The sequence below is a fragment of the Quercus lobata genome, chromosome 2 (assembly GCF_001633185.2).
Source record: "Quercus lobata isolate SW786 chromosome 2, ValleyOak3.0 Primary Assembly, whole genome shotgun sequence".
Taxonomy (NCBI): Eukaryota; Viridiplantae; Streptophyta; class Magnoliopsida; order Fagales; family Fagaceae; genus Quercus; species Quercus lobata.
Genome location: NC_044905.1, coordinates 63,983,872 through 64,044,819, shown reverse-complemented (window position 1 = coordinate 64,044,819; position 60,948 = coordinate 63,983,872). Strand labels below are relative to the sequence as shown.

At 37.3% G+C, this 60,948-nt stretch overlaps 3 protein-coding genes across 3 annotated transcripts; 1 reads left to right on the top strand and 2 right to left on the bottom strand.

The window, feature by feature from the left end:
- Window positions 1–1,163: 1,163 nt before the first annotated feature.
- LOC115976192 (ras-related protein RHN1) lies at window positions 1,164–31,054 on the bottom strand. Its single transcript, XM_031097340.1, has 8 exons — window positions 30,772–31,054; window positions 30,575–30,652; window positions 28,367–28,534; window positions 27,939–27,987; window positions 26,826–26,899; window positions 9,153–9,246; window positions 6,798–6,912; window positions 1,164–1,507 (listed from the first exon to the last, which is right to left on the bottom strand). The coding sequence occupies exons 1-7, from the start codon at window positions 30,814–30,816 to the stop codon at window positions 6,812–6,814; spliced, it is 609 nt and encodes a 202-aa protein (XP_030953200.1). The 5' UTR covers window positions 30,817–31,054; the 3' UTR covers window positions 1,164–1,507; window positions 6,798–6,811.
- Window positions 31,055–37,347: 6,293 nt separating this feature from the next.
- On the top strand, window positions 37,348–38,027 carry LOC115968274 (uncharacterized protein K02A2.6-like). The gene is made up of 2 exons (XM_031087616.1): window positions 37,348–37,700; window positions 37,790–38,027. The coding sequence occupies exons 1-2, from the start codon at window positions 37,348–37,350 to the stop codon at window positions 38,025–38,027; spliced, it is 591 nt and encodes a 196-aa protein (XP_030943476.1).
- A 5,044-nt stretch (window positions 38,028–43,071) lies between these two features.
- On the bottom strand, window positions 43,072–49,489 carry LOC115976191 (probable polyamine oxidase 4). Its single transcript, XM_031097338.1, has 10 exons — window positions 48,923–49,489; window positions 47,879–47,994; window positions 47,689–47,777; window positions 47,132–47,245; window positions 46,491–46,578; window positions 46,248–46,333; window positions 46,050–46,152; window positions 45,096–45,193; window positions 43,857–44,286; window positions 43,072–43,622 (listed from the first exon to the last, which is right to left on the bottom strand). Exons 1-10 carry the CDS (start codon window positions 48,960–48,962, stop codon window positions 43,308–43,310), a joined length of 1,479 nt encoding a protein of 492 aa, XP_030953198.1. The 5' UTR covers window positions 48,963–49,489; the 3' UTR covers window positions 43,072–43,307.
- Window positions 49,490–60,948: the final 11,459 nt, after the last annotated feature.

The following is a 60,948-nucleotide window of genomic DNA, read 5'->3' as shown; positions in this document are numbered from 1 at the left end:
ATTTTTCAATTTGTATTGATGCTTCTCCTAAGTTTGATGTGGCTTTGATATTTGGGTGCCTGTAAATTTTCCTTGAGATTTTTGTTCTTTCCCAACATATACCATTGTTGTATTTTCTTTTACTTGTATTTTGATTTTAGCAACAAGATTTATACTGTTTATCTTTATAAAAGGGGTATTTTCAAGACAACAATTATGTCATTTAACTCAATCATAATGTACTTAAAATCCTAACAATTAATTATTACATAAATATTTTTATTTTTTTGCCACGTGAATAAGATTTTAAACAAATATTTATTAGGAGTTATATATATCTAAGCAATTGAAGACGTGTCAAAATCTAAGGAATTTAAGAACTATATCTATATGATTGAGGTAATTTAGAAAATGTGGAAGATCTTCAGAGCATCAGTATCCACACATGTAAAACTCCTAAAATGCTATATTTTAGCATCAAACCACAAAAGGGAAGCATTATCCGGCATGCTAATTGAAAATAAAATTACAATTGAGCTATAGTAGTATTCTACATTTAGAAACTACTGTAGTAAGATGGTATAATTTTAAAATAATATTTTATTGGGTTTTGGGTTTTATTTGGGTATTGGGTTATATTATTTTATTGTATAGATATATTATTTTAATGTATTGTATGGCAAAATAAAAGTTGAAATGTAAGGTATATTGTAAAATGATATGACATAATAGATAAATTAGCTTTTACAAAGTAATGAGATATTTTCTAGAAACTGGATGCTTACAAGATCAATTCCTCCCCAAACAATTTGGTCTTCCAGAGATACACCAAGGCTTCCCTAATAATTCAGGTGGCATCATTTCTGTCTCTTTCTGAGACTCTACAGTCCTTTGCACAACTCTGTTGGTTCATGAGTTTGTGGTTCATATGCCTTGATATTGCAAAATGGACTCTATTGAATTATTTTAAGGGTACGATCTCTGTCTCTTTCTTACCAGATTTTTGTCTGGGGTATCAAGATGAAGATGGGATCAATCCTATCTTTTGTAAGCTGTTTTTAAAATTTTTTTTATTGAACATCATACTTGAAAAAAAGAGAAAGAAAAAGAAAAATTAGTAGCTTTCTTAATTAAGGGAAAAAAAAGAAAAAAAAAAAAAAAGAAATATTTAGCACTCTTCATCATTTTTCAGATTCATGGGCCGTGAGTTCCATTATTTGTAATCAATAGAACAATGGTGATACAAGGAAAACTGCAACAAGTTAAACTAGAAAACAAACTATAGTATTGCTTTAATCAGTGCACACATCCATTTCAAAGTTAGATCGTGTCCATATACTTACATCTCTAAAGATTAAAAAGAACAATCTTTAAATTCGGTATCTTAGGCTTAAAAGAGCAGAATAGTGAGAAAAATGGACAGCTCTTGATGAGGTCTAAAGGAACATTACAAGATAATATTAATATCTTGAAGAAGAGAACGTATATGATATAAGAATTCGTTCACATCTGCAATGTTGTACTTGACCTGCAACATGATAACGTGAATCAAGTTTTCACATGAAAATGCAATAACAAGACAATCAAACAAAGCAATCCCAAAATCTGTCAGTTATTTTTCGCAACCTCAGACAATTTTGGTACCAAGGGCGTGGTGTCAAGTCAAGAGTACTGATACACTCTTGGATCAGTACAGTCAGGCTGAGTCGCTTGATGAACTATACGAAATCACGATAAAGTGAGCTCCTGAATGATAAAACGTACTCTGGGATTTTTGGGGTACATAAAAAAAATGGGTCCTAGTTTGTGTTTTGTTGCCCTTGGTATTATTATTATGGGATATGTTAATGAGCACAGCCTGGTGCTTGTTAAGTACAAAAAAAAAAAGACAAAAGAATTTGTCAAAAAAAGAAACCAAATAGTCCCTACAAAACTGAAAAAATGACATAAACTACAACAACAACAAAAAAAACAAAAAACATAAAATTTGCCAGAAAAAAGTAAAAAATATTGTGGTTAACGGGCACCTTGCGGTGCCCATTAACACAACCCTATTATTATTACTTTGAAGTCGTACTATCTCTGCAGCGACAGCTAAATGCCCATACTCAATGAGAGCGAATCTCATTTTAGAAAATCAGTTTGAAAATGATAGCTTTTCAAGAAAACTTTTATAAAACGAATCACAGATTGGGGTTATAGGTAAAAACTATATATCTGCTACGAGATCTAAACATTTCAACCTCAACATGAATAATACCAACTTCCGGTTTGAGACTTCGAGGGCAAAAAAAAAAAAAAGATGCTTCTCAAAGTAAAATATACGAAGGAAATATTAGGTAAAACAGTCTTGTGATCTTTATACCTTTCTTGATGCCACCGGCTTTAACAGGTTGAGTTATCTTTAATACCTTAGTTTTTTTTCCTCTCTAAATGATTGCTTTATATGTGTGTGTGGATATATTTTGACAGTGTCATTACCTTTAAAGAAAGATTAATTTTGCTGGTAAAACTGGAATTTTTAAAGTAAATTACACAATTTATTTTGGGACAAGATGATTACTACTTAGGAAGATTAAGGTTACAGCTACAATAATATTTTTTTTTAAGTGAATTTACACACTTCTCTTAGGTTTCCGGATTAAACTCTACCCCCCCCCCCCCCCCCACCACCACCACCACCACCACCACCACCATAACTTCAATCAAAATGACAATTAACCTCAAGCACCAACTTCAACTTCACACTGTTAACAGCAAAGTTAATTTTTTTTCCATAGATTAACCTGTCCTTGGTCAAATGATTTTTTCCATGTGGTTCATCCATCTGACCATATACTAGAGCCACTTTCCACTATTGGGTTGTACCATACATATTAAAAGGTATACAATAATGGCGTATTCTGACTAGGGGAGCTTTCCGTTCTTGATTCTTTTGTAGTTGGATCCTTCGACAAGGAATTCAAAAAACAATTGTTCTTTAAATATATATATATATATATATATTAAGGCTAAAACATTATTTTCGTATCTAAACTTTTAAAAAATTGTTTCTCATCTCTAAACAATTGAAATGTTTCACTCTTATGTCCTTCAACTTTAAAAAATAACTTTTACTCATCCCTAAACTATTAAAAAAAGCCCTCTACAAAATTTAGGAACGAAAAACAAACTTTCTAAAATTTAGTAATGAAGAAAGAACTTTTAAATAATATTTTAACCTAATATTAATGTTCTTACTTCTTATTGTACTCTTAGCATTTAGATGTGTCACCCAGTTTACCCCTAGCTTCTTTTTGCACCTACTACGAAATCATAATTCTGCCCCTAAAAAGACATCAAGATTCCCATATTGTCCCTGCATTATTAGTGAAATCCTCATATCCGCCAATATTGATTTTTCAGGGATTGCCATATTATCAAAGAGAAAGTCTATAATGATAATAAAAATTGTCAGATGTGGCAAATTGTTAATGATAAGTAAAAAAGTGATGTCACTAGTGAGCCGGGATGAGAACTAATACAAGCATGCCAACTCAACTCTTGTAAAAAGTGTTTTCAAATTCTTTGTGTATCTACTGCTCCGTTTGTTTTGAAGTAAAATATTTTTCAGAAAATGTTTTCCCATTTTCAGGTGTTTGTTTGCATGTAAAATGTGGTCAAACTTGTAAAATATCCCCTCACCCCATCTGGTGGCTAGGTCACCTGTTTGGTGGGCTAGGTAGCTAGTGCCTAGAGCCACTGCTTCGGCTATCGGTGCTGGCAATATGGTGGCCAGAGCCACTGCTCTGACAACTGATGATGGTGGTCTAATCACCAGAGACACCATTTGGGCAACTAGTACCTAAGGTTTGATAACTGGAGTTCGGTGGGCTGGGCAGTCGATGTTGGCAATCGGGTGGCTAAAATCACTCCTCTGGCAACTAGAGCCGGCGTTCCAGCAACCTGTACCGGCAGTCTGATCACCAAAGAACACTATTCTGACAACCAGTGTTGGAGGTCCGATAATAGGAGAAATCGTTTCAGCCACTGGTGTTGGCAATCTGGTGGTCGGAAACACCGCTCCAGCAGAGGTCGCTAGCAATCCAGTTGCCGAAGCCACAGTTTCGACTGCCAGTTAGGTGGTCCAATCACCAAACCTTCGACACCAATGGCTTCAGTGGCTGAGCCACTAGTTTTAGTGATTTGCTTGAAAAATTTTACTTATCATAACAAAAACCTGAAAATATTTTACTTCAAAACAAACAAAGCGTAAATCACTTATTGGCCAATACAGTGGATTAAACATTTTGGGTTTCGAAAAATCCAAATTGGCAAGCACACCCTCAATTCGGAGTTAAGAATTCGGTTGTTTGAAGCTTGTCGTTGTTTAATGCTTCAAATTTCTTGCTCTATGGTTCAATTACTGATTAGTTCAGGCTTTGAATTTTTTTGTCCTTTACAATAATTGGAGGAGAGAAAATTTGAATCCTGAATGTTTTTGTTGAAAACACTAAGAGATACCAATTAGTTGAGCTTCAAGCCTATTAGCTTGAATGATGGCTTTACAAGTGATTGATTTAGAGAAAAACTTAAAAAATCTATGGTTTCCAAAAGCCTTCTCTATCGACCCATTTAGTGAATCTGCACTAAAGAATAGCGCCACCCTTGTCGGAGCATTCTATTGGAAACTAATCTCCTTTGGATAGCAGCTACTCAGTGTACATAAGCAACGATGAGGTAGGATTGAAAGGCTTGGTGGGTGAGCTAACGCATCCAATGTCAAAAAGTGATGACGATCTTACTAAAAAACTGCGATGTAAAGAGAGGGACTCTTTGACGGGAGTCTTTTATAGTGATAGGAGGGGTAGGCTCCACAAATGTAGATTGCTTTGGATTTTTTTCTTTTTTGGTTGATAATTCAATAGTTACAATAATGGGGGAGGTGGGATTCTCGTAATAAAAAAGAACATGCTATCTCATTGAGTTACAAGGCTTTAGACTAGATTGTGTTTCGGGTTTGACAGTCCTAGTTTGGGATTCTATGAAGCTGAATCTGGGTGGGCAAAGCCTATATGAGTCAACAGCTTTGGTTAAAGGGGTTCCGAGTTCATGAATCTAGTAATTTTGGCAGCCACTCAGTTGGGTGATGGTATAGAAGCTTGGGTGACCTTAGATGATCCAGAGCTCCTCACATTTACTTCTTTGGTTAATGGTAAAAGAAGATACTAAAATTAACAGTAGGTGTGTTTAAATACATTTAAACACAGTTAATAAACATAAAAAATTTTAAAAATAAAATGAAATATTTCATTAAGAGTTAGTAACAGAACTTATTTATTATGATTATCACAAACCACAATGGGAAGTGTCATTTCAACCGAATTTTGGGGGTGAGTATTAATTCTTGGAGCCTCAAATAAGGTTGGTAGTATAATTTGTTCTTTTTTTATTGCTAAGATACAAACACACTTAATGGGTCTTAAACCCATGACCTCACCCTATATCCCATTATTATAGGAGGAAGTAACAATTGAGCTATAACTCATTAGAAATTACCCTTGAAATATCTAAAATGATATAAAATACCCCTTGAATAATTTTAAATGGCAAAATTACCCCAAAAACCTCTAAATGATAGAAACATCCCTAATATCTATAATATACCTTCAAAACCTCCAAAATAACTGAAATACCCTCAAATCGACAAAATTAACTTGAATCCTCTAAACAAAAAAAATCTTCAAAACCTCTTAATATGAATAAAATGCCTCTAAAATCACTAAAATGAAAAATACCCCAAAACCATCCAAATGGTGAAAATAGCTCCTAAAACCTTCAAAATAACCATGGTAAGCCTCATATCATTCGGAATCCACTCCAAATTTTTAAAAATTGCACAAAAACAACTTTCAAATGCCATTTTAGAGGTTTCAAGTGTTTGTAATTACAAATGTATGTGTAGTTAAAGTTGATATTTTTTGTTAATTGTTTTATTTATTTTTATTTCTATTGCACCCATATTTGAATTTTTTTTTTTTTTTTTTAAAGTTGATTTTAGTTGTTTTGTATTAATATTTTAAAGTGGTGAAATAAAGTGTTTAGTTCATATCCATATAAAAAATATAGGAAAACTAAAGATTTTTCATGAGGCAAACACCTGAACCTGAAAATGTTTCCTGACAAAAGGGTTTTTATATTGAAACAAACAGAGATAACCTTGACTCTAGTATATCATAATAAAACATAAAACAATATATTAAAACCTATCTAACAACCATGGACACTTATTGTTGGGTTTTACCTTAATCTTAAGCTTCCAAAAAGGATATTACTTCTCTAACCATGCCATGGTTGCACCATCATGTGAACTTTTTTTATAAAAGTAACAAATTCTATTAAAGAAGAGGAACTAAATTATGTACACATAAGATACTCCTAAAGAATTACAATTCATAAGAGAGACAATCAATGAAATCTACAATAAATATATCTCAATAGAGCTTAAAACACAAGACCATTCAAACAATGATCTTATCAAAGGCGAATTCACCTAGACAACTGTGACTTCCCCTGATTGGCACACACATCTAGGCAGTTTAGAAAGATTTACAAGAGACATGGGAATCTGAATTCAAAAGCATGAATTAAAATTGTAAATTTCTATTGGGATGACAACAAACAGAAGAGACATGTTTAATATAGCTAAAGTGTACAATTTCTAGATAATGTATCATTTCAAATGCATTATTAGTTCCACACACTTTTGACTCGGTTCAAAACTACAGTGCCATTTTAAGTATATATTTAATTAAAGAACAGAAAGAAAAAGGACAGACCTATAAGAAATGCTTTATGAACAGCAAGATGTCGCTTGGGATCCTTCTGCAGGTCTATCCACAAGGACCATCCCTGCTGGGTTCTGAGCAGGCTGAGATCTAGGCAACCTTTTAGCTGTAACAGAAGAATTTCAGAAGGAAAAACCAAAAATAAAATAAAATGTTAATGACCGAAGAGGCCATCAAAGAGGAAAATAAACAAAAAACACAAGCAACGAGACCTGGTATACAGTCATAATAATTCAAGTGAAAGACAAGTTATGAGAATGATTTGTTTTTTTATGAGAAGCATCAATAATAGGTAATATCAAAATTTCTTGAAACCACAGGCAAATAGAAAAAATGGAAAAGGTAAAAGAATTTCCCTTTAACTTGGTTAAAAGACTAGTAATATAGAATTGAAGATTGTTCACAATGGTAACACAATACGGGTAGACCAAACAGCAAGGTTCTAACTCAATGAACCAACTGACTGATGGACCGTGGGAGCCAATATGAATTTCTTTTAGGTAAATGTATGTTTAACCTTAAGTTGTGATAAGTAGTTTCAGTTATTTGAAATTATAAAACTCGTGGAAAAAGTATTTTGTATCAAATTATACTATGTCATCCATATAAAAACCCAATAAAAGATAGACATGTGTACAAAAATAACTACCCACTAACACATGTCTTCATTTGTTAGTGGGGTTTGTTATTTTTGTAGACATGTCTCTCACTTATTTGAATTTGATATGGCTAACATGGTATCATTTGATACCAAATACCTTCTCATCCTTGTGATATTTAATTATTTGTTTGATGAAAGAGGAGAAAAAAAAAAGGCAGAAACAAATGCTAAGCATTTAATTAAAAAAAAAATAAAAAGGACAAATAAAAAACCCATCATTTAACACAATTGAAAAGGCATATAATGGGAATTGCTGAAGCCCCAATTCCATATTGTTGTAAGACTAAATTGAACACAAAAAAAAGGAAGAAAAGTAGATAGAATATTATACAGTTCAACGATAAGTTTATTCTTAAGGTAGATTGTACAACGGTGGGTGATGGCTGCATCTGCTATTAATACCGTACTCCAAATGTTCAACAAATGGAATTACAAAGATTTTGATTCATAATCCAAACCAGTCCTAAAAGATATACATTACATCACTCTAAAACATATTTTATCACTCTTAAAACACAATGCAATCCCCAGTGAAATATATCCACCCAATATGATTCACCCTTCACTTATAAAAGAGTCATTACCTAGTGCTATCCTAGCTGATTGGGGTCCTAGGTGTGTGGTTTAAATACAATCCTATAATTTTGAATAAAGTGACTGCTCTAAGGACTCAAACCCACACACTTCCACTTGGCAGCTTGAGACTACCAACACGGCTCCTTTCTCCCTTCACTATCCTCTATCAAATTAAGCTCATACAATGCCTAATGCCATATTCCAACTAAAGATTAGTCTGAAACCAACAAAATTGTAAGATTTACTATTTTTATTGATGTGTTGGGCATGGAGTAAGTTGACCATACAGTTTGTTTCTTCAAGTTTCTTCTTTCTGTCACTTAAAACTTGCATAACTAAGCCACCATTAAGCATTACACAATAGACCTAGGTACAGAACTAACTGAGCTGAAACATATAATCTCTTAAAAAAACTAAGAAGAATGACTTGATGCCAGCAAAAGAATGGAAATCTCTCAACCAGCTCTCATTTACGTCTTGATTCTTTGCCAAAGATGAAAGCAAGGTCATTGGGAACTTCCCTGAAGGGCTACAGTGGACCAAACCATATGCATGCACCAGTGCCTTTTTCGTTATTGGTAAATTGCACGTGCAGCTAGAGGATCTTGAATTCATGACCTCACCCTTTATCTCGTTATTAAAAGAGGAAGAAGTGTCAGTTGAGCTATAGCTCATTTTTTATTTGTAAGTTACAAAAACACCCAATGGGTCTTAAATCCACGACCTCACCCTTCCCCTAGAACTTATAAGGGGAGGAGGTGCCAGCTGAACTAGATCTCATTGGCAATTGAGCTATAGATCATTGGTGTAAGGATACAAAATAAAAAGAGGAAAGAAAAAACAAAAACAAAAGAAGCAACACATATATATAGTCATTTTATTTTCAAAAAAGAATACAACAATAATATCACAATTCATTTACTGCTTTTTCTAATACTCTACTGATATCAGACATTCATTATGTAGCAGCAAAGGCTACTCTCATCGTGTAAAAATTGACATTAAATTAAAAAATCATAATAAAATAAAATAAAGAGAACAAAACTGAATGAATAAAAATCATGCTAAGATATAATGCCCATATGGAAACAATCAAATTACAATCGCACCTATTTCATAAAATATATCATTGACATTGACAGCTGTTTTGGCAGAGGTCTCAATGAAAAAGAGTCCATTTTCATCAGCATATGCACGTGCCTCCTGCAACATCAATCAGTTAAAGCACAATAATTTTTTGCTAAATGGTCAAAGCACAACAATGAACAAACAGCACATAATTTGAAGAGACAACTGAGTGCAACAAAACAAATAGATAAAGTAACATATTGAAATACATAGAGAATCATCAAAGAAAATTGAAGCAGATCATTGGTGATAAAGAATAGACAAAACAAGATGTATGTCAATAAGTTCACAAATTACATCATTTAGAAAAATTTTGAATAAAGTGAGTTGAATAAGGATAGAGAGTGAAAAAGAAGGGGGGAAAATAAAAAATCCCTAGGTAGGTTTTTTTTTTTTTTTTTTTTTTTTTTTTTTTTAAGAAAATACTTCACATAAAAAGCATAACCTTACAAAAATAGGACAAAATTTAGCTACAAAATTAGTTGTAATCTAAAGTTACAACTTTACTCAATAAAATAAACATTACTACATATTTCGAAAATCTAACCATTAAATTACATGTTCTTTATGCTCTTAATACACATGTCAAATTTTTTGTCAATCGGATATTATTTATTATATGATCTATAAGTTTATATTTTATGCATAATTTTAAACTACAAAAACTTGTAATTTAAACAATTTATTGATGACATAGCTATTTGATCTTTAAATTTCTAGAAATTTTGCAAGTATAGAGGATATAAGAAGAAGATGTAATCCAATGATGAATTTGTTAAAATTCACCTCTAATAAAAAGATATTGAGTAAGGTTGTAGCATAAAACTACAATCAATTTTGTAGCTAAATTTTGTCCATAAAAATAAGCATAAAAGAATAAGCATGAATGAAAAGAATTAGCCCAGTCACTTATAAAAATTAAAAGAAAAATCCTAGTCGGCAGTTGCTTAAAAGAAACCAATGATAAATAAACTAAAATTATAAAGGAAAAAGGAGGTATGAATTAATATCACTTTCGGATTAAATAACCATAAGTTAACCCTAGCTCACAAGCTCAAGATAGCACAATCATTAATTCCATAGAAATAGCCAGCAACTGGTTGCTCAAGCTGCAAGCCTACAATTAGTCAATATATTTGATTTTTGCCTCAAGACATCAGCCAGAAGGATTCAATTTATCTACAATCATTAATTGGGAAATGCTCACATTTAAGGTAGACATTATATTCCGAATTTATCAGATACACCACATAAAACTCCAATCATAATGTGTAGATGCTAAATTGTAACTGTGGTTCTAAATGTCAAAGATTAAATAACTGGTAGTTGCAACTTCAAATTAAACACCTCCACCATCCACAAAGATCACGTCTAGAATTGACAGAAAGCATGGGAATGTTTCCATCCAAGCCATTCCAAAACTTCACACTAAACTAACCAAATTGATGCAAATAAAGTCATGGAGGTAGAGAAAATACTACAAGATAAGAGAGAAGATTATGCAGCACATTTGAAGATCAATTTGTTACAACTTCACAAATTTGTCCATTCAAGATTTTATATTATGGGCCCACATTTGAAATTCAATTGAAGTAAAATTTGTGTGGTTTTAAAGGTTTAGGTGTGAGTCCTTTAGGATTAAAACAGGTTTTTATTTAGGTTGAACCTTCTCTACTGTAATTTCCTGAAAATTAATTATAGGTGCTCTTATTGCTGTCACTTTGGCCAAAAAGCAAATGTTTATACAGTCATTGCCAGACAAAAATCAAGTAGGCCACAAAGGCAAACAACACCAGTTTAGAATTTTCAAAGATTTGAAATAAAATGATAATTAAATCAGTATTGGAAATTTCAGCAAACTATACGTGACCTAGGCACAACTTCCATATTTTTCAAAATATTCAAAGGAAAACTAATTTGATAATGAGAGAGAAAAATAGATTAAATTGAGAATCCGCATCACTCACTGGATAAGAAGAGCATCTTTGAATTGTAGAAGAAATTAACTGTAAACAACTTTTTCTTTTTACCAAAAAAAATTATCATATTGAATTTTCATGCAAGGAACACACTTGGGTTTGTGTTCCTTGACAAGGGAATTCAGTTCTTGAGGGCTTAGTTGCTGTAATTTGGTGTTTAGGGCCTTCGGAATTCGGCTAGGGCTTAGGAGGATGGCAGGCTAAGGGTTTGATATGAGATCTTGATGAGAAGTAGCTAAGGTTTCAAGGGAATGCGAATAGGGTTTGGTTTGCATGGGAATGGTGAATGGATTGAATAGGCTGTGACTTCTTCGAGAGAGATGAGATTGCTTCTAGGGAATCTCTAGATCCAAGAGAAAGACAAGACGAGAGAGAAACTTGCACAAAGGCAACAATGTGGTTATACATCATTCAATAATAAGATAGGAGTTACAAGTTGAGTATTTATAAAAAGCTCAATTCTTATTGGTTGTTCATTTAGCAGATATTAAATAGGTTATTCTCATATTTAGCATGTGTTAAATTAAATGAGCTCCTAAACTGATCTAACTAATCCATGCATGTTCCACTAGTAACTAACTAAATAACTTTGACTTATCAACCATGCTACATGAATAAACCCTAATCTGAACTTCCCATTCAAGTTACAAGCTTCCAACACGTGCATCTAACTATTAAGAAGCTGCTGAGGAAAGATGGAAGCAAGGGCAGGCTCATGGTTGGATCAACACTTGAAGTGCAAACTGAAGTGTCAATTGTCCTATTCAGACAGCCGATCAGCAGTCACGTTCATGTGGCTACCCTAAGTGTTGATTGGCACTTAGGGTCAAAAACTCTATCTCTTAAGTTTATGCTCAGTTTGTGACCCAATTGAGCTTCTAACATGCTCCTAACATATCAAAATAGACCAAGTACAGAGACAGTTTGAGATAACTGATTGATAAATTACATGGAGCTTTCTTTTACACTAGACGGTAAAAAGGGAATAGGAAGTTAGGAATTCGTGGCCACAATGGTGGTGGAGAGGGTGAGGGAAGGGCAGAGCCTTTTTTTTTGGAGGAGAGGGTGGAGCCCTTTATTGGAGGACAGTGGGCAGAGGAAGCAATTGGGGAGGACAGATGAGAGGTCCTGCTCCAGCCAAGACAAACCATGATGACACTCATCTTCATTGTCAAGGACCACAACTTTGACATGTTTGTGGTCGGTGTGGTGGGAAATGGGGTGGAGAGAAAACTCATACATTGAATCAAACAAGTTCCCACGGGTAGCCTTTTTCATACCGCACAAATTAGAAAAAGTGATAACATTTGTTGCAGCCTCTTCGTTTGCTAATTCCAGGGACGGAACACCCAATCAAATGTATAAAACAAAAATACAAGGGACAAAACTAAAACATGTCAATTTATTTTATTGGTAAGTTACACACGTACCTAGTGGACCATGTACCAATGACCTTAACCTCCACCCAATACTTTTAAGGACCAAATGTGTATTTTAGCCTATTTTTAATAGTTTTAGTCAGGTGTTTTGGTTTGTACCATTCACAGCAAGTGGTTAGTTAAGGTTGATTATCGGTAGGGTCAATTATCTAGACTTTATTTCTTAAGTTCTGGTTAGTATATAGGTCCTTTTGAATTTACTTCAGTTGTATGCTTAATCGACTTAGAGAAACTTGGTCCCCAAGTTGGCAAGAACCCTAGTATAATGCTAGTTTGATCTTTCCTCATCTTTCTCTCTGTTTCCTTTTCTCTTTATTTGCTGTTTGCTGTTTGCTGTGGTATGCCCCTTGACTCACATTATTCCAGCCATAGTTGTCAAATCATGAATCATATCGTGAATCAATTTTTTATTTTTCTGTATCGTATATCGTATTGTATCGTGTATATAAAGGGTATATTTGTTATAAATTTTGAATATATTTAACTAATGACTAATTTATTCATCACTTTTTGTAATAATATTTAACAAACTAACTAAATAAATCAAACTAGCATTTGTTTATAACTTACACATTCAAATTGATTAAACTTAAAGAGTGAGAATACATTACAAATGACCCAATATAATAATTTATTTTCATCATCTTGCCTAATCAACTTCATTTAAGTCAATGTTATCATCATGTTCATCAATTTGCAAACTTATTTATTCATTGAAATTTTGTTCTTCATCATCAACGTTTACTATCTCTTCTTGTTCTATTATTTTAATAATTTTAAAAATATATATTTCTTCTTGGCATTCTAGTTTTTTAGACTTATAACAATAATGACAAAAATAAAAAATAATTATATTGTTAGTTAATACCTTATTCATAGTATAGAAAGAAATTTGTAAGTATAAAAGTGAAGTATAAGTGTGTAGTCCAAATTTTGTAGGAGAAAGAAAAAAAAAACTTAAGGACATGTTATTTTATTAGGCTAAATTAAGTAACCTAATAGTTCCTCAAAAAAAAATTTAAGTAACCTAATAATATTGTGTTATAGATTCATGAGCACAAATTTTAACAAAAAAGACTCATTTAAAGCATATGTCAGTGTATCATTCGATACGTACACTGTATCGTACAATTCATAAGCACTTCTGATACGCCCTTACTATGCAAAACTTTTTTCACATTATATGATACATATCGCATTTCGTACGATATTGACAACTAAGATTGCAGCCTTAATCACTATGTCCCTGCCCAAAACACCACATACAGAACTAATCTTATTACACATATGCATCAGATCTGTTAGTTTCCCCAATACTAGCCCCAAAAATTCTTAGATTTTTTAGTCATTAGATAATGAACTATAAGATCCTGCAGAACCTCCAGTAATATGCATTCCATACTCCTCAATGTCTCCATCCTTACGAATGATCTAGTTCAGATACCCAGATTAGTCAGATATTCTGATATTCATGTCTTTCAGAGGCCCGGCTACCTCAGATTAGTCAGATATTATTTCTTCTTTATTTTTCTTTTTCATTAGTATGGGAGGGATACGTAGTTTTTTCATTGAATCGAAGCTTTTTCAGTTGGTGGTGGAGGAAGGAGGGAATTTCTTTGCGTTACAAATCTTTGAACGGGGCAAACACTTCATGAAATCGGTGTTTATGGGCAAAAGCGCGGCATTATGGTTGATGAAAAATATAGAACACATGGTGATTGGGGTAAATCCTAAACAATTTTTCACACTTAGGGAAGGTGATTCTGCCTACACCTTGCAACGGGGATCAAACTCTTTTTGTTGGTTCCTGCTAGTGTCTGAACTCAAAGTTGGTGGTCTCTGAAGGTCTGTCATAATCCCTGAAGGGAAAGAAAAACATGGTTGGAAGGTGTTTGGCCTAGAATTGAGGAAGATGTTAGAACCCAATCAATATGCTCTTGGTCACTCAGGCCATGCAAAATTTATCCCTCAAAAACAAAAGCGTAATTCAACGGTTCATCCATCTCAGTCTTTTGTTGAGACAGTGAAGGGTCAAGTGCAGGCAAAGGGTGGTATTCAACTGATCCATAAAGCCAAGGATGTAGGACAGAATATTTTAGATGGGGCGATGGGGGAGAAACAGCAGAACAGGACAAAGGAAACAACGAAGGAAACGACGGCAATGCCTCTGAAACAATCTTGGAATCAGGTTGTGGATGGTCCGGTAGGTCAGCCTGGTACAACAGCCGCGAGGGGAGGGAAACGGAGAGAGAGGAGCATTAATTTGGGTATTAATTTAGGTGAGAAATTACCGGTGCGTAATAAAACAAGATCTCCATTAAGTTTCAGTTTGAATTCAAATAAAGCTGAACATGGGAAGGGGCATGATCTGAGGGATTCACATTGGATTGGGAAGGGATTAATAGTGGAGGTGGCTGAGAATGGAAAACGGCAGGTTTCTTGGGATAATTCCAAGGGCGAAAAATCTTCTTTTAAATGGGTGATACGGGCTCCCATTGAACAAAAGGAGGAGGTGGGTATTGGTTTGGGCCCATAACTTTCGGAAGCCCACTGTGTATCTAATTCAAGCCCGAGGAGTGCAAGCCCATATCACTTAGAGGTTGGGGAATGCTCCAACACTTTTTTAGACCCAATCCCTTCTACACTTAATCCCGATGGGCTGGAAGAGAATCCCACAGTCTCTCCATTATGCGTAGCGGTGCCAGTAGAGTTGTCGAGGAGTGTGAATGAAGGGAGCGAGAATGAAGGGAGCTTCTTGGTCTCTCAGTTGCATGTGGTGTCGCCAACGACGGAGAGGCAGTCCGATGCAGATGGATTTTTGTTTGCTCAGCCGTGGTGTGCTTCGCCGATAGGAGTGTTGGGTTGCACTGAAAATATTCAGCATATGGCTTTCAGACTCAGCCCTGACCGGAACAGTATTTTGGGCTCAAATAGGCTGTCGGGTGGGCTGTTTTCTGAAGGTAAGTGGTCGGTTACTCTTGATTTTGTGCCGCGACTGGTTGGACCCTCTTTTCCCAATCTTTTTCAGGAGTTTTTGCGAACTGGGTCACTGGGTTTTGGTGTGTCAGGTAAGGGGGCAAATTCCTACTCTAGTAAGGATCTGTTAAGCCTTCCTAGGGAGGTCATGTTGGTGGAGGAGGCAGCTGATTTTTCTGTGGGTTTTGGTGAAGCAAAAATGTCGGATTATTTACCTTTGCAGATTATTGCTCCGAGTTTGTCAACAATTTCAACGGAGTTGGAGGAGGCCACTGAGGTATTGAGCATTGAGCCTAAGTTAGATATCTCTGGGGGGGTGAAACACAAAATTCCTGGGTTCAGTAAATTAGTTGGGTTATCAATGACTCGACATGAGAAGTTGTGCATTGCTCTCTTACAGAGGCTAGAAACTAAGATGGAGGCAACCAATGTGTTACACAGGAAAGAAACGGGTAACAAAAAAGTGGCTAAGTCCAAAAACTGGGGACGTAGAGAGTTGCAAAACTTGATCTGTTCGGTGAATTATGACAGGAGATAGAGGGTGGTTTTGTGCTGGTGTCAGTAGTTGGGGATATTTTTGTGTTTATGAAGATAAAAATGATTTCGTGGAATGTTAGGAGTTTTAATGATCCTCGGAAACAACTTGTGGTGAAGAATTTGTTGCGGGAGTGGAAGTGTGATGTTGTTTGTTTACAAGAGACGAAAATTGCTAACATGAATAGACAGCTGGTTTGTAGTTTGTGGAGCTGTCCACATGTGGATTGGGCTGTTTTGGAGGCTGATCGGACTGCTGGTGGTATTTTGCTTATGTGGGATAAAAGGGTTTTGGATAAGGTGGAGGTTATGGTTGGTACTTCCTCAGTTTCGGTAAAGTGGCAAGGGGTGGGGGACGGTTTTGTATGGGCATGTTCAGGGGTTTAGGTGGCCCAAATGAGAATAATGAGAGGGGTCACGTGTGGGATGAGTTGGTGGGTATTTAGCAGTATTGGAGGATACCGTGGTGCTACTTTGGGGATTTTAATATTGTTCGCTTTCCTAGTAAGCGTAGGGGTGAGACACGGTTGACCCTAGCTATGGAAAAATTCTTTGAATTTATTAAGGATCTTAATTTGGTTGATTTGTCTTTGGAAGGAGGTAGCTATACATGGTCAAGTGGTACTGAACAACCAACGATGTCTAGGATTGATAGAGCTTTGGTCACTCCAGATTGGGAGGACCATTTCCCAGATGTTATTCAAAGGATTTTACCCTATCCTATCTTAGATCACAGTCCAATTCTCTAGGAGGCAGGGGGAATGGCAAGGGGAGGGATTTGTGGATAGAGTTCAATCCTGATGGAATCGGCACTCTTTTGTAGGTACACCTAGTTTCGTGCTTGCAAAAAACTTGAAGGCTTTGAAAGAGGACATTGTGCAATGGAATCACCAAAAGTTTGGTAATGTAGAGCGTCAAAAGAAACAATTATTGGAGGAGTTGAGAAATTTGGATGCTAAGGAAGGGGACTTTGGTCTCACTGATGGGGAGAAAGGTCATAGGGCAGCTTTGAGGTCCCAGGTGGAGCATCTTCTTTCCTTGGAAGAAATTTCCTGGAGACAAAAATCTAGGATGTTATGTATCAAGGAAGGGGATAATAACACCAAGTTCTTTCACAAAATGGCTAACGCCCATAGAAGGTTTAATCATCTAAGAACCTTGGAGGTGGATGGGGTGGTTTTTGAGGAGGAATCCGAGGTAACTAATGAGGTAGTATAATTTTATAAAAATTTGTACAAGGAAATTGAGGGGTGGAGGCCTTTTGTGGAGGGTTTGGAATTTGATCGTATTGGGGATATGGAGAGGGTTTGGCTTGAAAGGAAGTTTGAGAGAGAGGAGATACTTCAAGTTGTAAGTGACTTGGAAGGGGACAAAGCTCCAAGTCCGAATGGGTTTACTATGGCGTTTTATCATCATTGTTGGAGAGTAGTGGAGAAAGACGTCTTAGCGGTCTTTGAAGAGTTTTTTCAACATTGTAAGTTTGAAAAATCCCTTAATGCTACCTTCATTGCATTAATTCCTAAAAAGAATGATGCCTCTAATATTAGAGATTTCCGACCTATTAGCTTGGTGGGGAGTGTGTATAAAATCTTGGCTAAGGTTTTGGCAAATTGATTGAGTGGTTTTAGATCAGTTGATCTCTGAGACTCAGAATAGCTTTGTGGGTGGGCGACAAATTCTTGACTCAGTTCTTATTGCGAATGAGTGTGTGGATAGCCGAGGGAAGAGTAGGGTTCCTGGAGTCATTTGTAAACTTGATATTGAGAAAGCCTACGATCATGTGAACTGGGAGGCTTTGTTGAATTTGTTGCATAGAATGGGCTTTGGAGTGAAGTGGTGTAAGTGGATCCGTACTTGTATATCCACAATTTAGTTCTCTGTTTTGATTAATGGGTCTCTAGCTGATTTTTTTGGTAGTTCAAGAGGTTTAAGACAAGGGGATCTGCTATCTCCTATACTATTTTTGATTATGATTGAGGTGTTTAGTAGGATGTTGAGAAGAGTGGAGGGAGCTAGCTTGATCCGTGGTTTTAAAGTTGAGGGTAGGAGAGGTGGTGGGGAATGTGTTACACATCTACTGTTTGCAGACGATAATATCCTATTTTGTGATGTGGATGTGGAGCAAATTCTTCATATTCGGTTGTTGTTACTTAGTTTTCAAGCGGTAACAGGTTTGAAGGTTAATGTGCATAAGAGTGAAATGGTTCCAATAGGGGAGGTTGATGATGTGCATGCCTTGGCTGAAATTTTGGGCTGCAAAGTTGGAAAGTTGCCTATGTCTTATCTTGGCATGCCATTGGGGGCTTCACATAATTTCCCTTCAATTTGGAATCCTATTTTGGAAAAATTTGAGCGGAAATTAGCCGGGGGGAAGAAGCTGTATTTGTCTAAGGGGGGTCGATTGATGTTACTCAAGAGTACGCTATCTAGTCTTCCTACCTATTTTCTATCGTTATTCACAATTCCTACTCATGTGGCTAATAGAATTGAAAAGTTGCAAAGGGACTTTCTATGGGGTGATAGCAAAACTCATCTAGTAGGATGGGATAAAGTTTGTGCATCTATAGCCAATGGTGGCTTGGGGATAAGGAAACTTACTACTTTCAATAAGGCCTTATTGGGGAAATGGTTGTGGCGGTTTGGGAGGGAAGAGGATCGGTTATGGAGGAGGGTGGTAGCTTCAAAATATGGGGAAGGATGGGGGGGTTGGACCTCAAAACTGGGTAGGGGAGTTCATGGGTGTGATTTGTGGAGAGGTATTCGCATGGGATGGGAGAATTTTAGCAAAAATTGTCAGTTTGTTGTTGGGTTGGGGAATAGAGTGAGGTTTTGGCAGGATGGGTGGTGTGGGGATCAACCTTTTCAATAGGCTTTCCCAAGATTGTATGGTATTGTCTTTTTTTTGATAAGTAATAAGATTTTTATTGAAAAAAAATTGAACATCGTGCTCACGATGGTGAACACTTTGAACAAAGAAACAAATACAATAAGATCAAGAGCTAAAGGAAATAGAAACTAAAAAATCAGCTACAGTAGTACAATTCGTACACCCCCAAATACGAGCCCAAAGAAACAGAGCACGAAAAAGTAAACATTTTAAATGTTCCAAAGTTCTCGCCTTGTCTTCAAAAATGCGGGTATTACGTTCCTGCCAAACTAACCACATTAAACATACTGGGACCATGTTCCAAATGATAGAAAGACGCTTTCCAAACCAGTTTCTCCATATAAATAAAAAAGATTTCACTGACCTTGGCATTACCCATTGAATCCCAAACACTGCAAAAACTTCACACCATAAGGCATGAGAGAACTTACAATGAAGAAGAAGGTGATCCACTGATTCCCCATCGCAACAACACAAACAACACCTATTAACTAAAAACTGACATTTCCTAATAAGGTTATCAATGGTGAGTATCCCATCATTAGCTGTTGTCCATAAGAAGAAAGACACACGTCTAGGCACCTTAGTACGCCATATACCCTCCCAAGAAAAGGCATCAGTGGTGGAACTAGCTAATAGCTTATAAAAAGAGCGCACATCAAAAACACCAGATGTAGTCAATCTCCAGATCAGATGATCATCCCCCTGACCCCTCAGCATAGACGTATAAATAAACTCAAAGAATGAGTAGACAGTGGTTGCCTGCCAATCCTGAGGACCGTGACGGAACAATAAATTCCAGCTCCTACCTCCTTCTAAATTTGAAACAACCAAATCAGAGACCCATGCTTCTTTAGAAACAGAGCAATCATACATGGAAGGAAAAAGTTCCTTCAAAGGAGTAGGCCCACACCATGTATCATGCCAAAAACGAACACGGTTACCCTCCCCCACATTATACAAAATTTGGCTAAAGAACTTCTCTGATCCTTCTCTAATACTCCTCCACATCCCACACCCGTGAGCACCTCTTACCCCTCTAGTGCACCAGCCACCTCTTGCCTCTCCATATTTGTCTGCTATAACCTTACGCCATAATCTATGATTCTCTTTCCCAAACCGCCACAACCACTTCTCAAGTAAAGCCTTGTTAAACAGCCTAACTCTTCGGATTCGCAAACCACCACAATCAACTGGCAAGCATACCTTATCCCAAGCAACTAAAGGATATCTAAAAACATCCTCTGAGGCCCCCCAAAGGAAATTCCTCTGAATTCTTTCAATTCTTGCAGCCACAGCTTGAGGGATAGTAAACAACGATAAAAAGTAGGTGGGAAGACTCGATAGGGTACTTTTTAACAAAATAAGCCTACCTCCTTTCGATAAATACAGTCTTTTCCATCCAGCCAGCCGTTTCTCCATCTTTTCAATAATAGGATTCCAAATTGATGAATCCTTATAGTGTGCCCCAAGAGGCATGCCCAAATATCTCATAGGCAAAGTGCCCACCTTACAACAAAGGATACGAGCCAAACCATTCAAATCCCCGACATCGCCAACAGGAACAATCTCACTCTTGCCTACATTAACTTTCAGACCAGTAATAGCTTCAAAGAAAATCAACACCATCCGCACATATAATAACTGTTCCCTAGAAGCATCACAAAACAATATAGTATCATCAGCAAAAAGAAGGTGAGAAATATGGATACCCCCACGTCTATGCGACCCCGCTTTAAATCCACAAAGAAAGCCACCATTTTTTGTCCCCTTCAACAGTATACTCAACACTTCCATAATCATTAGAAATAAAAGTGGAGACAAAGGATCCCCTTGGCGAAGACCACGAGAACTACCAAAAAAACCTTTAGGGGATCCATTAATCAAAACTGAGAATTTAACTGTAGAGATGCACGCCTTAATCCACCTACTCCATCTTGCCCCAAAGCCCATCCTATCCATAAGGTAAAATAGTGTATTCCAATTCACATGATCATAAGCCTTCTCAATGTCCAGCTTTATTATAACACCAGGAATACCACTCTTCAACCTGCTGTCTAAGCATTCATTAGCAATAAGAACCGAATCAAGAATTTGTCTCCCTCCCACAAAAGAATTTTGAGAATCGGATATCAATTTATCCAACACTCCTCGAAGCCTATGAGCCAACACCTTAGCCAACAATTTATAAAGGCTACCCACAAGACTGATAGGACGAAAGTCTTTGATATTTACTGCATTAGTCTTCTTGGGAATCAAACTTAGAAACGTGGCATTAAGAGATTTCTCAAAAACACACTGGCTGTGGAAATCTTTGAAGAAAGCCAATATATCCCCTTCTAAAACACTCCAGCATTTCTGAAAGAACGCCATGGTAAACCCATCTGGCCTAGGGGCCTTATCACCTTCTGCATCCTTAAGAGCCTCAATAATCTCCTCCTTCTCAAACTCTCTCTCTCTAACATATACCTCTCAGTTTCGTCTAGACAAGCGAACTCTAACCCATCAATAATAGGTCTCCAAGCTTCCGGTTCTTGATATAATCTCTTATAAAAATCCACCACCTGATCTGTAATATCTAACTCCTCCTCAAAGAGAACGCCATCCACCTCCACACCCCTAATCTGATTGGTTCGCCTATGGGAATTGGCAATTCTATGAAAGAACCGTGTGTTGTTATCACCCTCTTTGATAAACAGAGCCTTGGACTTCTGCCTCCAAGAAATCTCTTCTAAAGAAGCCAGAAAATCTATATCTGATTTAACCGCCAACCTTCTAGCCTTGTCCTTTTGAGTCAACACCTGCCTCCCTTCTCTCATGTCAATGTCTAAGAGCTCGGTCAAAAGACTCTTTTTTCTAAAAGCTACATCTCCAAAAACATGCTTATTCCAGTGCTTCAAATCCCTTTTAAGGGCTTTCAGTTTACAAGCTAGAACATAACTTGGAGGTCCCACAAAATGATAACCATTCCACCAGTGACGAACCTTATCCACAAAACCCTCCACCTTTAACCACATATTTTCAAATCTAAAAGGACTCTTCCCCCTCAACATACCACCTGCCTCCACTAGCAAAGGACAATGATCCGACACCACCCTAGGGAGAATTCTTTGAGTCACATCTAAGAAATGCTCTTCCCAATCTGCTGTCATCAAAACTCTATCAAGTCTAGACATAGAAGGACTATCAGAATCACGAAACCAAGTATATTCACCTCCTACCAAAGGCAAATCAATCAGTGAATGTTTAGCAATGAAATCTGAGAATTTAAACATAGCAGGACTAAAAGAATTACAGCCAAGTCTCTCAGCCGGATAACGGATAACATTGAAGTCTCCAAACAAGCACCAAGCCCCAGCCCACCGTGATCTCACTAAGTCTAATTCTGCCCACAATGCATCCCTAAGACTTCCGTCAGTCGGTCCATACACCCCTGAACAAATCCATTCAAAACCATCTGACACACCCTTCAACACAATTGAAATTGAAAAACTTCCAACCACTGAATCTACCCTCTCAACAACCCTATTATCCCACATCAGAATGACACCCCCAGCTGTATGTATGGCATCTAAGGCCCCCCAGTCAACAAAAGGGCTACCCCAGAGACTTTTAACCAAGCTGGAACTGGTACTGTCTAGTTTAGATTCTTGCAAGCATACTATATCACACTTCCATTCCCTTAAAAGATTCTTCACAACATCTCTTTTATGGGTATTATTCAAACCCCTCACATTCCATGACAGCATTTTTAAATTCATTTATCAACAGATGAACCCAAACTAAAGGATTTCAAACTGCCTCTAGAATTTCTACCAGAATGCCCATCGTAATTAATAGATGAAAACAAATTTCTTAACTCCCTCATCCCCTTTTGGTTTGAGTTGCTTACCCGACGAGTAGTAACAACATTGGCTTGCTGCTCCCAAACCTTCTCAAGTTTTTGAAAAAAATCAATACACTGTCTCTCACAACAATCAATAGGGAAACCCACATAAGTACTAAAATCTTTAATCATCCTACTCACCCATTCTGAAGGCTCCAAAACCTCTTCCACTGAAAACCCATCCGAACCATCTTCCATAGAGACGAGATCAAAAGAACCATTTGGGTCCCACAGAGCCAAAGGTGTAATGACCTTAGGATTAACAGCCTCCTCATCCTTACCCGACATCGAAGAAGCATCCCAAATCAATCTAGGAACCTTAGAGTCAATCAATCCACAACCCACCTCAGAAATAGGAAACTTCAAGTCCGAACCCACCCTCACTTGGCTCTGAACCTGAACTGGGCACCCAGAATTTTCAGTGGTTGTCGAATGAGCTCCAACAGCAGTATCATCAACCAAAAACCCAACCCCTTGGTCCACAATTTGATCATCGGCAACTGGGAAGTGTGCCGGTTCTCTATCGACGCTCAAGATAGTCTCCACAACATCACCGTGATCATCCGAACCCGAAACACTATCATCGGGCTTCGTATCAGTCGCAAGAGGGCTGCTTAGCCTCTCACCGGAGCTCTGGAACTCCCCTGCCTCTGCCTTGTGAGACAGTTTCTCATCGGACTTCGTATCGGCAGCAGGGGAGCCACCCAGTCCCTCGCCGGAGCTTGGGATCTCCCCTTCCTCATCCTCGTATGTTCCCGATCCTTCCCCAGTCACCCACTCTTTCATTTGCAAATTATTGGATCCATCGCCTATACAGACATGTTTGGGCACGTCAAATAAAAGTTGGCCTGACCCATTCTCACGATTGGGTTGGTGGGCTTGAGCAGGTCTACTTACAATGGGCTGTAAATTACCCCAGGAAACAGTCCGCTTACCCTCACCCACCAAGTCAATAGATATTTTTAAACAAAAGTGGGCCTGGGTCCATTTTAAATGACATGCACGTACAGGCCTGCCAGCTGTTGACACACTAGCAGAATTTTTTGAAGCATCAAATCCCCCCAAAGACTCAAACTGATTACGCTGATCAGTTATATTTGGAAGTTGTTGCACAACACGTAAATTACTCCCTTTATTTTCGTGGCCATTTAATTTTTTCCAAACTTGGGGTTTTTGCATGTCAACTGCTTTTTCAAATTCTCCGCCTCCGGCCACCACCTCTTCCTCCGATCCAGCAATCGTCTTCCCCAAAAAATATTCACGTAATCTTCTTCTAAACAAAGCCCAACCACCTATCTTGGTCCCCTCTGGAACCCGTAGGCAACCCCTTCTTGCACCATTGTGGTATTCAGAGATTTCCACAAAAAAGCCGCTCTTGTTAAATCTACTGGTAAACTCCAAAAGTTTAGAGTTCTCACGTAAACGTTTGAAAAAAGGTGATTTTCGAAAATTCCATTGATCTAGGTCTGCCAAACAAGCAATAATCCAACCCAAACCCAAACGACCCACCCTAATGGAGCCATGGAACTTACCCCGTCGTTCATGAATAGCATAGGAATCTATCCTACCACCCTCAAAAGCTAAAGAAAAAACCTTTGAATCAATACGAAAGACAGCTGAAATCCGCTCTAACCCCCCTGACTGTGTTTTATGCTTGGGCTGTTGAGATTTGGGTGGCTGTGTGGGAGTAGCAGTGGGCTTTGATTGTAAAGTTGAAGGGTGTGAAACGGTATCAGTATAGGAAGCTATGGGTACAGGTATCAAGGGGAGTGGTGGTGGTCCCTGACCAAAAGTTGGCCAAAAAAATTGTGGTGGTGTGAAAAAAGGTAAATGGGGATGATATGGGTTATAAGGATGGCAAGTTGGTAGTGATGGTGGTGGTAGTGATGGTGTATATGGATGCTAAAGTTGGACAGGTTGTGGTGGAGGGGGTTGTGGATATGGTGGTGGTGGTGGTAGAGGGGTAGGGCGAGGTGGTAGAAGGGTAGGGCGAGGTGGTAGAGAGGTCATGGTAGAGAGGTCATGGGAGAGCCTTTGTAATCAATCCCACTCCAACACAATTTTCTATTAAACAAACCTTAGAAATATAGTAGTTGTTCAGGACTTGTTTGCCAAGATGGAGTCATTAGAAGCATCAAGAAGTCATTCCCAATAACCTTAAAGGTAAAGCTTCCTAAATGGTAGACAATACTGATGAGCGACCAAAATTTTTTATCGATGTAGAAGTATAAGTGCCAACAGATGCTGTCTTAACATTCGTGCAGCAAGAAAGAATAGAGAGTAGCACCTAAACTGGTATTGTCATTGATAAGGAGGTATCTGTAGAAGCTTTTTTGTCAAGGTAGGGGGTGGAGGATAGAAGAATTTGGGATAGAAGAATTTGGGATGTTCGTTTTATTCGAGAATTTAATGATTGGGAGATGGATGAAGGGCTGCATTTTCTTCGTATATTGGGAGCTAATACTCCTCCAATGGATGTGGGAGACCGGATGAGGTGGAAGTTGAAGCTTAATGGGGATTTTGATATCCGGTCATATTATAACAAATTAAAGAATTCTCCCTCAATTGTCTTTCCTTGGAAAGTTATATGGAAAGTAAAGGCCCCTAAGCGAGTTTCCTTTTTTGTTTGGTGTGTAGCTTGGAATAAGATCCTAACGGGTGATAACCTGAGATTGAGGAGATTGGTTTTTGTGGACTGGTGTATTATGTGTCGACATTGTGAAGAGACAGTAGACTACTTACTTCTTCATTGTGAGATGGCTTATCGGTTATGGAGCTTTGTCTTTATAACTTTTGACCTGTCTTGGGTTGTACCTAGATCAATCCCAGATTTGCTTTTTGGCTGGTGGAATTGGTTGGGAAAGCACTCGTCTCAGATATGGAATTTAGTTCCATCGTGCATCTTTTGGTGTATTTGGAAGGAACGGTATCGGCGGACTTTTGAGGATTTGGATAGTTCCGGTGATCAGATGCTTGCTTCTTTTAGTGGGACTCTTTTTGATTGGTCTCGGGCTTGGGGACTCACGACTAGTGATTCTCTCCCTTCTTTCCTTAGCTCTCTTTCTCTTTGTAATTAATCTGTGGATTGGTTTTCTTTTTTTCTTTGTTTTTTCCTTCTTGTATTTTCTGGGTTTGCTCTATGTTCTTCATGCATAGAGTAGCCATTCGTATATATAACATCTTTACTTATAAAAAAAAAAACAACCTCAACCATGTGCCATTATTCAGATCAATTAGAGATGCAACAAAAAACCAATAAGATTGGTTGAAAGAAGAAAAACTCATAAGAACTAATAATTGGAGTTAGTAAAAGGTATTTAAACTAAGAAAAAGAACTAAAATCAGACTTTGTCAGCAATGGAACGCAACAAAGAGTACCAGGAAAGAAGAAAGTTACAAAAAATAATATTATAGTACACTTTTGGGCCTTAAAAATTGGGATTGTTTTCATTTTGACCCTTTATGTTTGATTCCATTTTCATATTGGCCATGTCGTCCCTTTCTATTAGTCTTCTGGTGACACTTGGCATTATATGGGTGACGTGTCTTAATGAAAGGCACTTATCTAGCACTTAACTGTCAGATTACTGACAGAAATGGACTAATAAGAGTGAGATGTCTTAATGAACGGCACTTAATGATTAGATTATTGACAAAATTGGACCTTTTTTTTATGAGTAACAAAATTGGACTTATATGGGCAACATGTCTTGGTGGATGGCATTTATTTGAGACTTAATGGACCTAATTATTAACAAAAATGGATGGCAAGACCAATAAGAAAACAAAATCAATCATGAAGAGCCAAAATGAAAATTCTGGAACATAAATGGTCAAAATGAAAACAACCTCAAACTTTAAGAGCTAAAAGTGTACTTTAGTCAAACAAATAACAACGCATATCAAAGAGTCCCCACAAAAACTAAAAAATATATAACAATAACAGTACTTACTTCAGTTGTAACTTTCCTCTTATCTTCCAAATCAGTTTTGTTTCCAGCAAGGGCCATAACCATGTTAGGATTTCCTGTAACAACTCCAAAATGAGTGCATGATTGCTACATTAACTCAAAAAAATTGACCCTTCAGACATAAGAATGTTCTTTTCTAGATAATAAAAATGAACAGATAAAATTTGAATAATAAAAATAATAATATACCTTAAATTAATACTTTAGATAATCTCCAAGAATCAAAGGACTCAATTTATCAATCCTCATATTCTTAAAAGCTTCCCTATATTACCATTTTTTCTAAAGTTTCATGTAACCCTAATTTGACTCGTAGAAATCCTTTTTTTAAGGCTAAACTAATGAGTATAGGATTTGTTTTAATTTAGTCCCTAGATTTTAAAGTTCCAATTATGCCTCTAAAATTGTTAATTGTTAGCAATGGAGTCCTTTCGTCCTTAAAAATGATGATGTCATAATAGAAATTGATGGCATGCCAAATGTTGAGATGAGCCAATACATCAATTTTTGTATGCCATCGTCATCAAATTTGAGCAGAATGACTACATAGCATAAAATTAAAAATTTAATAGATGATATTCGAACTTCATAAAATATAAGGACCTTATTGGAACCTACAACATCTCAAGAACCAAAAGTACAGTAAATTTTTTATTTTATATTTAAAAGTTTGTTTCACCTTCCATTTCATATTAATTTATTAAAAATGTTAAGTAGGTTCTCATTCCGTCTTTTATCTTCCCCCTTTTTAAAAGAAGTGGTTTTAGAATAAGTTAGACTTCAACAAGAATCCTATAAGTATGCAACCACTAATGTTATTTGTTAAAATAAAATATTATAGAAAAGAAACTTATTGTTTATAAAGAGTAGATTGAGTAATGGTTTTAGTAAAAAGAACATAAGACCTGGCTACTACATAACAAGTAATTTCCATCATTGTTGAAATTAGAGAGACTCAAATATAATCCAAAGATAACAAAACAAGAATAATGGAATAAATAGCCAAGAGGAAACACATGCCCTTATGCCTTTTCTTCAACTTTGACAATTTATTTATTCTCAAAATAAGCAAGTTCAACCTTAACTAATAAGCACCTTGCTTCTGAAGCTCTTGTACCCACTTCTTAGCCCGTGCATATGACTCCTGCAAATCAAAAGAAATAAATATTAAATAAAAACCCTGAGTAAGAAGAGAACAAAATATTTAAACACAACCACATTACCACACACCACCCCCACAAAACCAGATACAATCTTCAAAATCTTTCTTTCTTGAACTTGTGAAAACACATTTGCTACATGTGAGTTGTTGAAAATCAAAATGAAAAAAAGCATATCGTTTAGCTCTATTTCATTGAGACTTTCATTTGCTTATTGAGAAAAATTTGCAAAGAACAAATATTTGATCTTTTGATCATATGCAACCAAATCATTAGCAAGACTCATCAGAACTGCACGCATTAATTTTACTTGCATATTTCTTATATATATAGGCTTGTATATGAATGGAGAAAAAATCATACAGCATTGGTGATATCGTAGACAATGATGGCAGCAGCAGCACCTCTGTAATACATCGGAGCCAAGCTATGGTATCTCTCTTGTCCAGCTGTGTCCCATATCTCAAACTTCACCGTTGCATCATTCACTGCAAGCGTTTGCGAGAAAAACGCTGCTCCTATGGTTGATTCCTATCACCAACATCATTAACCTCAATGTTAAAATAAACATTCAAAAAATACGAAAGCACCATCCCCCATTGTTCAGCATAAAAAATTATTGTCCAACATTTTTTTATTGGTAAGTTACACAAGCATCCTAAAGGTTTTGAACCCGCAATCTCACCCTCCATTCATCTTATAGGAGAAGGAAGTACCATTTGATCTTAAAGGTCAATGGCATAGTGTCTGTCCAACACTTGTAGGAAATTACATATTTCATTAACGATCCAGTAATATTATGGTGCAACTGAGTTGCTCAAAAACAACCCAACCTCAGTGCATAAAAAGCTTTTTCATGATAGTTTATTTAGAAACAAACCAAGCTCATTCCTTTTCTGAAGTTTGTTTGGTAAACAAGCCAAGTTCAAACAATTTTTTATTATTTTTTATGAACATATGGCTCAAAGATAAACATCAAAACTTAGGCTTGATATAAGCTCACTTGTGAGGCTTGTGGGCTTGATAGTTTAAAGACCCACAAAATATCTTAATGTCTGGTCCTAACTTACCAGGTACAGTGATCCTAATTTATTTACCAAATGCATGTGGTCCTTCAGGAAAAAAAAGTGGTCCTTACTCCTTGTTACCCTTTCTCATTGATAGTGATAAAATTTTCAAGGGCTTCAAGGGCTTTATCAGCATATATGAGATTGGGATTTTTAAGGTTTCTTTTAATACTTTTTTTTCCTATATTGTTTAGATTTTCTGAGATTTGCACATAATACTCCCCCAGTAATATTTGGCTTGTAGTTAAATTTTAGCTTAGATTAGAATTTCTCTTCTTGGATCTTGCCAAGTATCTAACTTCAAAATTTTGAGAAGACAAGTATAATGTTAGGGATGTCAAGCCAAGCTTTTGACAAACGGATCTCAAGCATTGTTGAATTGTACTTATCAAAAAAAAAAAAAAAAAAAAGCATTGTTGAATTGTGGCCAAGCCAAGTTTGAACATGTTTACTATGCCTTTTCAAGTTCAAGGCAAGCTTGAACATTCAACACTCAACTCGGCATGGCTCAGCTCAATTACAGCCCTACAGCTAGCTAGGGCTATAACTGAGCCGTCAAGAAATGAATGTTCAAACATGGCTTGACAAAAGTAACAGGGTGTTCAAACTCAACTCAAGCTCGTTAAAATTCAAGTTGCTTGAACACAGTTTGGCTTGACTTATTCCATGTTAGTACACTCAAGTCCACAAACAAGCTTTGTACAGGTAAAAAAGAAGAAGAATAAATTGCATTTAAAGAGCATAAAAGGTGAAAGTAATTATTTCCACGTAAACAGCATTGTAAAGAAGTCGACCCAAGCCACATGCCTAGATATTTTGTAAGTTTTCTTGAAGCCATACCAAGGCTTATTAAGGTTCTTAAGTTCAGTCTAGGCCCGACTTGTTTATCCTCGGGCCTTATGCTCAAAAGCATGTTCATTAACAAGAAAATTAGCTTCAGCCTTGCTCATGGTCTCTTTGATTTTAGTTGAAGATCTTAACATAATTTCACCATCAGCTTATGCACAGCTTCTTTTTTTGGTGAGAAATGAGGGAATCCATACGTCTTTGAACACCTGACTACTCCCTCGGGTATGTGTAGTCCCCCTATCCCATTACAAGGATGAATCCCTTGGGGGTGGTCCCAAGATGTTAGACCTACACTTGCTCTAATATCATGTTAAATTACCGATTGTTCCCTATTGAGATATGGTAAATTTAGTCATTTATCCACATACTTGTAACATATAAAATTAGGGACATAGATAGAATTCCACCTACATGGGCAAGTAGATGGCTTTTTAAGGATTTCTTTTTCTTTTTTCTTTATGTTCCTCCTAAAAGATTTCTATCAAGACAAGCAGGTCAAAGTTGCTGTTTGTTTGTTGTTAACTAAAATTCATGATAACACTTTATATAGAAATTCACAGTGTAATTCTCCTACAGAAAAACATGTTGAATAGAAACAAACATACCCATTTGCTGAATTAGAGAAAACAAATAGTTAAATTAAAAAAAAAAAAACCTGAAATTCAAGGAATTGGCCCTTGACAAAGCGCAGGACGAGGCTAGATTTACCAGCGCCCATGTCACCCAGCAAAACCTGAGAATTATGAGATCAAATCACAAACCCACCAAATTTTTTTTTTATAAATAAAATTAGAGAAAGAATTGGAACCCTAGAGATTAGAGAGTAGAGAAGAAAGGGAAAATTGGACTGACCAGCTTGGCGTTGTGACTGTTGTGTGCGATCGTAGTAGTGGCCATGGAATGGAATCGACAGATATGAATAGAAAGAAAGAACAAAACAAAGAAACCTTTGTTTGTTTTTTTGAGTGAAATGGCGAGAAAATTCTGAGTCTGAGTCTGTGTTGTGAATATTTGTAGCAGTTGCCTTTTTTTGGGTTCAGCTCAGCTGGTTGGTTTTATTTGTTTGTTTCTGAATCCAACTGAGAGATCCACTTGACCCAGGTGACACGGTCGCGTACTTTTCTTTTTCTTTTTCTTTTTTTTGGATTGAGTAATGTGATGTGCAGCTGTGAATTTAGAAAGTTAGATACGGATTCCGAAAATATCAAAAATAGTTCTAATTTAATTAGATAATTTTTATTTAAAAAAAAAAAAATAAGGTTAAAATTGTAATTTAACAAAATTTTAAAAAAAATTACTAAAACAAAATTTCCATAAAAATTAGTACACTCTTTATTTAAATATATCTTATGTATGTTTAATACATTTTTTTCTTAAAAACTAGCATAAACTAAACTCAATAGTTTACTCCATTTCAAATCCTAAATTTTAGTTTCTTAAAAATCTCTTCTGGTGTAATCTCACTAATAATAGATAAATTCAAATTAAAAAATTACATTAAACTCAAAATAAATAAATAAAAAACTTCATCGCACATGTGTAGCGCATGTGATGAATCTAGTAATAATTAGCTTTTGGATAGGATAATGCTGGTGCTACATAAAATAGTACAATTTGTGCTATAACTCATCAATATGGCGAGTTGTGAGTGGTAGAGAATAATACACGATAATTATATATATTTTTTAGAGAGCTTATTATTAGAACTACAATAGTGTTCTTAAAACACAATATCAAAGGCGTGTATGACATAATTTATAAAACTATTATTATTATTATTATTATTATTATTATTATTATTATTATTATTTAAATAAGTTATATGACTCGATAAAAAAATCATCATGCAACTAAAACTACATATTGATCATGTCTTTAGTTGTAACATAATAGGTTGGACCAAGATAGCTATTAGTATATTTGAAACCAAATGTTTTTCAGGTTTAGCATACTTGAGGGAGACTCATATCAACTTATAGAGACTGTACAACATATAACACCAAATTTCTTGATAAAAAAATGCTAGGACCACGATTTGCCCACATAGCGAGTTGTGAGTGATGCAGTAAAAATGTTGGGTTCACAACTTTACCACTCATAACTTGCCAAGTTGTAGCAAAGTTTTGGTTATAGCATTATTGTTTTAATAATAATTGTACGGGGCTGGGCCCCAGGCCCCATGGGCCATGGGCCCAAGCCTCGTGATACATTATATGACCCTGTCCCCATTTTGGACCTTTAACCTCGATCTAGATGCCACAGGGCCCAATATGGGCCCAAGAGCTGAAATGAGACTACGCCGTCCTAAATACCCAAAGCAAGCCCCTCCCGATTGTCTCTAACCCGGTCAAAGGTGTTATTGCTCGAAGTTACCCTGTACTCGGCTGCCTGGTAGTGCCTTCAAGAATATCACTACCGAGCGGACTTTTAGAGGATGGAAATCAATTCCAATTCCATTACCACCTTTCCCGACGGAACATCCACTTAGAGATGATGGAATTAGACTCTCATTCGCACTAGTAAGGGGGAGTACTCATAACACCTCCACTTACCTTAGCCTATAAATAGGAGAAGAGAATGAGAAATAGGGGTTGAAAAAAGAGGGGGGGTGGGGGGAGAAAACAAAGAAGGAAAGAGCGACTAAACCAAGAGAGAAAAGGTGTGACTCTGTGAGGTAAAGTGAAAGGTTTAAGGAAACAGGAATGCATTTAGGTTACCGAGCATAGGACCACCCATAGTAGGAAACCTAAAGTCCACAACACAAATAGATTGTGAGCTCAAGTAAAGGTTGAGCCTAAAAACCATATTTTGGATATGCACAGTTGGCGCCGTCTATGGGAAATCTTCTACGAAGCTGTGGTTCTGCCAAGATGTGCACGGGAAAATGTCTGGGGGTCAATCTGGAAGCTATGCTGAAAGTGGCTCTAAGAGGTCTTCTCGGGGATCCACTTGGCGAGAAAGAAGGTAGAAGGGGCGCGAAAATAGGGAGTATGAGGAGGAAGGGCAGTCGAACCTTGGAGAAAGGTTGTTTCAAACATACCGAACAATGTCCGGTACTTCGAGGCACAATCATTTCGATAGAAGGGATGAAGAGCTTGAGCGAAGGGACGAGGAACTTAAATGTCTACGTAGGTTGGTAAGGGATTTAGAGTTGGAAGCGAGAGGTAGGTGTCGAAGAAGGGACCATGAGGAGCGAGGAGAAAGGTCGACTAGTGTGGGGGGTCACCATGGAGCAAGGTCCCATCAATCCGAATCTCTTCGGCACCGAGATTACTCACGGGAATATGTAGATCGGGACTCGATTTCCCCTGAGGAGCGACGACCCCGGAATGTTGCCATGGACGCTATGAGCCGCGCATTACGCTAAGCTGCCCAATCACCATTCTCAAGGGACATTAAACGGGCCCCTATGCCTAGCAAATTTACACGACCGCAGTTCAATTCTTACGATGGAAAGACAGACCCGATAGAACATGTAAGCCATTACATTTAAATGATGACTTTGCACACCCATAATAATGCACTGATGTGTAAGGTATTTCCCTCGAGTCTAGGTTCCACTGCTTTGAGGTGATTCAATGGATTAAGGAAAGGCTCGATTCATAGTTTTTCCGAGTTGATTCAAGAGTTTGGTGTCCGGTTTATGACCTGCAACCGAGTTTTGCAGCCCGTGGATGCATTGCTATCAATGAAAATGGGGGCTAGGGAAACCCTCCGCAGCTACGCTAACTAGTACTAGAAGCTGTATAACGAGATTGACGAAGGTAATGAAAAAATCGCGGCAAGTACTTTCCGGATGGGATTGCTCGAGGATTCCGAATTGCGAGACTTGTTGACAAGGAGGCCTCCTGAGGATATGAGACAGTTGATGAGGTGTATTGAAGAGTATAAACGGTTGGAGGATGATCAGTTGCAAAGCAAAGGTAAGGCCCTAGTCATAAATCATCCTCGGTAGAGCGGTTTACAATTAAGGCCCCGGAAGGATTTGAGGATTCAAGAGCCAAGGCCACAGATGGGGGAAGTGAATGTGGCCTTCAAGGAGCTGGTGCACAGGATTGTGGATCGAATCAAGAATGAGCCGTACTTCTGGTGGCCAAACAAGATGGGGGGTAACCCTTTAAAGAGGAATCAGAACCTGTACAGTACTTATCATAGGGATAAGAGGCATACCACTGAACAATGCAGAGTGTTAAAAGATCATCTGGAGCAGTTAGTGAAGGCGAGGTAGTTGAAAGAGTTCATGGTGGACCCTAGCAATCAGGAAGCTGGGCAGAGTGTTCGGCCTCGTGGGAATCCTCTCCCACCCCCATTGGGAGTAATAGAAGTCATCCACGCGGCCCCAAGGGGTGCTCAGGTGTCCAAGAGGAGAGGGGTGCTGGCTGTGGTACCGGCAGAAAGTTGCGTGGGTGAGCAACCCTCCGAGAAGAAGTTGAAGTACACTCGGGAGCCCATCGCTTTCAATGATGATGATCTAGAAGGCACAATTCAACCACATGATGATGCTTTGGTGATTACAACCTGAATGAATGGTTTCATAATAAAGAGAGTATTGATAGATCAGGGGAGTGGTGGCAAGGTGATGTATCCCGACCTATTCAAAGGGCTTAGCCTAAAGAATGAAGATCTCTCTAAGTATGACATGCCCCTGATGGGGTTTGATGGCCGTATGGTGATCCCAGAAGAGCAGATCTCGCTTCCCATGAATATGGAAGGTAAAGAGGTGATGGTAACATTCATAGTGGTCGCTTCTTTTTCTTCGTACACGTTGATCCTTAGAAGGCCGTGGATTCATGCAATGGGGGCTGTACCATCCACCCTACATGTGAAGGTCAAGTTCTGCACCAAGTAAGGTATTGTCATAGTAAGGGGCAATCAACAAGTGGCCAAGCAGTGCTTGGCAATCACAGTTGACCGGGGAATCAAGCAAAAGGAGTCAACCAAGGAGACTCCCTTATAGCAATTACAGGGACCCCAAAAGGAAGCGAGGGGCTAGCTGTGCCGAGAACTTAGTAAGAGTAAGGATATTACAGAATGATGATAGGAGTTTTCTCATAGGAGCAAGTGTGAAGGACAAAGAGAGGGTAGAGATGTTGTTGTTTCTTGTGCAGAATATAGACGTGTTCGCTTAGAACCCATATGAGGTGCTCGGGGTGGACCTTGAGTTCATAGTTCACAAGCTCAACATAGATTCTTTGTACCCTCCCAAGAAGCAGAAGCTGAGGGGATCGACTAAGGAGTATGTCGAGGCTGTCAGGCAAGAAGTCAAGAGATTAAAGGAGGCCGGGGCTATAAAGGAGATATTCTTCCTGGAGTGGCTCGCAAATACCGTGGTGGTAAAAAAGAAGAACGGCAAATGGAGGGTCTGTGTTAACTTCACTGACTTGAACCAAGCATGTCAGAAGGATCCATTTCCCATGCCTGAAGATTGATCAGCTGGTAGATGCCACCTATGGGCACTCAAGGATGAGCTTTCTAAACACTTTTTAGGGTTATCATCAGATCCCTAGCTGCCGAAGATCAGGAGAAGACATCATTCATATCCCCTGATGTTAACTATCATTATGCCGTGATGCCATTTAGGTTAAAGAATGTCAAGGCCACATATCAATAGATGATGACGAGAATGTTCAGAGATAAGATTAGGCGCACAGTTGAGGTGTACATTGATGATATTATGGTAAAAAGCAAACGGGAGATGCAGCATATTGATGATCTCAAAGGGGTGTTCGAAGTACTTCGACAGCACAAGCTGCGCCTCAATGTCGATAAGTGTGCTTTCGGAGTGGGGGCTAGCAAGTTCCTAGGGTATTTGATCACTAACCAAGGAATAGAAGTTAACCCCGACCAGATTGAAGTAGTAAAATGCCTCAAACCGCCTAGCAATCCAAAGGAAGTCCAAGTACTGACCGTCATGTTAGCTACCGTTAATCAGTTTATTTCCAAATTTGCTAATCGGTGACGTCCATTTTATCAACTTTTGAAAAAATGGAAGGGATTCCAATGGAACGAAGAGTATGAAAAGGTTTTTCAGGATTTGAAGGAATATTTGATGCGAGCCCCTATATTGACAGCCTCGGAGCTTGGAGATGACTTATACATGTTTCTTTCGGTATTCGAACATGCCATGAATGCCGTGTTGCTGAGAGATCAAGGTGTGCAATAACCTATATACTACATCAGCAAAACCTTGGTTGATGCCAAGACGAGGTATTTACCTTTGGAGAAGTTGGTGTTGGCATTAGTTTATGCTACGAGAAGGCTACCCCACTATTTTTAGGCTTATACTGTTTACGTATTAACCAAGTATTCTCTGCAGTCGTTATTGAAGAGGTCTGATTTCACAAGAAGAATAGCTAAGTGGGGGACTCAGCTAGGTTTTTTTGACATTAGGTACAGGCCTAGGAGCTCGATGAAGAGTCAGGTCCTTGCCGATTTCATTGTAGAGTTTTCCCTGAAAGGGGGGAGGGAGATGATTTGCCCTGTGGAGGTAATCCGTGGAAGATATTTGTGGACGGTGCGTCTAACGCATTAGGAGCCAGGGCTGGAATCGTAGTCATCACCCCAGAAGGAATAAAATTGGAGCATTCCTTTAGGTTAGGCTTTAAGGCATCTAATAACGAAATTGAGTATGAGGCCTTGCTTGTCGGATTGAGAGTTGTCTTGGATCTAGGTGCTAAGGAAGTAGAGGTCTACTCGGACTCTCGATTGGTGGTCAATCAGGTGCAGGGAAGTTTTGAGGCCAAGGATCCTCGAATGGTGGAGTACTTATGATTGGTGAAACAAATTATAGACTGCTTTCAGAATGTAAGAGTAGTTCAGGTAGCAAGGGGACAGAACCAGCACTTCGACTCTTTGGCCACACTGGCGTCACCATCAATCGAGGAAATTCCTCGATTAATCAAAATGGAGTTGGTAGCAGAACCGAGTACCAATGCAAGGGTAGGTGTTTTGCTAGTGACGACAACTGAGCCATGTTGGATGGATTCGATCATCGACTTTTTAGCCGAGAATTGAGTGCCTACTGATGAAAAGGAAGTAGAAAAAGTGCGCCGGACAACTACTCGGTATTAGTTATCAGTCAACCATAAGTTGTACTGAAAGTCTTTTGAGGGGCCTTACCTACAGTGCCTACACCTCAACAAGGTTAAAGAACTCCTGGCCGAGCTACATGAGGGAGTGTGCGGTAGTCACATTGGGGGATGTTCACTAGCTCACCGAGCAATTACTCAGGAGTTTTGTTGGCTGCGAATGCAAAGGGATGCCATTAAGTATGCATGAAAGTGTGAGCAATGCTAGAGGCACGCCCCGATGATCCACCAACTGGCAGGAAGCTTAAATCCCATTACTAGCCCTTGGCCCTTTGCGCAATGGGGACTAGATATCGTTGGTCCGTTCCCTCGGGTTACAAGGAACCGAAGGTTTGTCCTAATGGCTGTTGATTATTTCACCAAGTGGGTGGAGGCAGAGGCGTTGGCGAACATTCGAGATGTGGATGTTAAGAGGTTTGTATGGAGAAACATAGCGATGAGGTTCAGGGTACTGAAGTCCCTAATGTCAGACAACGGGCTGCAGTTTGACAGCAGGGCTTTCCGCGAGTTTTGTAGTAGTCTCGGCATCACAAACCAGTATTTAACCCTTACATATCCACAAAGCAACGGTCAAGCCAAGGCTACCAACAAAGCCATCGTGAGCGGGTTAAAGAAGAGATTAGAAGGTGCTAAGGGCAAGTCGGCAGAGGAGTTGCCTAATGTTCTGTGGACATACCAGACAACTCCAAGGAGGTCCACGGGAGAAACTCCGTTCTCTCTAACCTATGGAGCGAAAGCAGTCATATTGGCAGAAATAAACTTATGTAGTGTTCGGGTTTCAGGATTCAACCTCACCAAGAATTCGGAATTAATGCTGAAACAATTGAACTTATTGGAGGAACACCGGGAATCGGTGACTATACGGTTGGCAGAATATTAGCAAAAACTTGCCCGGAGATACAACAAGGACGTGAGGAGAAGAGAGTTTGGAGTGGGAGATCTGGTACTTTGGAAGGTAGTGGGAAATACACGAGATGTCAACGCAAGGAAGCTAGCATCGACTTGGGAGGGATCTTATAGAGTTACTGCTATCACAGGTGCAGAGACGTACTATTTGGAAGATTTGGATGAAAGACCACTTCCCCGGCCATGGAATGCCCACAATTTGGAGAAATTCTACCACTAACCATAAGTACACAGGGGTATGGATTAAGTGTAATGTTATATGTGCATGATATTAATTAATATGAAGGTGATGTTTGTCCATGCAGGTGTATTTATACTTATAATTTCATTGTTGTTAACTTATTAGCCCCGGTCAACAAACGCAAGGAAACCTTATATCAAATTTTATCTAAGGACAAAAACTTGCTTCTCGGTTCAATATTGATCATCGGGCAGGTGGAAACCTTATATTAAATTTTATCTAAGGACAGAAACCTGCTTCTCAGTTCGATCTCAATCACCGGGTAGGTGGAAACCTTATATCAAATTTAATCTAAGGACAGAAACCTACTCCTTGATTCGATCTTAATCACCAGGCATGTGAAAACCTTATATCAAATTTTATCTAAAGGACAGAAACCTGTTCCCGGTTCAATCCTCATCACCGGACAGGTGGAAACCAGGTCTTAAATTTTATCTAAGGATAGGAACCTGTTCCCGGTCCGATCTTAATTACCGGATGGGAGGAAACCTTACACTGATTTATTCCAAGAATACAAACCCTTTTCCCGGCTCTATTTTAATAATCGGGCACATGGTGCTTACGTCGAACTATTCATGGGACTGAAACCGATCTCTCGGATTCAATCTGGATCACAGGGTAGGTAATTTCCTTACACTAAATTTTCCTAGATAAGTCAACATATGTCAAATTCGGTTCTTATCACCGAGGAGCCAATTCTTTCCAGATACAGGCAATCTCTTCTAGACCAGTCCTAGTCACTATACATGCATAGATATAATCTATCCTTTTGAAGATAAATGAGAAAACAATGTCAATCACCATTCGGGGGAAAATCGTGATTAGATTGCCCAATCATGAGGAATAAAAAAATAAAAATAAAAAGACAAAAAGAAAAAAAAAAAAAAGCAGGCAAAGCATGACAAAAAGAATAACTTAGTAACAGTTAAACATTCATAAATATGGTTAAACTAGATGTTTGTTCACCAAAGAAAAGCAAGCAAAGATAAATCATTGTTATGTCACCACAACCCAGTGATTGTAGGCAAACCAAACCAATAAAAGTAAAAATTAAACACGAGTGGAAAATAAAAGCAAGCTAAAAACATAAGTATCAGACTGAAGGATCGGTGGGCGGGAGATAGATTGCATCATCGGCTTGCCAATCTACGACATCCTCCGTTGGTGGTTGTTGGACTTGCGCGTCTTCGGCAGCATTAAGGTTGCTGGTGACCTTGAGATCAACAGTCTCCACATGGGTGTCAATCGTTTGCACCAGCTCCCTCATGCTGGGGGTATCTTCTTCCTCGATAACACCAGCTTGACTCTAAACGGGTGGAGGAGGAGTCGGGTATGGGATTTGCTCTGGATTCTTCAGTAGGGAATCTTCGGGCACCCCCATTGCTTGAAGGGCTGCCAACCACCCCTCCCCGAACCCATGAAATCAAGCTTGGTGGACAATAGGCTCCACGAAGTTTTTCGCATCCACGAAGCCCTCGTTGTACCACTTGTTCTCGCAAGCTTCAAAGGCCGCCTTCAGCTCAGCTATCTTGTCAACTTGGGCTAGGTTTAGGTTTTCTGCCTTCGCCAATTTAAGCTTTATGCCCCTCAGCTTAGCTTCCATCTCAGTCAGTTTCTTCTCCGCCACCAACCGAGCTTTCTCCAAAGACTAAGCCTTCTTTTCGGCTGCTTCAGCAACCTTGCCCTTCTCCTTTACCATGGCGTTTGCAATGTCCTTGAAGGCTTTCTCCCGTTTAGCATCCTCGACAAGCTCCTTTAGCCTCTCTTCGAGGATATGGGTCAGCTGCCCGACTTGATAACGCAACAACAACAAATATAAAGGTGAAGAGATTACTCATGCATCAAAACAAACGAAAAAAGGAGGGAGAGGTAGTTACCGCTATAGTATGCCATTGTAGCTGCCTTGCTATTGACTCCTCGATATCGTCCAAGAAGAATTGGACATCCTCAGGCAATAAAAGACCCTGCACCAGGCTTTGGGTGACTTGCCCTCCTTCGCCTTAAGCCCACATCCTCACGTTGGCAAACACTGGCAGAGGCTCGTTCCTGAGTCTGAAAGCGGTCTGCCAGCCCACCTCAAGCCGGGAAGAGGATGCAACGTTTGTCCCAACCTGGGTAGTTGGTCGAGAAATGCCAGCCAGTTCCCGGATCATGATCCTGCCAGACACCTGGAGAGGGGTCTTGGCGGGAGCGTCGCTCGGAACCCTGGGAGGCTGATCAGCGACACGTTGTTTCTTTTTTGCACGGCCGGCAGGGGGAGGAGGGGGAGTTCGATCCTTGCCTTGAGGCTGTTGAGGTTAAGCCAAAGGACCTATGCCGGGTAAGAACCGATCAACAGTCATCGTTTGCCTGGTCACCATTTCTACGCCTTGGTCGGCCTTGGCTATTTCTAGCTCAGCTGTTTGGGATGGGGCTTCTAGCTCTTCAACAAGCACGTGGACTTTACGGGTTTGAGACACATGTTCAGCCAATTCGTCTCCCACCAGTGCAAAATCCTCCACTATAGTATATCTGGGGCCGAGGTCCTAAGCTTCACCAACTGACAACGAGGGCAGAAGGAAATTGGCGTGTCGAACATCGATGTATGATAGCAACAGGCTATCCACCAACAAAGCTAACTTGAAAGGCTGCTAAGTAGTATAAACGAGATTGCAGCCGAGAATAAGATGCGATACATGGAGTTGCCCGTCGGAATGCACAAATATTTTAGACCGAAGTATGATATTCGGGTCTCTCATGTGCACCACTCTAAGGTCTGGCTTAAACCTTTTGCTTTCTGCATCAAAACAATACAAAAGCTGGTTAGTGCCTATTTAAGAAAAATAATCATGGGTAAAACACAATTAACAAGTAAAAGATGCTCGGTACTGACCAACATCACATGGCGAAAGTGGGCAGGGGAGCTCATCGGCAAGCTAATTACTGCTCACTAGGACGAATTCTCCCGTCGAGTTCCTATTGGAGTCGGGAAGGCATGATATAAGCCGTACCTGTATGTTCCTAGTTTTTAAATAATAATTGGACCTAATATTGCCGCATAAACTATACATAAAGTTGATGTCGTGATGGTTTAGTTGCAACCCGTATATTTGGTTTAGCCTACTGATACAACTCACAACTTGGTAAAAATTAAGGGGGAGTTGGTCGGGGTATAGGCCATAAAACCTAAGGGTACCTACAATGAGAGGGTCCATAGGAAACCTAATCCTACCCTCTGGTATAGCCATTAAGGGAAAAAATACTACCTTTGGGCCAGAGTCCTTCTCGAGAGCAATATCGCCCTCATGACAATAGGCAATATCAACATCCCTAGGGACGCCATAGGCTTCTCTAAAGTTGGCCAAGGCAACCCCAGGTGCAAGGAGATGAGAGTATCCCATTCTTAAACTATGGAGTGAAGAAAAATTAAAAGGAAGAAAGAGTAAAGAAAACTTACTTTAGGCTCTAGAGAATGGTTTGGAATGGATTGTTTACACACAGGAGGAGAATGCTCGGCAAAGAGGAAGTTGAAGGAGAAAGGATGTAAAGAGTGATGTGGGAAATTAGAGGGAATTATTTAAAGGGTCCAAATGGGGTTAAGAGCATTTAATGAAAAGGGGAGGCGGGAAAAACTTTCCAAATTCTTTTTGTAATTGCCATGTGCGCTACCTTGGTTCACGAACCGTTAGGCTATGATGACAATTACACCTGACAGCCTGGCATGACGCACCTTTCAAGAGCACATAAATGAATGTCCTATCCGTTCAGTCACTGACGCATGAGCTTCCCGAGGAGCCTTTGGCGCATGCCTTCCTTGATTCATGCCCGGGAGCCAAACACAAATCAAAGGGGGATTATTGTACGGGGCTGGGCCCCAGGCCCCACGGGCCTTGGGCCCAAGCCTCGCGATAGATTATATGACCCTATCCCCATTCTGGATCTTTAGCCTCGATCTAAATGCCTTAAGGCCCAATCTGTGCCCAAGAGCTGAAATGAGACTACGCCATCCTAGATACCCAAAGCAAGCCCCTCCCAATCGTCTTCAACCCGGTCGAAGGTGTTATTGCTCGGAGTTACCTTGTACTCAGCTGTCCGGTAGTGCCTTCGGGAATATCGCTACTAAGCGGGCTTTTGGAGGTGGAAATCAGTTCCAATGCCATTACCACATTTCCCGACGGAACATCCACTTAGAGATGATAGAATTGGACCCTTATTCGCACTAGTAAGGGGGAGTAATTATAACACCTCCACTTACCTTAGCCTATAAATAGGAGAAGAGAATGAGAAATAGGGGTTGGAAAAAAGGGGGGAGGGGGGGAAGAAAACGAAGAAGGAAAGAGCGACTAAACCAAGAGAGAAAAGGAGTGATTCTGTGAGGTAAAGTGAAAGGTTTAAGGAAACAGGAGTGCATTTGGGTCACCGAGCATAAGACCACCCATAATAGGAAACCCAGAACCCACAACACAAATAGATTGTGAGTCCAAGTAAAGGTTAAGCCCAAGAACCATATTTTGAGTATGCACAATAATAAATGGGTTAAAAAAACCCACAATCTTGGACCTAGCCACCCAGGAACATGGGTGGAGGTATACCATATATCATTACTCTGTGGCATTCACGAATTATTTTGTTTATGATCTTATTTTGGTCAACCTAATGTTAGTCTTGTCACAATAGTTGATCTATGCACTTAGTTAATTTATGATATTTATCATTCTTGTATTGGTAATGAGAAACTTATACAACTTGAATTTAAAAGAAAGTCATCTAAGTAACTGTGGAAACTTTTGGAATATGTAAAAAAACAAATTGGATCTTACTGCAAACTTGTTTGTTGGTCTTAAAGAAATTTTTGGGTAATTAGTGGGGTACATGGGTAATTTTAAGAATAAGAGGAATGGAGGAAACCCACAGGTATAGTCCATACTCCATAGAACATCTCAGAAACTTCCAAGGCAGATTATCATTATATTACTCAAATACTGGATAAAGGTCTTTTTCTTTCATAACTAGAAAAACAAGAAATGAACATGCATATATGGAAATTTACTCCCATATCTCTTTTCCTCTTTCGGAAGCAAAACCTTTGTCACCACAGAAAGCTGTTTTCTTGTAGCATTAAAAAAAAAAATACAACCTACTATCATTTATTAAATATGTGGATTGTGGATGTTTTACATCCTTGAGATCTGGAGGGGAACTGAATCTTTGAGAATTTCACCCCTAATAGAGCCTAATGGAAACATCTCTATGTCACCAAGTTTCTTTAAGAGAAGCTTCTGACAGTTTTCTGCAGCCATAACTCCGGCGGAGTAAGCTCCATGTACAGATCCCTGGTTTTCAAGACTAACTGCTTCCCCCCCAAAGAAAAGATTACCCAAGGGTGCTCGAAGCCGCTCATATACATCTTCAGGCATTCCAACAAAGTCATATGAGTATGAGCCAAGAGAGTTTGGGTCTGTTCCCCAACGAGTTACAAGATACTGAACCTGTTTCAGAAGACAGATCAAACATTAGCTTTGAAACATTGGAATTAAAAATTGACTCTAGGTTTCTTAACAAAAATATGCAGCATCTAGGACACTCAAGATATAGTAAGCAGGTCAATCAACCATCGAAATTTCTCATAGTCACCAAACCATAAATTTCAATGAGACAGAATGGGTAGAACAATACATAAATTGGCTGAAAGCAGAACAAATACATGAACATAATGAACTAACCGGCTCAGTTGCATCAGGAAACATTTTCTTTAGTTGTGACATCACGAAATCTACAGTAGACTCATTAGACAGCTTCTCAAGGTCATATGCAAACCTTCCAGCAGCCATGTAGACAAGAACCGGATGGCCTGTTGCCTTGTGAAGATTGAGAAAATAACCACAGGCATAAGAATTTGGTGCAACAACACCTAAAAATTCCACATTTGGCCAAAACACTTTATCAAATCGTAGGGCAATCTTATTTTCATTTCCCACACCAAGATCTGAAATTGCAGCAACCTTCCAATCGGGCAATTTTGGCTCAAACTCAATAAATTTGGCTTTGAGAATCCCAAGGGGCACTGTTAAAATAGCAGCATCTGCAACAAAACTTGTCCCATCCTCAACTGTGACCATCACCTTATTACACCCGCTGGATATCTTTGTAACCCTACTCAACAGATTAGAACAAGAAAAACTTTAATACAGCTTATTTTTCTTATTCACATAAGCAATGTTAAATAGAGGTAATTTAGTTGAACAGGATCTGTTATATATGCAATGCAATATAAAACAAGAATAAATCTACAAATCTTAGGGTCAAAACTGAATATTGGCTGCATGCAAAGTTAACCACAGAATTTGGGGAGCAAATTTTTCGTTTCTTTGTATAGGGTGGGGGGTTAGAAAAATCTGAGCTTAGTAAGTTGATCAGGATCTGTTATACATGCAAGCAATATAAAACAAGTATAAATCTACAAATCTTAGGGTCAAAACTGAATATTGGCTGCATGCAAAGTTAACCACAGAATTTGGGGAGACAATTTTTCGTTTGTTTGTTTAGGGTAATGCTGGTAAAAACTTGATTAATAGGTTCGCCACATAATAAAAACTATAATCTATTAATGAAATCTGAGCACCTGCTGTACGTCTAGCTAGGATAAAATCTCTTGCCATCATACCAACAACCTAGGATTAAATTACCTTCCTCAAGGACAGTGTTTAATGGGAGGGAAGGAATGTCCTCCAATACCATAGCCAGTAAGCTTTAGAGGCCTTCAACCACTTTAATGTATGACTTGGGGCTGCCAAATTGTATAGGTTGCTAACAATAATCTGATTGTTGTAGCTTGATTTTCCAAATCCCCCCCCCCCCCACCCCACCCCCTTGCTTTTGTGTTTTGTGTTCTTGGCATGTTTTCTACGCATCATTTAAATATGTAAATGCATTTGAGTCATCTAGGAAAATGAAAACAATACCGGTGATTCAACCGTATATCAATATCTTTTGCAAGAGCCTTTATTATGGGGTCATAACCTTGCACCATAAGCCCATGACCACCAGAAAGAACATGTTCCTGTACATCAAGGAATAACCTTGACTGTGTAAGCAATAAAATGATGGTAAAGTAACTTAAAAATAGCGATTACCAGTCACCCCTGGCCCAACACACAAATTTCATCAAATTGACATATATGTATATAACAAAATAATATTTATTAAAAAGAGTATCTTCTTGTTTTAGAGAGAGAGAGAGAGTAAAAAATTCTAAGAAAATTCATTTCCCAAGGGTATGGTTTTTCAATCATCATCTAACAGCTGCCATGAAGTACTTTATAGAATTTGGAGATCTCTCCTTATACTTGGGAGTCAAGCTACAATCTCTCCTAAGGAGTTTAATTAGTATAACACACATGATTATCCCTAAGAATCTGAAGGACAAAATTTTCTAAAAAATAAATAATATTGTACTAGGAAGTTCAGTTTAGATATTTAAGAACAGAAAGTTCAGCATCCTATACACACTTATTCAATTTCTTTAACACAACAACTAATGTCAATCATTATCAGATTGCCACCCAGCTATATCCTATGAAGCATGGACACAACCTTATGAAGATTGTGACAAGATGTATTTCAAAACCCATATTCTTTGCCATAACTAAGTCTTGGGTACTTCAACAGCCATCTGAAAAGTCACTAACTTTACTTTTCAGTGGCAGATTTACTTAGCATGGGTAACTGCACTCCATACCCATATTATGTGTTCCCTTTAGAATGTTATACAATTGATATTTAATTAGCAAGTTTATTATCCTACTTTCTTCTCATTTACAACACTTCAAATCATTACCAGAGTTATCTATGGTGTCTATTCAATAGATGTGCAGCCAAAGAACTATTAACCGTAAAAGATCAGATACAGCACTTGCCTGATCCCAGCTTTGCAAGGATATCATATCAGCATCTGCTGCAAACCAAGCTTCCAATCTACATAAGTACCATTGCAACACTTCATGGGCAAGTCCTTCTTGTCTATATAAAATGGAAGGTATATCAGTGACACTAAACAGATTTAACAGTTGAACCAAAACTATAAGTCATGTATATTCTATGTCCTGCTTCCGTACCTTAATTCTGGAAGCCTATCCAACACAATTGAAATTGCTTGAAGAACAGACAAGTCATCAGTATGTTCATCTCTTACTTTCCCTGTCTGAAGTGAAAACAGAGAAGCAAATACTTTGTAAAATGCCACAAAGAATAACACAATTATGGGAAAAGAAAGATCCAGCCAGAAACTTTAAATAAGGTTTAGAGAGAAGGAGAGAATAGAGTTGTTCCAGCCCAGAACATAGAAGAAAAGGTTCTACCTCTTCTAGAATCCTCTTAAATGTTTCTCCAACTTCAATGACCATCTGTTGAGGAACTTGATGGCCATCCATATCATAGAGTGTATAGCTGAAAGGATCAAATCCAGATCTTCAAGTCAATAGTTCAGACAGAATACACATTAAACTGTAATTATAAAGAGCAATATTATAGTTTTATGTGCAATACAATAGAAATGTGACCTCTGAAACAACTGAACCAGAGGGGTGTATTATCTGTACCTTGAAGATAACACCAGCAAAAACCGTTTTCTCTGTATCTATCTTTTTACTTATTATAATGTTCATTTATTCATTATATAATAAAGGTAACAATCTAACTTCTAATGTCATGAGAGGGATTTGGCTAAGCCCCAAATCACCTGGGCTTTGGGCTCTATCTACTGCCTTTCACTTTAAGGTTGTTACAAATCCTAAATACATGAGAAAAAAGGGTGCATCATATATGAAATCATGTAAAAAAATGATCAATGAAAATCATAGCTCTAAAGGATTATGATAGCCAAAAAGCATTAGGACACAGAACTTTAATCTTAAGAGGTATGAGCTGTGCACCATTTACAGATGCACATACATTGTAAGATGCATAGTAGAATAGCAATGTTAAGCAATGAAATGATTACCTTTCCAAATCATGGTCATACAACACAGAGTTGTCACCACTTGTGCGATATAACGTAAGCCCTAGACCACGTATCAGCGGAGCCAATGGATTCTCATTGCAAACACCATGTAGCCTGCATGATATTTATAAGAATTAATATGGCATCTATCTCATGATTCTTCAGATGCACAGGTTAATGCCTGCCCAGTACAAACTATAAGAGAAGGCACCCTCTATTTGAACATGGGAAATTCTATTAATTAAAAATTCCTATTGTTTGAGATCCAGTATTTTCTGAGGGTCAATAAGTGAAGCAAATTCAATGGAACTCTTCCCTATGCCATGAATAACAAAATCCAACCTAGCAGCAGGGAGTTAGTAGGCAGATACTGGTGTGCAAAGATAGTCCATAAAAACCACTGACAAGAAGGCAAGTAAACTGGAAATGCGCCCCATGTTCACACTGCAAACAGTGATTTTTAAAATTTTCTTTGCATAACTGCTCGACCCATTTGTGTTTAGTGTTTACAACAGCAAAATCACTAAAGTTATCCACAAAGTAATAAGTGAACTTGCCATGATGCTCCCAGATCTACTGGACAACCAAATGAGTAGTCAGTATGAATACGACCACCAAGTCTATCCCTTGATTCCAGCAAGATCACCTGAATAACATGATGATGATAAAACATTTTAGAAATCAAAACAAACTATTGTCTATCACATACATGGGGAAAAAAAATTCTAATGCATTAGATATGATCACCTTAAATGACGCATCATAGAGGGTTCGTGCAGCAGCAACCCCTGATATACCCCCACCAATGACAATAACTGACGGTAGCGAATCCTGTTCCCTCTGAACATGGGGGACAATTTTGCCTGGTCATCATACATATACAAATCAGTAAGGGCATACATTTTTCTAAGAGAATGAAACAACTCAACAAAGCTACCAAAGTTAACCTCATTATAGAAAAAGATAAATCAGTAATTAAATATTTGAGCTAATGAAGACACCCCTCTGTCAATCAAGGTATTGTTCAAATATTTCAAAAATGGTAAATCATACATTTCACATTTGAGGCATTGAACTGAATCAAGATGGACAATCGGGGGTAAGTACCCCAAGTTTTGGGCGTTGTCCCTAATACAGTGGGGGTTCATTATTAAAATTTAAATTTTCAAGTGACAACCAAAAAAAAAAAAAAAAAATTGTCATATCCAGTGTACAAAAACTCCCACTTTTGAGGAATTTGGGAGAGGCGATTGGTAGCCAACTTTACCCATATATTTTCAAGTAACAAAAAAGAAAAATACAGATTTTTATTTTTAATAATTCCATCTCACACAATACAATATTAGAGATCGGGATTTGGTGTGATGGCAAATGCCTTCCACAAAATGCGACCATGAATCAGCCTCTTCAATTAATTAATTAGGGGTAAGATGGCTTACTATGACCTCTATCAGATCCCGCAAAAGTGAGAGCTTTGTGGACCTTCTTATCTCTTGTTTAAATCCACATTTAAACCCATAAAATTTGAGTTCAAATACTAATGTAGGAGGAAAATTGGGGTCATCCCCTAAACTTGAATGCATCAAAGTTTATAACATTGATAGCTTTCAGGTTAACCGATCCACGCGTATAATAGCAAAAGTATATATGCTAATCCAGATTAAGACCCACTTGAGTTCTTCGAACAAAAATCTTTTTTTTTTTTTTTAAATCCAATCCTAAAATTGTGAAATAACATGAATCAATCATTCAAATAGATATCAAAAAAGAAAAAGGAATATATATACTGACCGTCAAGCAGATTGTTGGAGAACAATTCCTTGGAGTCCATTAACAAGAGAGAGAGAGAGAGAGAGAGAGAGAGAAGGAAGAAAAAGAAGAAGAATTTGGAAAGAAAAGAGAGTTGGGAAAAAACAATTGGTGAGAGAAAGCAATGAATGGTTTGAGATATTGGTAAAATTTTAATTAAAAGGGTGTATAGGAATCAAGAAATTGGAAACTAACTGAAAAGAATGATAGAGAATGAAGATGAGAAGGCCAGCAATGAAGCGGCTGAGATTGGAAGAAGAACGCAGCTTGTCAAACCAGCTCATGTGTAGGAGACGACGACAACAACAACAGCAGCAGCAGCAGCAACAGCAAACGGCTTTTCCTTCGGTTTTTGTGTCAGAAATAGGATCGGATTCGAAGCGTTTAGCGTCGATTGCATAGATCGATGTTTGAGAGAGAGATCCACTGGGCTCGCAGAGATAGGAGAGAGAGAGAGAGGCAACGTGAGACGAGAAGAGTAGTTCTATACTTTTTATATAAAGTTATAAACGCGAACGTGAAGGTTGCTTTTGTTAGGGTTGGTTGGGCGATGAGACAAATATCTTAAGACCTATATCATCATCATGCCTTATTTTATAGACCGGTAAAAGATTCGCTAGTCTATTCTTTCGGGGACCTTTCCTAGTTGTTTCTTATTGTATTTATTCCTTAATTATTATTATTTTTTAAGCTGAGATACGCAAATTTGTCATTTACCTTTTTTGTGTGTTTTTTTTTTTTGGAGTTATTATATATATTTTTTGTTGAAAAATATGGATTTTAAGTTGTTTTCATTCTTAGGGCTGTTTGGATGGAGGGGAGAAAGAGGGGGAGTGGAGGAGAGTAAAGTAAAGTTAGCTAAAAATATACTAATTTTGTGCTAAATCTATTCTATTGTACTTTACTCCCTCTCACTCTTCCTCAATCCAAACGGATCATAAATGTTGGTATACATTTTGTCTTTCATTCCTAAATTTTAAAAAGTTCATTTACGGGGATGATGCTAATTTACAGGGTGATTTGAAGAAGAGAAAATTTTTTTCCTTTGTGGTAACAATCCACTAAAAAATTAATTTTAATACATAAAGTTTTAAGAACGTCATTTTATTATTTAAAGTAAATTAAGAAAATTAATCAAAGTAAAAGTGTTAAGAGTATAACAATTTACTTGAAAAGTTGGGTACATACCTAAATGTGATGATGGTGTTTTAAAAAAATTATAGAATTGAATTTTTATTTCTGTATTGTTCAAAGTATTAGAAGTTGGGTTTACAACAAAAATCTAGACTTTAAAACTATAAAAAAGTCAAGAGATTGAGAAAAAGAATGTTGCGAAAGAGTTGGAGGCATTTCAGTTACATATTTGATGTCATGATAAAGTAAGACAAAACTAGTGACTTTTTTTTTCCTCTAAAAATTTTGAGTGTAAAATATAAGACATGTTACTTTGAGTTTCAATTATCGTGAAAATGATCAATTTGCTTTTTTGTGCAAGTGGTTGTGAGTTTTAATTTCTAAAATTTAAAGGAATTAAAAATAAAATTAAAATGAGTTTCGATCTTTAAAGGATTTTTTTTTTCTCCAAATAGGAGCAAAATAACAAAAATATCCCCTTAGCATGTAGTTTTTTGGGGAGGTTGAGGGAGGTCCATTTTAAACTTTGATTGTTTCATAAGAAAAGAAAAAAAAAATATATACATGGCAAGTGAATAGAAATACTCTATTTGTTTCAAAAAAAAGAGAAAAGAAATATGATATTCTACTTTATACTCCATCAACTTTTTTTAATGAGAAATACTCCACCAATTTTGATACGTAATGTATCTTTTTTCTTTATCTTTTTAAAGACTTTAGTTATTTTTTAAGGTAAGTAGAAAGAATAGGTGGTAAGTGAATAGAAATTATATGTCACACTTTTTGTATTCTTTCCACTTTATGCTCCACCAATTATGCTATGTCATGTCTATATATATTTATATATTTTTTCCAGTTTTAAACTTTGGTTATTTTATAAGGAAAGTAAAAAAGAATTTGTGGCAAGTGAATAGAAATCATGTCATACCTTTTGTGTATTCTTTTAGAAACAAACACACACACACACACACACACGCACGCACAAGAGAGAGGAAATTGAGTTCTAACTTCTAATACAAAAACACGCCACAAATTCCACTCAAAAGCTATGGTAACTTTCAAGGGAGGATAAGGCGAGTTATACTACACATAATACACTTTCTTAATCAATATGAGACAAGTACTGTGGACACAATGGAAAACAAAGTCACCACCTAGTTTTTGCAATGACCTAAGAACTGTATAAATAGCGTCCTTTTGAGAAAGGACCTTTTGATCTTACTACTAGAGATATGGGTTCAGAGTTAATGTATGGTCTTGGGAAGGTGTTAGGCACCCAAAACCGTCCAACCTTAAGGTTGACTTCCCATCATTATGTCTTATGTCTTAACCCTATTAAAGGCACACTCAATACTTGTATCTAACTCTCACACACACACACACAAGCATACATCTAGCAATCAACATGGCATCAAACATCTCTAACCATACATCTATCATGCTTGCAAACAAAGCCTACCATACATCTAACATGGCATCCCTATCATACATCTCAACCAACCTAACATTCACCTAACATGGCATAACATAACATCATATCCAAAATAGGGCAGCAACATGTATGATTGAACCAAGGCAGAAGCATAAGCATAAGAAAAGATCAAGTAAACATGTGATTAAGCATAACTCATCCAAGCAAGCATATTCATCTCTATCATCAAAATGAGATCATATCACAAATGCATGAACATTACAAATGTATGACTTACCTTTACTTACTTTACAACAACTCAACACCTATGGCATCATGTATGAGCATGTGAATGAATGATCATGGCATGAAACAAGGAAAACATAAAATAAACCCTAATTCTAACATGTGAGACAAACCAAACAATTAAACATGTGAAACATAGACTTTAAGAGCATAAAAACATGGAAAAAGAAGCTAAACAAAACAAACATGTGAAAGTAGAAGCAAAACAAATGAAATAATAAAAAAATTAGGATTTCTAGGCAGAAGCTTACACATTCAAGAACAAGTCTGCGTGCGCATAATTAAGCCTGTGTGCGCAGGCAAGATTATGCGTACACAAGGTTCTTGCCCAGAAAGCCCTAAAAACACAACCAAGCCTAAAACACTAAATCTAACACTCTAACATGCATTTTAAACATAAGAGAAACGTAAACCTAGACTAGAAAAGCATATCAAAACATGTTATAGCAAGAAACAAGACAAACATCAAGATTAAAGAGCAGAAAATAAAAGAAAAGAAAAAGAAAGGCAAACTAATACCTCAGAGAAAAGCTCTTCAAGCTTGAGTTTTGACCGTTCCCCTCAGTCAAATCTATTCACATACCAATAAGAAAGTGATTAGTAATATTAAACTTAAAGATCAAGGCCAGAAAAAGGCCTTAAACAAAAGAAAATTGACTTGAGGATGTTTTGTGAAAAACTCCCTCTTTGATTCACCATTTCTAGTGAATCTTAGTGTTTTCCCGTGGGATTTCTGTGTGTTTTGAAAATATAACATGTAAGGTTACTTATAGTGTGAAAATAGGGGTTTGGAATAACTCCCAGACGATGTGGGATTCGTTCAAAAAATCAGTTTTAATGTAGAAAACTTTCCTTTCATAGTTTCGGGAGTCCGCCATGCGTGTGCGGGTTTAAGCTCGTGTACGCATGTATTGTGGCCGCGCACACAGGTTGATTCCTGCGTGCACAGGCTGAGGGTTCCTTTGGTCCTTATTTTTCAAAAACAGATTTATTTGCATATTAAAAGTTATATTTTCTATTTTAACATTTATCAAGTCAATTTAACATCTGATTGTGCCCTAAACCAACACTGGATCTTAGAATTTCAACATCATTGGGGAACAGGGGCCCGAGTCGTATAGGGTACAAAATGCGATGTCTACAATTACCCATTTTTTTCTTTGAGTGAATAGAAATATTGAGAAATGCTACATCCACAACATTTTCACAATATTTTCACAACAAATCCTAAATGGTAATTGCTATTGGCTACTATATGTGGGCAAAAAAGTAATTTTAGTTATAAATTCAAATTTAAACCAATGACAACTTACCACCAATAATTTGTTGTGAAAGTATTATGAAAATATTTGGACGTAGCACTTCTCATAACTATTTGGTTCCACTTTATGCTCCATCTATTTATAGTATGTCATGTGTCTAATTGTTTTTTTCAATTTAAATTTTGGTTATTTTATAAGGATCGTATAAAGAATATGTGACAAATGAATGGAAATCCTATGTCCCACTTTTTGTATTCCATTTTATGCTCCACCAACTATAGTATGTCATGTTGTTGTGAACAAATAGAGTCCTTGTGCTTTAGAAAATTTGAAGACCAACTTTGATGGCGCAATATTTGGAGAGTCATATAAGGCTGGTATTGGAGTGGTTATCGAAACTTTGAAGGTGAAGTGATGGCGGCTCTTTCTGAGAAAATTAAGAAACCATCATCTATGGAAATTTTGGAGTTGCTAGCTGCAAGGCGAGCAGTGATTTTTACGATATAAACTAGTTTCAACAATTTTGTCTTTGAAGGGGATTCCAAGTTTGTTGTAAACTCTTTACAGGGTAGGGGTATGAAAAATTCACAAGGTGGGCATATCTTTATAGAGTTTTTCTTTCTCTCATGTTGTTCGGCAAGGTAATGCAGTTGCACATGCCTTAGCCTAAAGAGTAAGACGTTCTTTTCCTTTACAAGTCTAGATGGATTTTGTTCCACAAGATATTTTGTCTTTTCGTATAGTTTGATTTCCCTATTTCATGAATAATAAACAATAAGTATTTTCTTCTAAAAAAAAAATTGTTGTATTGTATCTCATGAAACTATGATTATTTTATAAGGAAAGTAAAAAAGAATATGTGGCAAGCTTTTTTTTTTATTTTTTTATTTTTTTATAAAGACTAGTAAAAGATTCAATAGTCTAATCTTTCGAGTAAGGTTGTCTAAGGGAACTGAGAACTCAAACTACTTGAGTGACCTAATCAGAATCGATCCGATTTGGTGGCTGTGGTAGTTGGCGGCAAGTCAAAGCCTTTAGAACCCGATTCAAGCAGGTCGACTTTCAGTTTCTCTCTTCCAAAACCCAAAAAAGCCAACCCTGTTGAAAACCTAAGGAAACTTCAGTGAGATATGCCAAATTTGGTGAAAGCTCAGCCAAATTTGGCAAGATCTCGCCATATCTAGTGAGATTTCCACAAGATACGGCAAGATTTTGGTCAATTCTGTTGAGATGTCTCACTAAATTCGACAAGATATCACAAGATTTGATGATATTTCCATTGGATTTAGCAAGATCTCACCGGATCTTAGCCATTTTCCTTCAAATTGCAATCGTTTTCACCTTTCTCGATTTCGATTGAAACCAACTCAACCTATGGAAGAACTAACTTTATCCGACCCATTGTAGTTACTAGCCGGCAACATGCCCTTCATTCTGAAACTAGCTAGAATTGGGTTGGGTTCAAGTGGAGCCTAAACCTAATCTAAATCGAACTGTGGACAACCCAACTTTCGGGTCTGTTTTTACTCACTTATTATGCTTTTAGGCGTAGTCTAGTTGTTTCCTATTTATTAGCTTTGTATTTGGAGTTATTCGGTTGGGAGAGTTTTTCCTTGCATTGTGTGTATCAAAATTCCTCTGACTTATGTTGACAAGTGTAACAATCATTCACATATACTTTTTTTTTTTTTTTTTTATAACAATTCACCTATACTTTTTATTACATAGCTTTATTTAATGAATTATGTGGCTAGCATTCATTGAAAATTTTGGTAAATTACATAATTAAGTTCCTTATAATTTGCTACATTGTCAAATTAAACTCTAACTTTTAAAGAGTTTTAATTAGAACCACGAACTTTTTAAATCTTTTCAATCACATTCTTAATGTGTCAACTATTAACTAAAAAAGAAATTCACATAAGTTTTGACTAAAATTTAGGCGAAACTACAATATTGGTCCCTCAAGTTTACCCTGTGTGTGCAATTGGTCTCTTAAGTTTGAAGAGTGCGCAATTGGTCCCTTAAGTTTTCAAAATTAGCAATATAAGTCCTTTTACTAACTGCTATTAACGGTGTTACTTATGTGACTAACGGAACAATGACTTGGCATTTTGTTTTAATGATGTGGCATATTTTTTTAATGATGTGGCATATTTTTAATTAAAAAATAACAAACTAAAATTACACATGAGAAACATTATTTACCAAATTAAAAAACTATTTTCTACCTATTGTAAACACCCAGCTACGACTTAAAAAAAAAAAACACCCAGCCAGCCACGAGACAGAGAAGGGGAGACAGAGAAGAACAAGCCTTGGTAGCCGCAATAATAGATTAGTTTTTTCCAGTTATGCAAGTGATAGTGCAGTAAACAGCCCCAGGATATTGGAATTGGATCTCTAGCAACCCCAGAAGCAACCGCTATGGAATCCCAGCCTCTAAAACCACAAATTCCTCAAAGCCTACTAGGATTAAAGGGTGTCGATAAACTTACCTAATAATGAGATTTCATTGTTACGAAATAGACAGTTGAGCTTTGATGAAAGAGACCTAATTCATTGTTACCTAATTCAAGCTTGCCTATAAGTATGCTAAATGGTATAGTTGGCGAGACCTATAAAAGCAGCAAGACTGTGCTTGAAGTGCTGAGAGAGTTGGATGCTGATTTAAATCATTGGGTGTATGGGTGTTGCAGGTTTGGAAAGGGTGACATAATAGCGTTGCGTTGCAGGTTTGGAAAGGGTGACATAATAGCGTTGCAATACGGTAGCGTTGCAATACGGTAGCGTTGCGGCGGCTGGGGCTTGTTGTTCCCTCTCTTCCCTTCTCTGTCTCGTGGCTAGGTGGTTTTTTTTTTTTTTTTTTTTTTTTTTTAAGCCGTGGTTGGGTGTTTAAAATTGGTAGAAAATAGTTTTTTAATTTGGTAAATAATGTTTCTCATGTGTAATTTTAGTTTGTAATTTTTTAATTAAAAATATGTCACATCATTAAAACAAAATGTCAAGTCATTGTTCCATTAGCCACATAAGTAACACCGTTAATGACAGTTAGTAAAATGACTTATATTGCTCATTTTGAAAACTTGAGGGACTAATTGCGCATGCTTCAAACTTGAGGGACCAATTGCGCACACATGATAAACTTGAGGTACCAATATTGTAGTTTCGCCTAAAATTTATCAAACACAAAAAAAATTCCATGTAAAATTATAAGACCTATGGTATAATATCAATTATTTAATTATTGTTATCAAAACTTTAAATTAATATTATATGGGAAATGTTAACAAGTGCCCTTAAGGTACTGGTTAAGAATCTAGTTAAAAAAAGTTTTTATAGGAAAAGAAAAAAAAAAAATTATTTTGACAACTTTTTTCATTTCCCATAAAAGTTTTCCTAAAATGGATTGTTAACGAGTGCCCTTAGAGCACTTGTTAGCATGACCCTTAATTTATACATGCCATACTCAAATCATATCATATGATACTTGATGGTAAAAGTTGTGTCATAAATATTGTGGTTGCGCCAAGTAGAGACCTTATTCTTTCTTATTATACATTAAAGGTTATTAATTGTTGCTCTAAAACTTGATTGCCAAGAGATTTTTTTTCCCTAAAATTCAAAAGGATTGTATTATTTAGGGTAAATTGCAAATTACACCCCTAAAGTTTGGGGGTGATTGGATTTCACACCCTGAAATTTCAAAATTTGGATTTTACCCCTTGAAGTTTGAGTTATTTGGATTTTACACCCTGACATTTCAGAACTTGGATTTTACTCCCTAAAGTTTAGGATTGTTTGGATTTTACATTCCAAAATTTTGAAATTTTATGGTGTAAAATCCAAATACTCCAAAACTTTAGGGAGTAAAATCCAAACATTCCTAAAATATAGAGGGTAAAATCCAATTTTTAAAATGTCAGTGTACAATTCAAACATCACTAAACTTCAAGGGATAAAATTCGAATTCTAAAACTTTAGGGTGTAAAATCCAATCACCCCCAAACTTTATGAATGTAATTTGTAATTTACCCTATTATTTATTTTATATTATTTTAATATTTTATGACAACCTTTTTGTTTTAATAATAAAGGTTGGGTCATATATGAACCATATAGCTCAAGTTGTATAACATTATAATTTTTCCATATATGCAACTAATTGTAAGTATATTTAAGTTACTAACCTAGTTTACTTAAAGTAAAATCCGATTACCAAAATTTTAATTATATTATTATTAAAATATTTTTAATTTTATGAATAAAGTAGGAGTGATATAATGTATGGGATAATGCTATTTTAATTTTTATGTACTAAAAGGGAGAAAAAAGATTGTGAACAAGCATAAATTAGAGTAATATATACATACATATACATATATATATATATATATATAAACAAAACAATCAATCCTACCGTGTGGTAGGTAGATCGGAGGCCCTTTTTAGAGAATGATTTCACTGATTAGATTCGTTTGAATGCTTTTTAATTGAGGCGTAGCGTAATGCATTAAGCCTTCTTTCTTGACTTGTGTGAGGAGGCTGCAAGCAAAAAAAAAAAAAAAAAAAAAAAAAAAAAAAATTGGGACCAATAACCAGGCCCCATGTGCCTCTGGTTAGGCAGCTCCACTTGATAGACATTGCATCAAGTAATTAATATTTTGGTCCATAAAGTTGTGGAAAGTAAAGGTTTTGAGGTTGGACAAGTCTTCAAACTTTGTAAACAAGACACCAATACAAACAAAGAAGAAGAAAAAGGAGCAATGGAATATCCAAACTGGTATTCACGAGTCATGACCTTACCATGCATGTTTGGCATTTGGCCCACCAATTCAAGACAGATCATTTTCAAAGCCGAATTTTCTGGTTGCCATGATGCATGTATAGTGTATGGCGTACTCATTGCAAAAATAATTTAGAGTGTAGAAAAATAAGGTGCTGTTTGGATTTTCAGTTTCCATCACTCATAATTCTGTTTTCATTACCCATAACTCAAAATTGGTGGGTCCCATGACTGAGTAGTGTGTTTGGATGTGTTTCCAGTTTTTGTTCACCACATGAACTGAAGCCTTTGCTGCCTGCCCTCACCTTCACGTAGATCACCATACTCCATCTTCACACACGTAGTGCCCGATCCGAGCTTAGCCAACTCGCGTCGCCATGTCATGATTATGCAGTTCTTCACATGCCAACCAAACCGATCCCCCTGACCTCTTTCTCAGCTTTTTCATAGAAATAAGGTATTATTTACATTTGAGCTGTTTATACATCTGATTTGTTGGTAATAGGGTGGTATTTCACATCTTTTACATTGAATTAAGGATTGGTGATGAAGTTTGCTTCTCTGGTGGTTTTTATTTTTTATTTTTTTTATGTTTGGGTTTTTGCATTTGATTTGTTCTATTTCAACCCGTGGTGATGGGTTTTCAACTCGTGGTGATGAAGTTTTTACATCTTTTACAATTGGGTTTTCAAACCCATGTTAATCTCTCAAATCAAGCAACCCATGGTGATGGGTCACGTTTCTTTATGCTCGTCGGTGTCGCTAGGTCACGACAGAGGAGATCTCACCGTCGGTACACATCAGAGAAATGGGTGAAGCGGCCCTGGTGATGGTAGAGATCGGCGAGGGAGCTTCTTCTATTTTTATGGGTTCGGGTTTGTGTTTTGGGAGAGTAATAGGGCTGAAGGGGGAAGGGGAAATGAGAAGTGAAGAAAATGGTGGGGAATGAGGGTTCCGCGGGTAGGCTAACAGAAGGCTCTAAGTGAGGAGTCAGGCATGGGTCCCACAAAAAGTAGAAATATTTGAGTGATGAGAAACTGAAAATAGTGTGCCAAACATGTGGGGTTTAGGAAATTGGGGTATTTTAAGTGATGAGTGATGAATAACGAAAATTGAGTGAGAAGTGATGAGTGATGGTTTTTTAAAAACCAAATAGCCCATAATTATTTGAACTTTGAATCATTGTATGTATTGGGGGGACCTGAACCGGACCGATGGTTGTCTGGTCACCTAAACAGTACCAGCCTAAGGTGGCTCAGCGTCATCGGATGGACTTGTCACCAGTTGGTGGAGTTGCATAGCTGCCAATGGATGAACCTTTTTAAGTGGTATCCGGCTGAATAAAAGGATCAGAGACACCATTGGGATGGTTCTTGTGCCTTTATTATGCGTGTTGAGATAAGGGAATTGCACGAGGATGGTGATTTGGAGGGATATTGGGAATAAAGAATATGTGCTCAAGAAAAGCTATTAGTGGATATGTGCTTTAACAAAAATTTATGCCTTGATGGGAATCCTTGGCTCCAACTAAGCAATGAAAGAATGATATATGTGCTATGTGACACTTGGCCCTTCACATCTAGTGACAATTTGTCATTAGACCATTAATGTTCCTAGCCATTCATGTGTATAAATAAAAGTAAAATCTTTATTTTTAGGAAAAAGAAATAGAAGATAAGGTGTGATAAAAAAATAAAAAGAAGAAGAGGGAAACATTTAGTATTAAAAAAGTTATTGAGATTGAGTCTAAGGAGGCTAAACCATATATATTCAACATGTTAATCATAAAATAAAATAATGGATCTTATAACATATTAATCTCATAATCTAAATCACCAAAGCATGTGATCATGATGCACACTTCAAACCTCATGTTGTACAAAAAGAAAAAAAAAACCCAGTAATATCAAACAATATATCTCTCCATTTATATGTTTTCATAACTCAATAGAAACATTAAAAAAAGACCAGTACAAGGCCAAGGGGTGGGGAAAGCATGTGGTATTGATTTGGAGGATAAATAAAAATAACTTATAATGAATCTTCTATTTCTACCCCAGATATATAAAAATTAGGATAATGGTCTTTTAAAATATTACCAAAAAAAAAAAAAAAATTAAGCATAAATTGTGTTAAATTACTGATTGTCTCACTACTAGAAAACGATAAATTTAATTATTTAATCATAATTTATGCTTGAAGGGAGAGATGAACAATTGAGGACATTCTAATAAACCTAGTAGCTCATCGAATCTACATATAGAGAAGGAGTCTCACTTTCACAACTTGATGCGATCTTCATAACATTCTGATAACATTCTAGTAAACAATTGGCCATATGGAGGTTGCTATCTTTTGATTCTTGGAAGCACTTTGTTAGGCACCTTTTACCATTAAGATAAATTTTCACTTAATCAGGTGTACTATGTTCATGATGCTTAGACAAGCACTTGACAAAACCATTAATATAACAATGGGCAAAATCAGTGCTAGCAGAGCCATATTTCTGTTTACAAAATTTCAATTTAAAATCAAGGCAATTGTATAATGGGCCAGGAACAATATTATCAAGCTGAGAGGAATGAGAAAAGTGGATGATGGGAAGTGAAGAAGAGAAAAGAGAGGAAGAAATAAAGTTATTATTAGCTTGCACTTCAAATACTATAAAGATAATCAAATCCATCACCACCATAAGTTTTTTGCATATGTTTCCTATTGGAATTTTGTCCAGTTTTCTTATTTGAAAGTTAAGTATATAACAACCATTTATTGGAAATAAACACCGTTGAAATTAAGATATTTTAGCGTGTATATTTAAATTTGTCATTAAAAAATTAATTAATAGAATAGTTGTTTAAGAATCATAATTTGTAAATTTGTCAACTTTTCCACTAAAAATCTTTTGGTCCAAGTTATGTCTTTTGGTTAGGATACAGATCTCACAAGACTTATTTTACGCATAAAATATATGATTTTTTTTTTTTTTTTGGTTGAGAATCAGTGCAATGATTATGTTCAAATTTTCGAAATAAAAAGGTCATGGATGGTAGTTTACACGGGATAGTTTATTTGAAATAGATTAGATCTAAGTCACAATATAATAGGTCGA

Excerpts from the sequence above, each read along its gene's own strand:
- LOC115976192 (XM_031097340.1), bottom strand. The coding sequence starts at position 30,816 with ATGGCCACTACTACGATCGCACACAACAGTCACAACGCCAAGCTG. Across the intron at positions 27,988-28,366 it reads TCTACGATATCACCAATGCT|GAGTCATATGCACGGGCTAA; the intron begins GTATGATTTTTT and ends TTTGATTTGCAG. Across the intron at positions 9,247-26,825 it reads AGAGGAAAGTTACAACTGAA|GAGGCACGTGCATATGCTGA; the intron begins GTAAGTACTGTT and ends TTGATGTTGCAG.
- LOC115968274 (XM_031087616.1), top strand. The coding sequence starts at position 37,348 with ATGGCTGTTGATTATTTCACCAAGTGGGTGGAGGCAGAGGCGTTGGCG. Across the intron at positions 37,701-37,789 it reads TACCAGACAACTCCAAGGAG|GATTCAACCTCACCAAGAAT; the intron begins GTCCACGGGAGA and ends TTCGGGTTTCAG.
- LOC115976191 (XM_031097338.1), bottom strand. The coding sequence starts at position 48,962 with ATGGACTCCAAGGAATTGTTCTCCAACAATCTGCTTGACG. Across the intron at positions 44,287-45,095 it reads GATATACGGTTGAATCACCG|GGTTACAAAGATATCCAGCG; the intron begins GTATTGTTTTCA and ends TCTGTTGAGTAG. Across the intron at positions 43,623-43,856 it reads TTCCTGATGCAACTGAGCCG|GTTCAGTATCTTGTAACTCG; the intron begins GTTAGTTCATTA and ends CTTCTGAAACAG.